At 45.7% G+C, this 68,537-nt stretch overlaps 1 protein-coding gene across 3 annotated transcripts; it reads left to right on the top strand.

Moving 5' to 3' along the window:
- Window positions 1-9,335: 9,335 nt before the first annotated feature.
- ZCCHC2 (zinc finger CCHC-type containing 2) lies at window positions 9,336-58,886 on the top strand. 3 transcript variants are annotated; one of them, XM_066579161.1, is made up of 14 exons: window positions 9,336-9,993; window positions 26,205-26,310; window positions 27,369-27,445; window positions 31,243-31,314; window positions 32,605-32,714; window positions 39,158-39,252; window positions 40,881-40,952; window positions 43,331-43,385; window positions 46,731-46,851; window positions 48,318-48,370; window positions 50,053-50,138; window positions 52,107-52,235; window positions 55,267-56,748; window positions 57,314-58,885. In XM_066579161.1, exons 1-14 carry the CDS (start codon window positions 9,448-9,450, stop codon window positions 57,373-57,375), a joined length of 3,066 nt encoding a protein of 1,021 aa, XP_066435258.1. In that variant the 5' UTR covers window positions 9,336-9,447; the 3' UTR covers window positions 57,376-58,885. The 3 variants fall into 3 exon arrangements, with proteins under 3 accessions (XP_066435258.1, XP_066435259.1, XP_066435260.1); XM_066579162.1 differs by lacking the exon at window positions 52,107-52,235 and having other exon boundaries at window positions 57,314-58,886; XM_066579163.1 differs by lacking the exons at window positions 52,107-52,235; window positions 57,314-58,885 and having other exon boundaries at window positions 55,267-56,972.
- Window positions 58,887-68,537: the final 9,651 nt, after the last annotated feature.

Genomic DNA, 68,537 nt, shown 5'->3' with positions numbered 1-68,537 from the left:
CCCCTCTGCCCCTTGACGGCTGCCTGTAAAGGCAGGGGGCGGAACAGGCAGGAGTTTAGCACATAGCTCCAGCCCCGTTCTGCCCCCTCCCATTGCAGGTAGTCAGAAAGGGGCGGAGAGGGGGAGGGAGCTTAGCATAGGCACTGCTAAACTCCCTCCCACCACCATTTTTCGGTAGTTCTCATAGGCTCCTATTGGAACGGCCGGCGTATTCTGGAAAAGAAGTCCAGAACTGCCTCTCATTCACGCAATTTTGGGGCACGCTGCGATTTCACGTCCGACCGAAAATCACAGCGCCCATGTGAAGGATCCCTAAAAGTGATGAAAAAAAAGAGCCATATATACCCCTAAATGGTACCAATAAATACTACAGCTCATCATGCAAAAGACAAACCACTAAGAGCTCCGTTCATGTAAAAATAAAAAGGTTATGGGACTATGAATGCAACAATATAAAACATTTTAAAGAAAGGGGATTTATTGTGCAAAAGTTGAAAAACCTAAAAAATAATAGATTTTTTCTGGGGGCTGGTACGATTACAACAATACTAAAATTGTTTTATTTATGCTGAATTACGACTGTAGAAAAATAAAAATACAGTGGAAGAACTCCCCTCTCCCTGCCATTCAAAAAATGTGTGAGTTTTAGGCTGGATTCAGACGAACGTATATCAGCTGGGTTTTCACGCCCAGCCGATATATGTCGTCTCTCTCTGCAGGGGGGGGGGGAGCCTGAAAGAGCCAGGAGCAGTGCTCTGAGCTCCCGCCCCCTCTCCGCCCCTCTGCACTATTTGCCATGAGGAGAAGCAGGATGGGGGCGGGGCTAATTCTAAAAAAAAAACAACACTAGCCCCGTCCCACCTCCTTTCATTGCAAATAGTGCAGAGGGGCGGAGAAGGGGTGGAGAGGAGGCAGAGAGGGGGCGGGAGCTCAGTTCCTGCTCCTGGCTCTTCCATCCTCCCCCCCCCCTGCAGATGAGGACGACGTATATCGGCTCAGCTTGAAAACCGAGCCGATATACGGTCGTCTAAATCCAGCCTTACAATACATGTAGCTAAAAAATGGTAACAATAGATACTTTAGCTTTATATGCAGAAAACAAGCCCTCATACAGCTGTGCTGGTGGAAAAATCAAAAAGAAGTAATGGCTTTTGAAAAGTGGAGATGAAAATCCCTCTAAAAATAGGCCATGTCCTTAAGGGGTTAATCAGCCTGTCTGTGGCTTCCTGTTGGCATTTCATTATAGCTGCAGTCTTTGCCAAGACAATGGGAGTGAAATGTTGGATGACAGATCCAGCCTGCAGTCCTGTTTACAGAGGAACGGCTCTCTGCGGCTGGGGGGGGGGCTGGGAAGACGGCGAGTTTTGGTTTCGTTTCTTTGTAACTGAATCTCTTGTTCCAGCAGAATAAAGCTGTGTCTTCCCTGCTGACATGTTAGGTTCACATACTTCTGTACTGATTCCACCTCTAAGTCCGTGGCAGAAATCCCTGGTTGAGCTGCGGATTTACACTTATGGTGGCTTCCACACGGGTGATTTTTGTCGCTATGCGGCGGTGCTACAAATCGCATGTATGTGAAGCCCAGGGTTTCCTATGAGTTCTTCCACATTAGTGATGTTTTGTAGCATGCGACATTGTGAGAATACAAAAATTGCATCATGCTCTATACAGCCGCGATTTGTGATATATATATTATATTTTTTGGAGCTCATGCTCCCCCATGGACCCTTCCTTTGTGTTGCATCACATCGCACAAAAACGCGGCTTTCGTGCGATGCAACTTTGAAAGCAGGAAATGCTACGGTCAAAGCCCTAAAATAAGCCCTATGTGAATCGAAAAAACAAAAGAAATTATGCATCACCTCTCAGGCGCTGTCAGCGGTGGCGCACGTCTCCCCTGCAGGTCCGAGACACTATTCTATAGACAGCAGGCAGCCCTTCCTGGATTGGAGGATTAAAATCCCTAGTTTATACAGGTTTTTATGGTTTGCTATTTTTCAACACAAAAAAAAAACAAAACATTTTTTTTTGTTAGATTTTTATTTTTCCATTGACATTGCCGGAGCTCTATGAGGGTTTGTTTTTTTGCGCAATGAACTCTAGTTTTCATTTATCCAATTTTTGGGCAGATAACATTTTCATGGCTTTTTACTCCATTTTTTTCTGAAGGCAAAATTAACAAAATCTGTAATTCTGGCATATTTTGTATTTTAACGGCGAAAAAATATGTTAAATTAATTCTTCAGGCCGCTAAGATTAGACCAATCCCAAATTTATATAGGGTTTTTTTTGCAATTTAAAAAAAAAAAAAAATACTGTTTGTTTATTGCTGCATTCAAAGACTTCTAATGGCTTTCTTTTTTGTCAATAGTGTTATGTGAGTTGTTTTTTCTTGTGGGATGAGTTAGTTATCTTTTTTTTTTTTTAAAGAGCTCCTTCGCACTGGTGAGCACGATATCGTGCCGTGAATATCGCCCCCATATCGCACTTGCCACCGTGTGGAAGCTCCGTGAACACAGTCTCACATCACTGTAGGGATAAAGGGAATCACCCCCCCCCCCATCCCCGACGCGGCTGTCATAGCCATGGCAGCGAATCGCAGAGTTCTCCCATTGTTTTCATTCAATGAAAACAATGGGCGATCTCGCAGAAAGATAGGACATGCTGCGATGTGTTTCCCGCATAGCATCATGGTGCCATGCAGGACAAACGCCTGTGAATGAAGCCATTCAGAAGAATGGGGTTCATATTTGTGCGTCTCGCACTGCACAAATCTCACGTGATTTTCACGCCAGTGCGAAGGCGCCATTTACTACCATTTGTTAATCTATGCAATGTTTTGACAACTTTCTTTTCTGTTTTTTTGTGAGATTTGTTTTCTTTCATGGCGTGCGCTCCATAGGTTAAATAACGTACTAACTTTTTTCTCTGGGTCATTACGAATGCAGCAATGCCATGTGTGATTTTTTGTTTTTACATAGTGAGGGCTTATTCAGACAAACGTATATCAGCCGCGTATTCATGCCAGCCGATATACGGCGTCCCTCTCTGCAGGGGGAGGAGGCTGGAAGAGCTGGGAGCAGTGCTCTGAGCTCCCGCCCCCTCTTCACCTCCTCTCCATCCCTCTGCACTATTTGCAATGAGGGGAGGCGGGACAGGGGCGGAGCTAATTCCGCTAACTCTTCTAATATAGCTAACTCTTCTAATATACTACTATACTAGTCTGGTGGTACATTAAAAAGCCTATGAGGTCAGCCAGAGGAATCGCGCTCAGAAATGTGCGGTGTCATTGCGGATGTGTTTGTGTCAAAAACGCCTCCCATCACTTCAGAGAAGTAGCGCCTCAAATGTTATCAACGAGAAACATCGCATCGCACTCATGTGCACTTCACACACTGCACAGTGTTTTCCCCCGGCCCCTTTAAAAACAATGGGCAAGATGTTCCCAGGGAACACCCAAACATAGGACTCTCTGCAATTTTTTTTTTAACCTCCGAAGTGCAATGCAGGAAAAAAAAACCCAAAAAACTCTTATGTATAGGACCCCATTTAAGGCACAACTCTTGCGTAATTTTCTCAGCCGTGTCAAAGCGGCCTTGCTCTCCTTCTTCAGTTAGCACTTATATAGCCTAGAGGTGTGTTCGGGGGCATTGTCCTATTGAAAAACAATGTGCCCACTAAGTGCCAACCAGGCAGGATGGCATGTCATACTAGACTGCTGTGGTAGCCATGCCGCTAAGTGTACCTTGAATTTTAAATAAAATAACCAACGGTGTCACCAGTTAAGCACAATCACACCTCCTCCTCCATGCTTCACATGTAGAAACCATCCACTCACCTTTTTTGTGCCTCACAAAGACATGGCGGCTGGGATGACAAATCTCAAATTTTGACTCATCATACCTAAGTATAGATTTCTACTAGTCTAATGTCCATTCCTCGTCCTTCTTGCTCCAAGCAATTCTTCTGGTTGATGTTCCTCTGTACTGGCTTCAGGAATGAAACCACGAGGCCCCGATTCTCAATCTCCTCTGAACAGCTGATGCTGAGATGTGTCTGGTGCTTGGTCTCTGTGAAGCATTTATGTGGCCTCTAATCTCAGGTGCTGCTAATTTACAGTTTCTGAGACTCATACCTCTACTCTGAACTTCTCCTCTGCAGAGGTAACTCTTGGTCTTCCTTTCCTGGGCGTTCCTCACGAGAGACCGTTTCATCACAGTGTTTGATGGTTTTCATGACTGCACTTTAGGCCTCATTCACACGACCGTGCTTTTGGCGTAGTATAGGTGTGCAAAAAAAATCGTACCTATACTGCGCTAAAAATTGCGTGAACGGGCAGCTGCTCCAGGAGGTGAGAGAGAAGCAGCCCCGCAGGGCTTTGGGATTTCCCCATGGCAGGGAGAGAGAGAGCTGGGCTATGGGGGATTAACCCATAGCTCTGCTCTGTGTCTCCCAGCTATGCGTTAATCCCCCATAGCCCCGCTCTCTCTCCCTGCTATGGGGAATTAACCCGTAGCCCTGCTCTGTTTCTCCCTGCTATGCAGATCCCCGAGGGATTTCCCAATAGCAAAAAGAGAGGGGGCAGGGCTAGAGGTTGAATCCCTCTGGTTCCGCCCTCTCCTCCCACACTCTTGGGAAAGCCCTGTAACCCTGCTCCCCTCTCTCTTCCTCTTCTAGGTAAATCCCTTGGGTAGAGAGGTGAAGAGAGTCCCCTACTTCCCTCCGCTGCTGAGGAATTGCCCAGCTTACAGCGGGATATTTAAAACATGCTGCGCAGAAGCACATTTTAAATGTCCCGCTATAAATTCCTGGTAGTTCTCGCGGGAATTTAAGGGAACCTTCGGAGAGTCCCCTCATTCCCGTGAGGAACAACAGGAGTTTACAGCAGGACATTTAAAATGTGCTTCTGTGCAGAAGGTTTTAAATGTCCCACTGTAAGCAGCTGAGAATTCCTTCTACAGCAGAAATCCTCCTAATGAGATTTGTAATCTCATTTTCCTGCGCAGGAGTTTCCATAGACTCTACCATAGGAGTCTATGGAAACTCCTGCACATCACACACCATAGATAGGTCAGGTCAGCACTCATGTGAACAAGGCCTTAGGATACCTTTAAAGTTCTTTTTCCGCATGACTGACCTTCATATCTTTAATATCTGTAATGATGTACTCTCATTTCTCTTTCCTTAATTGCTCTAATGTGGACTAGAAAAATAGCTAAATGGGTTGTCCATTGTCTATTGATGGCCTATCTTCAGGATAGAACATCAATAGTAGATTGGCGGAGGTCCAACACCCAGGACTACCATCGATCATCTGTTTGCTTGGTTTATGTGCTCCTACACTGAGCTGATTTTTGCAGGAAGCAGACAGCTCCATTTTTACTGTAGTGGCCAGGCTTGATATTGCAGGCCAAGTTCCCTTTCATTTCAACGGGAACATGGCCTGCAATACCAAACCTGGCCACTACAGTAAGAACAGAGCTGTCAGCTTCCTGCAGAAATCAGCTCAGTACATAAGTGCACTGGCCTGGTGAACAGCTGTCTGTGGGAGTCCTGAATGACGGACAGTTGCCAATCTACAACTGATGATCTATCCTGAGGATATGCCATCTATAGTGTACAGCTGGATAACCCCTTGATAACTATATGTAAGGGTGTCAGTCCCATTGATACATATAGTGCACCATGCAGGCTTACAACCTGTTAATGACGCCACAATCAGCTCAGCAGACTCATTTTCTTGCGAGTCCCTACACTAATGTCAGTATTTTGCAGGTGTTTTTCCGTGCGACTTTGGAAAATACGAAGCGGTGAATGAACCCCTCACAATCAATGGGCTCCATCACACGGCAATCCACAGAGAACAGAACCCACAGATTTCAATGCATTTGTGCATATTTCCATATTTAGCGCGCACATGCCGGTCACGCAAAAAAGCCCCACAGCGTGCTTTACTTTTCTGCGCATTTGCGCACTACAGGTCCCTATAGAAGTCATGGGGGCGCGCACAACACAAGGAGATGCGTGATATGCAGCGTAATTCTGGTGGAAGAAACATCTGAAACTCATTAGACTAATTAGCCATTTCAATCGGTGCGTCTTTGTTTGCGGTGCGCAAATGATCACGCCCTGCGAGTGAAAAAAGAACAGTATAAAATGCTGATTCATGCACAAAACATTATTTCTGTATTTTGTGCTCACAATCTGACTGTGCGGAAAGAAAAAAAAAGCATGCTCTATTTTTCTGCATAATTTTGCGCAAAAACGCCCCATAAAAGTTGATGAGTGATGTGCGAATACGTATGCGAATATGCAGGGAGATGCATGAAACACTGCAGAATTCTACTGGAAAAAGAACACATCTGGAACTCAAAAGCCTCGTTCATTCCAACACTGCGCTCCGGCGTGCGCGTACGAAGGGGCTTGTGAGACGCTGGCCTAAAGGGTAACATTTCCTTTGCACCATGTGGTGACCCCTGGGCAATATGTAAAAAAAAAAGCGGCAACAGCTCCAATAAGCTAAGCGGCTGATCGGAGCTGTTAACGCTTTAAATGCCTCTGCCAATTCTGACAGCAGCATTTAAATCCCCTGAATGATGTTTAAGGGGCCTCATACTCTCATACAGCCCCCGAAACCCCTGCCCACCTGCGATGAGATAATTAATAATTTAAATAAAAGTAAAAAAAAAATGTTACCATATTTGTAATAAAAGATTCTAAATAATAAAACAAAAATACATATTTTTTCTAGCATCGCTGCGTCCGTAAAAGTCCGATTTTTCAAAGTACAAATTATTTACCCCGCACAGTGAGCGTCGTCACAAAAAAAAAATAAAGAACGCCATAATTGCGCTTTTTCGGTCTGCCTGTCTCCAGAAAAAAAAAAGTGATCAAAACGTTCTATGCATTCCAAAATCATACCGACGCAAGCTACAGGACGTCCGGCAAAAAATAAGCCCTCGCACAACTGTGTCGACTGAAAAATAAAAAAAGTTATTGTGCGCAGAAGAGGGCGGCAGAAAATAATGAAAAAAATTAAATATCTTTACTTAAAAAAAATAAAAGTAGTACAGCAAAAAGAAAAAACGATATAAGTTTCATATCGTACATAATAAAATATACTAACTTTATTAGAAAATGTAAAATCTGTAGTGGACAGAACTAAACATACATAGCGGGAGGGGAACCTTAGGGGGTTTAGTTTATAGATCTATCCCTTCGTTCCACCGTAGAAACCCCGTATCCCAGAGAGCGCACTATCCAACGGATACCGAGCACTAAACCACCAGGGTGAGCCTTTATCCAATATGTGGGATAGTGACCTCCAATCAGTGATCAGACACGGTCATTAGCACCGGAGGGCGAAGCCTTTTTATTGCAATCCTAAGGCCTCATGTCCACTCGAAAAATACAATCCCCGCAGATTTCTGCAGCAGATTCCGCGCGGATTTGCTTTAAATGGTATTTTTTCTTGCATGCGGATATCCCCACCTATAGATAGCCATGTGGCCGATCTGCGTGGAATCCGCACTAAAATGGAGCATACCGCGTTTTTTTTTTCCATGCGTAAAAAACGCAAATCAATTAAAATGCCATTTGTGGCTGCAAAATTCAGTTTAATTGACTGCAGACGCCAATGATATTCCTATGGGCAAAATGTCACCCGCGGAATCTGCATGCGGAATCCGCAATTCAATTTTGCTAGTGGACATGAGGCCTAAAAGAGACCCCTTTATTCCAGGGACCCCCAGATTAAGATCATTTTCCAGAGAAGCAAGTTGTTTTTGGAAGGCAGCACTGGTCCAGGGGAGATCAGCCAGGAGACAGAAGGTATTGCTGATATATCATCCTTTATTGGTGAATACAGATCCAGAAGTAAAGCCGAAGGGACCAGCATTGTCCAGAGAGTCAGAGAAGATAGTCTACTGCATGTGCTTAATCTGCACAAACTTGCACCCCCTTATTGTAATTGGAGTCCCCTGGTCAAGATCTTTATATGGGGGGTGGGCACCTAGTGTTAGCTCTTAGAATTTTATTATTTAATTAAATCAAACAAAAAATAATAAATGACCCCCCCCCCCCCCCCCAGCTGGTGCTTAGGTGTTAAAGAGAACCCCCAATAGATAGAACACAATTGCAGAGGATGGGGTTAAATCGAGGTCAATATCGCTAATACAGGTATAGGGGTTAACCCTTTAAAATATTACTTTCACAGCCGCCACACTATATGTTCATGAGATGTGCAGTTTACTTGCAGGGTCCAGAGCACAAAGGGTTAATACTCATCATGCATCATAGGTATAGTGTAGGTCAATGATATTTATAAAGGCACTGGCTCTCAAAGGACCCAATCAAGATTCCCTTCTTTCCGCAGGGGTAATAAGATGACCAGGTACAGAGAAGAAGGGGTTAATAATGTAGTAGTGGCCCAATGCCATGAGTACACATTATGGTCCCATTACCAATGCCATGAGTCCACATTATGGTCCCATTACCAATACCATGAGTACACATTATGGTCCCATTAGGGCTCCATGTGTCCACATTATGGTCCCAGTACCAATACCATGAGTACACATTATGGTCCCATTACCAATGCCATGAGTACACATTATGGTCCCATTAGGGCTCCATGTGTCATATCATACTAGATCTGTGTAATGATTGCACAATACCAACCTATAGGATACAGCACACCTCCTGATGTCCACCCCGCGGTATGGACCGACACTATATAGGCATATTGATCTACTAGGATGATCCCTGCTGCCTCTCATAGCGCTAGCCGCTGTGATATATAGCGGACTAGATCGGCACCGTTGTAGCCATAGAATAAAGTTATCACGTCCTTTTGTTGCAGTTTGAGCGCTGTAGAAACAAGATCCACCGAAAAATGGCGAAATTTAGAGTTTTTAAATAAAAAAATCTCTCTCCACTTTTAAAAAATTCCAAGTTTCTCAGTACATTAAATCGCACCATTGAAAATACAACTCATCAAAAAACAAGCCCTCATACAGCGACGTCCATGGATAAATAAAGGCGTTACGATTTATTAAAAGAGGGAAGGAAAGAACGAAAATGGGGAGGGGGGGACACGCGTTCTTAAGGGGTTAAAAAAGAAAAAAGGGGTAAATAATTAGAACGTAACGATGTAAAAGATTTTTTTTAAGTTCGGCCACTAAGGGGTTAACGCGCCCTTAATTGCGCGAGGAGAGCCCGAGCGGAGGAATGCGCCGTCACCGCCGCTGTAACATGACGTACGGAAACACGCCGCGCCAGGGGGGAGGGGCCAAGGGGATCCCGCGGGCAGCCAATCAGCGCGCAGGACGTCACGGCTCAGGCTGTGGAACCCGGGGAAAGAGAACGAGCGTTCTGGAAGTGCTGGCTGGATCCTCCTTCCCCGCCCGGCAGGGGGACCATGGCACCGGCCTGGCATCACCGCTGAGAATGCTCAAGATGCGGCTGCCGCAGCGGAAGAGCCGGCACACGGCGGCGGAGGACGGCGGGATGTGCTCCCGTCCCTGCCCGGCCAGGAGCGGGGCGCTGCAGCGGGAGGCGGTGTACGAGTGGTTCGTGCGGACGCTGGGCCCGGCGCAGAGGCTGGAGTTCGCCTGCGGGCTGCTGGACTTGTGTAACCCGCTGGAGCTGCGCTTCCTCGGCTCCTGCTTGGAGGACCTGGCCCGCAAGGACTGCCACTACCTGCGGGACTACGAGAGCAGAGCCAACGGCTTGGCGTCCGGCGACCTCCTGCGGGACCTGGCCGACCCTCTCAGCCGCTCCCGGCTCATCGTCTACCTGGCGCTGCTAGGCTCCGAGAACCGGGAGGTGGCCGGCCGCCTGTACCGCCTGCTGCTGCCGGAGAGCGAGCGTCTGCTGGGGGAGCGGGAGCCGGCCGAGGAGCTGCTGCTGCTGCTCACCATGTCGTCGCTGCACCCGGCCTTCTCCTTCCACCAACGGGTCACCCTGCGGGAGCGGCTGGAGCGGCTGCGGGAGGTAAGTCAACGCCACATGGGGGGAGAGTTGCCCGCACCTCCTGCCGCCCCGGGCGGCTCCTGGTCGGTCAGACTCAGCATCTGACTCGGCTGGGATGCGGGATTTACCGCAGCGTTTCTGCCCCGTGTGCCCGGAGCCTTAAAGGGGCAGTGACTATTGATGGGCTGTCATGGCGGAGCGCTGCCCACCCGTTTCAGACTGGGGGGGGGGTGTTTTTACCGTAGGGCACCGCTACCGAAAAGGGGTGTGGTGATGGGCGTGGCTTGTGGTCCTTACCCCCGATATCCCGGGCACCAGGTGATCCCTAAAGAGCTCAGTCCTGCTGGCTGCTTCCACATCACCTGACAGCGGCGCTGTGCCCACTACAGGCCGCTACGTGTAAACATACCCCAAGGCGGGTCCAAACAGGCGGAATGGCTGCCCCAAACCTGTGCCATTCAGGCCGCCTGCACACGCCCGGGTCTGACCCTACAGCAAAATCCGCCCCTGTGCCCGGCCGGTGACCCCGCGTACCTGTCCGTAGTCGTCTTTTCTGTATTGCAGATCGGCCGGCGGAAATGCGCAGTACAGAAATGCTGCGGCGTCCCCAGACGATGACGTGGAGTCCGCTACCCTCCGCAATGTCATTGGTCAGGCTGCGGGTCAGATGGGTTCCGTTAACTTCAATGGAAGCCATCCGTGCCGGAATCGGACATGCTGCCATTTATTTATGTATTTATTTCTGCTCACGGACATGAAAAAGCGTTTGTTTTTTTTCTTCTCCCCATAGCATGCTATAGCCGGTATTTGCTACGCAGTCGGGGTACAGCAGTACCGGAGTGGAAGCGCTGCTCCGTCCCAGGTAGTGGCCAGCACTCGTAATTGCAGTCTGGGTCCCATTGATTTCAATAAGAGCTGCACCTGCAGTTTGAGCTTCGGCCACTACACGGGTCGGAGCAGCACTTCCTCTCCGATCCCCGGGGTATCCTGGCAGGCGCTGCCATTTAATGAGTGGACCCGGGGGGCTGGATTGCTGTCAAAATCAATGGCAGCTGCAGGCCGCTGTTACCCGTCCAGCATTTCTGCCTTGGGGAAGGATGCGGGCGTGTAATGCGATCGGGTGATTGTCAGGGATTCCCAGCTGGGATTGAGGATCGTTCATCCATAGTCTTTGCCGATAAGACCCTTTAACCCTTACACGTCTGAGCCATGATTAGTAAGAACAGTAGTGGAATCACATCAAGTGGCTCATGTTAACCCCTTTGTGACCGAGCCTGAGTAGGCCTTCAGGACTCAGTTTTCGATTAATGGTACGTGTCACTTTAAGGTTGCATTCACACGGGTGAGAAAATACTGTGACTTTTGCGCATTGGAGACGCACAAAGCTCGCGTGAGAATCCAGCCATTATCTGTAGTCGGTGTTCACATGAGTGACTTCACTCTCACAATGATGCTGCGGGACGGCAGCGTTCTATTTCCGTGTACGTCTCGTGCCAGAATAGAACACAGATGTGCCGTCTCCCGTTCTTGTGCGCGATGCGTCTCGCTCTCGCCCGTGTGACTGCGTCCTGACAGTAATAACTGGGGGCTTACCTTGCATTTCGTTACATTTTGTACTTTATTTCGGTGGTAGAAGTAGACCGACACATTCTGCTATAAATCTACACAACCGCCTGAGTTACATTGGGTGTTCTTCGTGGCAGCGTGCCGCACGCGGATTACGTGCTGGGCCGGTGTCGTGGCAGTGTGGCGCACGCGGATTACGTACTGGGCCGGTGTCGTGGCAGCGTGGCGCACGCGCATTACGTGCTGGGCCGGTGTCGTGGCAGGTTTTTGAGCAGTTAAGGAGACATAGGCCCGCTGTCCACAGGCGTTGTGAAGTCCCGCTGCAGATCTCAGTCGCCTCCGAATCTCCGCCGGTCAGCCCTATGTGACAGGCTGGCCATGGAGAATCGTGGCAATTTGCAGCATGCTGCGAATTGCGGGCCGCGCACGGAGAATCGCAATGATTCTCTGCTCGAGGACACGGGGTCGGCGTGATTCGCTGATGGTTTACCGACGGCTAATACACGTCCATGGACGGGGGGGGGGGGGGGGCCTTAGGTAAAGTGCCGGTGAATCATGCCGGCTGAAGCTTTCCACAGCATTGCTATGGAAAGTGTCGGCCCCGTGTCCTCGAGCAGAGAAAGATTGCGATTCTCCGCTCGTGGCCCGCAATTCACAGCATGCTGCGAATTTCCCTGTACCTCTGCGGTCAGCCTATCTTTTAGATAGGCTGACCTGCGGAGAACCATCTGCCGGCTCCCGTGCCTGAGATTTGCCACGGGATACCGCAACGCCTGTGGACAAACAAACTCCAGTCCTCAGGAACCACCAACAGGTCATGTTTTCAGGATATCCTATAGTAAGAACACCTGTGGCAATGTCTGAGGCGCCGACAATAATTACATCACCTTGCAACACTGAGGAAATCCTGAAAACCTGACCTGTTGGGGGTCCCTGAGGACTGGAGTTGGGGAACACTGACTTAAACGACAGTTTGGGTGACAGCTTTGAGAGATAATTTTGCATAAACTATTAAGTAGCTACTGAAGAGCGATTAGGTGAGCAAATGAAGCCTTAGCTGAATGCAGTTAATAACCCGAGGGCTCTTCTCTGCGCTCAGCCTTTGTTCTCCACGGGAAACAATTCTATCAGCACTCCCCGTGGAGAACTGCTGATAAGGCCAAAGGCCGATTTTTAGGTTGGACTGAATTTAATGATCAGCTAGCAGTGCACGAAAAGTGCACATTTAGATGCAACGATCACTAAAACGTTTGCTTTTTAGTGATTTATTTTTTTATTTTTTTATTTTTTTGAAAATGGGTCTTTACAAACATAAAACTGATTATTAAAATTTTAAAGTTCGTTCAGTTTTCCTGCGCCAAACTTACTAGGGCTCATAGATGTCTGATCGATGACCCTTAAGGTATTCATTGAGACGGGTCGTGAATATCCGAGTGAACTTTAAAGTATATTCTGATATTTTTTGTACAGCGCATTTTAAAATGAAGACGTGGACCCCAAAGCGATACTTCTGTGTTCAGATATGTCCATTGTGGCCCTAATCTGATGTCTGGGCAAAAAGTGGCGCCCAGTGGCTTTCTGAACACAAATTTTGCTAGAGAATGATTTATGCCCGTCTGACGCTTCTAGGGGCTCTGAGCTGTCAAAATGATAGTCATAAGCGACCCCATTTTGAAAACTAGACCCGTTAGTGCATTTATCTAGGGGTATAATGAGTATTTTGACTACAGTTTTTAACTCCTTCCCTCCACATGACGTAAGGGTACGTCATGGCAGCGGGGTACTTTCCGCAACTGGATGTACTCTAACGTCCTGGGGACAGCGTGAGATCAGAAGAGATCTCGTGTTTTCCGGCAGCGGGAGCCGGCTGTCACTGATAGCATCGGAGATGCGCCCCCTGCTGTTAACCCCTTCCCTGCCGTGAGCTATGCATCGCGGCATGGGAAGGGTTCATAAAGAGAGCGCGCTCCATCTTTGATGTTATCGGGCTCTGGTGATGTAATCTCAGAGAGCCCGGCTAGTTGCAGGCGTCCTGTACTGCCAGTGCCTATGATCGCTGTAATAAGCGATAAGGCATTGCAGGAGAGGAGTCCTGCAATGCCTGATTATAGCAATCATCGATGCTATGCCACAGGGACACAAATTGTGTTTAAAAAACAAACAAACAAACAAAAAAACCTTTTTTTTCATAACAGAATTTAAAATCCCACATATTTGGTATTGTTGTGTTCGTAATATGTACAGTAAACTGAACATGCTTTTTATCCTGCATGGCAAAGAGCGTAAAAAAAAAAGCTCCGTCTGTGGAATAATAAGTTATAGGACTTTGAATGCAGCGATTTAGAAAAAAGATTTAAAAAAAAAAAAAGGGTTTTTATTGCAGAAAAGTGGAAAAACCTAAAAAAAACTTAAGAATTTTGGTATTGCTGTAATCATACCGGCCCGCAGAACAAATGTATTGTCGTTTATGCTGCATGATTAATGCTGTGAGAAAAAAAAAAGTTATGGCTTTTGAAAAATGGAGATGAAAATCCACCAAAAATCGTTGCGCCCTTAAGCCCAAAATAGGCCGTGTCCTTAAGGGGTTAAACAAATTTTGAGGTAGATGAAAAGAATTAATGTCGTTTTTTTTTTTGTTTTTTTTTGTTTTTTTTTACCACAAATGTCACTTTCATTTTTTTTTTTCCTCTACAAAGCGAAGTAAACTGAGTAAAGGCACCCAAATTGTATCGGGCTGGTTGTTTCATGTTCAGAAATGCCTCCAATCTGCTTACTGGACTCCCCCACAATGAGGGCAGCGCCCGCTGGCCTTCTGGGCACAACTGAATAAATTGCAGACCCAATTCTGGCATTGAGCTGCTAAAATAGTAGATTACATAACCCAAAATGACCCAATTTTTATAAACCGGACTCCTGGAAGCCATGCTGTGTAGTCGTAAGGAAGGCCTGTCCCAACAAGCATGTGTGCCTCTGTACATATGACCGTCTTGCTAACAAGTAGTTGTCCCATGTTTGTCCCTCCGCTGTATTCTACTCTGCTATATGATAAGTTATAGCCCTTCAGTATAGTTTTTCTCCTGCTATATGTCCAAACAATGAAGGATTATGTATCGAACTGTGTCCAATTTGTCCATAAGAACACCACCTGTAGGACTATAATGACCGGTTATATAATGTCACTTTAGCCCCATCAATACCTAGATGGAGGAACATGCCAGTTAAGCATAACGCCCTACCCGCCAAGATGGAGATCACTACAGTATGTGCACAAAACAACTGCTGTGGAATCGCTGTCCATAATGGTTTATGGAAGGGGGCTCAAACTCCTTTTAACCGAGGGCCACATCAGCCTTAGGGTAGCCTTCAAAGGGCTGATTGTAAGTGTCAAATTGTATAATAATAGTGACCCCCATAGTAGCCCCAGTAGTAAGTGCCCCTATATTGGCGGCCCCACTAGTAATAGTGCCCCCAATGTGGGATTCAATAATGAGTGTCTTATATTAGACGTCCCAGTAGTAATAAGTGACCCCCATAAGTAGTCCCAGTAGTAATAAGTGACCCCCATAAGTAGTCCCAGTAGTAATGGTGATCCTCTCCTATTTGCCTGTGGCCAGCCAGCATCCCTACAGGCATTCCCCTCAACCAGTCTGCAGCCCTGGTGCTCCGGCCGCTGCTGAGTATATGGCCGTTGACCTCTGCCTTTGGCGTCTTTGCTGCACACCGGACACTGGGGGTAAGAGGCCAGTGGTCACAGACTCCGCACTGCCTCCGCTGGAGCTGCAGGTGGGGTGAGCGGAGTGCCTGTTGGGTTATTGCACGGCCGACGGATTTGTCACTCGGGCTTTGTGTTTGACGTGGTCTATAGGAAAGCATCACTTATTCCCAAAATAATCAGGTTTTTGCTTGATCTTTTATATCTGGAGACTTCTAGAAATCCCAACACCATAATAACGAGACCAAATGACTTCAAACAGATGGTGACCGACATGTTGGATTCATGCATTCGCTCGCACATTGACCACTTCCCAGAGAGAAGTGACTTATCAGATGAGCATGGTGGAATATTTCAGCAGTAATAAGCTAAATCTTTCAAGGGAGAGCGCTGTCCGACATAAAAGAAACAAGGCTTGGCGGAGGGAGAAAAAATGGTGGACGTGATTGGTGCAACACTCACAAGTATTAGACCCCTTCTTCAGAAATAACTGATGCACTCCATGCTCTTCAGAGATTTCTCCTGTCTGCGCTCCCTAAAAGCGAATGATAACTCATTCACTTATTCATCGTTCATTCACTGACAGTGCTTACACTGAATGAGTATTGTTCAGATTTGCATGATCCAGTGATAATCTGAACGATAATCGTTCCATGTAAAGGGGCTCCTAAAAACTCTCCAAAATCCTCATCGAACAAATTCTGGTTAACTTGGGGCAAGGTGGCGCGGTGCATTATCCTGCTGGAACATCCCATCATTGTGGGGCTTTGTGAAGACCATGAAGGTCTACAAATGGTCACCGGTCAGTGACCTCTTTAGGCAGACCAGTGTACCCATGCCATGAGAACACCTCACAACAGTATGGATTCAACAGCCTGCACAGTGCCTCACTAGCAACTGGAGTCCACAGCTTCATGGGGTCTGTACCACACATGACCCCTACCATTGGCCCGAAACAGTTGGCACTATGACTCATTGGACCACGCCACATGTTGCTAGTCCTCTAAGGTCCAGTTGGCAAACTCGCAATCCCAAGTGAGATGTCATACGTCTCAGTTGTAGTAATTTACTGTAATACAGAAGTATTGCAGTGTATTATGAGCGATCACAGGATCCCATGTTTGAGTCCCACTCTGACTTGGAGATAATTACAAGTTAAGAAGTTACTGCGCTCATTCCGACGAGCCTCGCAGCACTTTCCTCAGATGCTGGCAACCAGTCTTCAATGTTCTCTCTATTGATGGAGGGTTTCTATGTGATTGCCCTAATTCATGAATGCAGAATGCAGTCGTTCTCAGGTGACAATCGTCCTATAATTTCTTTTCCTTTTGAATGTAAATCAATAATCAGTTTCCGCTCCTTGTATTAACGGAGAGGTCTTATAATGACAACCTGTATTCATATACCCATATTAGCGATTATGGAAGTTCTAGTGGGGGGGTTCCCGCTGAGCTGGAATGAAGAGCCTCTGGTGGACCTGCTGCGTTATAGCATTACATGAATGCTCATTCATTTGGCTGCCATGTAATGCTATATTTCCTCTGTAATGTTATAGCCATATGTGGCTTTTCCCCAGGGCCAAAAGCTGATTTCCTGGGGTTGGTGGATAGGCCAATTAAATCAATATTTAAGTTTTCCGCAGCAGTTTGGTTTATTTTCCGTAATTGGATTTTCTACTATTGTGTTCCTGTTAAAGGGGTGGTTTACATGGTGGTTGACCTCCTCAGGGTAGGTCATCAGTATGTGATTGATGGGGGTCTTTCAGTTCCTCCGCAGGCCTGTGAGCTGCTGGGGTCAGGGTTGTTGTAGCAGGAAAAGCCTCATTGAATTCACTTTAAAGGGTCACTGACGTTTCAGACCATTTGCGTTCTTCTATTAGTTTATGTTGGTTTTATTGTTTTTGTAATATACTTGCATTAGGTTCTGTTGCTTAACTACTGTAAATCATCTCTGAAGTGGCTGCCACTAGGGGTCTCCCTTCCAACTTCTCTGCAATTCACTCTGTTCTTAAGTACAGAATTTGCTTTGTAACAAGAACCCAGGGACTTTTCCATAGCCCCTCCCCCTCTTGCTATCTTCACAGGCAGCTCCCCTGTGCTTATAGGCTGCAGGCTGACAGATCTGCAGCCACGGATTGTCATTACACTCTTTGCCTCTCATGCTATTAAGGTGTGTGCGTGTGTGCGCACACATTATAGTGGGTTTAAGAGTTTGGACAGAATGATTCAGGAATTTAGAGACATTCTGGGCAAGCAGAGGGGCGGGCATTCGGATATTGCCTCTCTGCTGATTGGACCAGAGACAGTGCAATGCAGCATGGGAAATAAGGGCAAGGAAGTCCATGACAGTGAACTACTGACAAGATGGTAGGCTTGCTACATGCTTACTAGCTGAAGCTGGATTCACACGGCTGAGAAAATCGCGCAGGATTTGTGTGTTGGGAGACGCACAAATCTGAACCCCATTGTTTTGTATGGGGTCAAACACGTGATGTTTTCCTGCATCACACTACGATGCAGGAAACAAATCGTGGCATTCCCTCTCTTAGTGCGTGCTCTTGCATCACATATTGCATTGCTTTCAATGGAGTCGACAGAAACATAGCACCACAGGCTAGATGCATGTGATGAGGTTTCCCATTGAACACAATGGGAGAAACTCAGCAATCCTGTGCTATGGCTGATGGCTACTTCCCCCAAATTGATGCAAGGAGATTTTTGACAAAAGCACATGTTAGCAAGTGCGATAACTGGCCATGATTCATGGCCCGTTATCGCATTCGCCTGTGTGAAATTAGCCTGAAAGTGGAACAGCAGAAAAATGGGGAAGCCCACCTGAAATTCAGAACTTGCAGGTGTGAAATGAGTAGCAAACAAGCTGGTAAGGAGAACCGGATGTAGTTTTAGTAAACTTGTTGAAAACTCAGGCTTTAAGCTTTGCCTGCAATACCAACCCGGGCCACGGCCATAGGATTGGCGCTGGTCGTTTAATGCAACACAGTGGCTCTGTGCCTGGCCACTGCACGACTGTAAACAGCTGATCGCCAGGGATCCTGGGCAGTGGGCCTCTGTCAATGCCCTTATTGATGACTGACTTTGGGTATAGGTTGTCAATGGTGTAAAAGGGGACAACCCCTTTAAAGAGCAAAAAGTTTAAAGGGAAAAAATAAATGTGGCCCACCACCAGTTCGTATAAACCTATTTAACTTTACCCTCTAAAACTTGGAACTTGTAAAACTTGCAAGTAAGGACTCCTCCTTGTGACCTACATGACTAGATGGATCTCATAGAATCATAGAGTTGGAAGGGACCTCCAGGGTCATTGGGTCCGACCCCCTGCTCAGTGCAGGATTCACTAAATCATCCCAGACAGCTTTTTGTCCGGCCTTTGTTTGAAGACTTCCATTAAAGGAGAACTCGCCACCTCCTGTGGTAACCTGTTCCACTCATTGACCACCCTCACTGTCAGAAAGGTTTTTTTTTTTTCCTAATATCTAATTTGTATCTCCTCCCTTTCAGTTTCATCCCATTGCTTCTAGTTTTTCCTTGTGCAGATGAGAATAGGGCTGATCCCTCTGCACTGTGACAACCCTTCAGATATTTGTAGACTGCTATTCAGTCTCCTCTCAGCCTTCTTTTTTGCAAGCTAAACATTCCCAGATCCTTTAACCGTTCCTCATAGGACATGGTTTGCAGACCGCTCATCATCTTGGTAACTCTTCTCTGAACTTGCTCCAGTTTGTCTGTCTTTTTTAAAGTGGGATGCCCAGAACTGGACACAGTATTCCAGATGAGGTCTGACTAAGGAAGAGTAGAGGGGGATAATTACCTCACGTGATCTAGACTCTATGCTTCTCTTAATACATCCCAGAATTGTGTTTGCCTTTTTGGCTGCTGCATCACATTGTTGACTCATGTTCAGTCTATGATCTGTTAGTATACCCAAGTCTTTTTCACATGTGCTGCTTAGCCCAATTACTCCCATTCTTCATTTTTCTTGCCCAGATGTAGGGCTTTGCATTTCTCCTAGTTAAATACCATTCTGTTAGTCGCTGCCCACTGTGCAAGCTTTTCTAGATCTCTTTTGAATACTCTCTTCCCTAGTGTTAGCTATCCCTCCTAACTTTGTATCGTCTGCAAATTTGATCAGTTTCCTATCTTTTATTCAGGAGTCTGGTTTTTGATATCTTGTTACTTATTTTAAAAAAAACCTCCCATGTTGATACTGTGTATCTCCTCATCATGTTTGAGGAAGCATTGCGCAGTGCCTCCAGAATAGATGTCGGGACCCGCTGGCTCATCCTCTTCACGTGTCATGATGCTATTTTCACCTTCCACAGGCTTGACTTGCATTGTGCAGCTTGGTGGTTGGGCTGTTGTAGCGAGCGGTGGAATAACATCTGCGGCTGACTGTGTGGGCTGCTCGCTGCCAGGACCCTCCTGCATTCCAGCTGCCTGAGAACAGGGAATCCTCCTGCGACAGCGCTGCGTACAGCAGGATCTGTTGATGTTGGACCTTGATTCTTTCCACTGCATGGAGTGGAATAAAAACATTCTTCTAGAGATGTCCAGAGACACTGAGCTACTCTAGACGGCGGCCATCCTTCTTTAACCATTTATCGGACCTTCTCGATTAGATGAGACACCCGGAGACGTGATGCTGGGGTGTGAACTGGTAAACGTGTACATGACATACTATCGGAGGGTTTAGTGCTTGGTGTCCTTTTAAACCAGGGATGTACAACCCTTTCTGGTCCGAGGGCCATACTGAACCACTTCCAAAAACTACAAGGGTATTACCATTTTGACATTTATGATATATCCTAAATTCCACTTCCAGAACTTCCACCCTTTTGGCATAATGAGGGTCACCCATACGCCCGCCCCTTTCCCCTGCTCTCTGGAGTGCTCATTTGAGGGACAATGTTGACAGATGTCACTGTAACTGCCTGGCATTTCATACGTCCTACAATGGAAAGAACTGCCAGCATATGCGATGACTGACTCCTAGTGCTTGTCCTCATATAGGGGACCCAGACCTGGCTAGACAGTGCACCCTTAGTACTTGTCCTAATATATAGGGGACCCAGACATGACTACACAGGGCACCCTTAGTACTTGTCCTAATATATAGGGGACCCAGACGTGACTACACAGTGCACACTTAGTACTTGTCCTAATATATAGGGGACCCAGATGTGGCTACACAGTGCACACTTAGTACTTGTCCTAATATATAGGGGACCCAGACGTGACTACGGAGTGCACCCTTAGTACTTGTTCTCATATATAGGGGACCCAGACATGGGTACAGTGCACCCTTAGTACCTGTCCTCATATATAGGGGGCCCAGTCGTGACTACACAGAGCACCCTTAGTACTTGTCCTCATATATAGGGGGCCCAGACGTGACTACACAGAGCACCCTTAGTACTTGTCCTCATATATAGGGGGCCCAGATGTGACTACACAGAGCACCCTTAGTACTTGTCCCCATATATAGGGGGCCCAGACGTGACTACACAGAGCACCCTTAGTACTTGTCCCCATATACAGGGGGCCCAGACGTGACTACACAGAGCACCCTTAGTATTTGTCCCCATATATAGGGGACCCAGACCTGGCTAGACAGTGCACCCTTAGTACTTGTCCTAATATATAGGGGACCCAGACATGACTACACAGGGCACCCTTAGTACTTGTCCTAATATATAGGGGACCCAGACGTGACTACATAGTGCACACTTAGTACTTGTCCTAATATATAGGGGACCCAGATGTGGCTACACAGTGCACACTTAGTACTTGTCCTAATATATAGGGGACCCAGACGTGACTACGGAGTGCACCCTTAGTACTTGTTCTCATATATAGGGGACCCAGACATGGGTACAGTGCACCCTTAGTACCTGTCCTCATATATAGGGGGCCCAGTCGTGACTACACAGAGCACCCTTAGTACTTGTCCTCATATATAGGGGGCCCAGACGTGACTACACAGAGCACCCTTAGTACTTGTCCTCATATATAGGGGGCCCAGATGTGACTACACAGAGCACCCTTAGTACTTGTCCCCATATATAGGGGGCCCAGACGTGACTACACAGAGCACCCTTAGTACTTGTCCCCATATACAGGGGGCCCAGACGTGACTACACAGAGCACCCTTAGTATTTGTCCTCATATATAGGGGACCCAGACGTGGCTACACAGAGCACCCTTAGTACTTGTCCCCATATACAGGGGACCAGACGTGGCTACACAGTGCAGCCTTAGTACTTGTCCTCATATACAGGGGACCCAGACGTGGCTACACAGTGCACCCTTAGTACTTGTCCTCATATACAGGGGACCCAGACGTGGCTACACAGTGCACCCTTAGTACTTGTCCTCATATATAGGGGACCCAGACGTGGCTACACAGTGCACCCTTAGTACTTGTCCTCATATATAGGGGACCCAGACGAATTTAGAGTGGAAAGCCTACAACCACTGTGTAACATGAATTTAAGTGCTGTGGGTATAAAATCTGCACCGCAGGTCACCTTATTCTGGCTTTATAATGCAAGTCCATGCTTACACTGACGTTTTGTTCTTTTTCCACAATTAGTGCAGATTTTCAATTACCGTGCTTATCATGGTACAACGCTCCCATTGATTTCAGTGGGGCTTTGCACTCATTCTGCGTTTTTAACACAATTTTTTTTTAGCGCTGTCTGCTCTATTTTCAAGTGTTTTTGCATTAACGCACCACCTCACCTATCACAAGGATGGGGTGCATTAAAAATCACTCAAAAGCACTAACCTGCATTTGCAAACGCGACTAGTCAGAGTGCAGGATAGTCTAAGAAATTCTGAATAGGCCTTCACAGAGTAGACTATTACTAAAATGTATTAAATGCGATTAAAAGAACACACATACATAAGGGCACAGATAGACCCTAGGAGGCACCCTCCATGAGGGAGAGGACCAGGGGGCGCATCAACAGGGCTGGTAGACAACGACAACTGTGGTATACGCTCAGACATATAAGATCGCTGACTAGAGGACCAGTGAGTTGTGTACACTTTGATGGCTCCCTTAACGGGATGTGGTGTTCTATAAGAGATGAGTCCTTGTAGACCCGACTGCTTTACGATAGGTACTGGCTCCTCTAAAGCCTAGACCCTTAAAGATACTGTCTTTCCCTAAATTGTAGGTACACGCACGGTCTAGGTTTAATACGGTGGCTCAGACAATTTAAGCTAAACGCACTCCGGTTACTAACTCGACGCGTTTCACCGCTAGTTTTGCGGATCTTCAGGAGGTTAAGGAACCATAGTGTTGCCCAAAAAACAGGTAATTTAAAGCCTGCGTGTCAGCGTAGCTGTCGCCGACGGTCCTGCAGGATTTATTGCCTTGCGAATAACAATGCATGCAGGAGCTTGTGGTGAATATGTTGATTTAGTATGGGCAGATGCCCGCAGGTACAAAGTCTCTGCTGGAGAACAATTTTCTGCTAATTCATTGTGAATCAAAACTTCAGGTTTATAACTCAATAAATTTATAAGGCCAAGCGTGTGACCAATCGATGCTGCGTAGACACTGGGGTAAGTTGCTGGTTCCAGAGGGTGTATATCTGACTAAGGTAATATTGCTCAGGGGAAACTGTAATAATCAGTAACCCTGTCCGTAGTATCCTAAATGATCAGGATTGCTGCCGGGGTCTTGATGGACCTGGGTATCAATGTATGACTATTGCTCAGGGAATTCCTATGGATATAAGCAAAGTCCCAAAGAGCCAATCTAGCCAGTTAATTCACGGATCGCTTAGAAGATATCAGATATATATAGTCTTCTCTTTGGCCAATAAAGAGCTAGTCGTGGCAGGACACTCCTGATAAAGCATGCTTCCTAAAGTTAGAGGCATTGTTTGCTAAATAGCTTTCCCTAAGCTAGAAGGCAACAAGGTATCTCCCTCTAAGGTTGCATAGGCGAGATAGACCTGGTGTCAGATCATCCTGGTTGACCAGTGAATAGCAGAAAACAAGAAGGAGAGAGTGGTGTGACCCATAGCCTTGATGGCAGACTAGGGTATCGACTGCTCGCTATGCGAACCATCTGAAGTACAGATAGAGTAGGCGCAGCCGGCCTTAAAAGAAGTTGTCGGAATTGAATAACTTTCTGAGTGACTAACATTGATATAAGTGATTATAATAGAGCAAAAGGAGAATTTATTGTGGAAAACTGAACCCTTGTAGGGAGACTCTAGTACCCTGTTATACCACCTCTAGCTTGGATACAAGATGTGATACGGGTGGGTATGGAGGCTCTAGTACCCTGTTGTACCGCCTCTAGCTTGGATACAAGATATAATAAGGGCAGGCATGGAGGCTCTAGTACCCTGTTGTACCGCCTCTAGCTTGGATACAAGATGTGATACGGGTGGGTATGGAGGCTCTAGTACCCTGTTGTACTGCCTCTAGCTTGGATACAAAATGTGATACAGGTGGGCATGGAGGCTCTAGTACCCTGTTGTACTGCTTCTAGCTTGGATACAGGATGTGATACGTGTGTGTGGGTGGGGGTAATGGAGGTTCTAGTACCCTGTTGTACCGTCTCTAGCTTGGGTACAGGATGTGATACGGTTGGGCATGGAGTCTCTAGTACCTTGTTGTACCGCCTCTATCTTGGATACAAGATGTAATACGGGGGGGGGGGGTTAATGGGGGCTCTAGTACTCTATTGTACTGCCTCTAGCTTGGATACAAGATGTGATATGGGGGGGTGGGGCATGGAGCCTCTAATAACCTGTTGTACCACCTCTAGCTTGGATACAAGTTGTGATACAGGTAGGCATTGAGGCTCTAGTACCCTGTTGTACCGCTTTAAGCTTGGATACAAGATGTGATAAGGGCAGACATGGAGGCTCTAGTACCCTGTTGTACAGTCTTTAGCTTGGATACAAGATGTGATATGGTTGGGTAAGGAGGCTCTAGTACCCTGTTGTTGTACCGCCTCTAGCTTGGTTTCAAGATATCATACGGGCAGGCATGGAGGCTCTAGTTCCCTGTTGTACTGCCTCTAGCTTGTATACAAGATGTGATACGGGGGGCATGGAGGTTCTAGTACCCTGTTGTACCACCTCTAGCTTGGGTACAGGATGTGATACGGGTGGGCATGGAGGCTCTAGTACCCTGTTGTACCGCCTCTAGCTTGGATTCAAGATATACGGGCAGGCATGGAGGCTCTAGTTACCCTGTTGTATCGCCTTTAGCTTGGATACAAGATGTGGTACAGGGGCATGGAGGCTCTAGTACCCTCTTGTACCTCCTTTAGTTTGGATACAAGATGTGATACAGGCATGGAGGCTCTAGTACCCTCTTGTACCGCCTCTAGCTTGGATACAAGATGTAATACGGGGGCATGGAGGCTCTAGTACCCTCTTGTACCGCCTCTAGCTTGGATACAAGATGTAATACGGGGGCATGGAGGCTCTAGTACCCTCTTGTACCTCCTTTAGTTTGGATACAAGATGTGATACAGGTGGGCATGGAGGCTCTAGTACCCTCTTGTACAGTCTTTAGCGTGAATATAAGATGTGATACAGGCGGGCATGGAGTCATACAGGTTCGTATGATATCCTGCAGCATATTGTTGCACATCTGCTGTAACTGAGCCACCAGATCATGCAAATTCGTAGGCTGCCATAGTTGGGGTCTCAGATGCTTCCATACATGTTCTTTTTGGTCATAAATCTGGTGACTGGGAAGACACTAAGTGTGACAATGTTGTGCAGAAAAAGAGGTCCCTACACAGGGAGCCTCTGAGAGCCTTTTTTAGGTCAAGGGTGGAACCACTTTTAGGGCCTCAGGTGGCAAGATCGTTCACAAGCTGGATAGCTAAATAAGAAGGGTCAGTGCTTGCAGTAGAAGAGGTTCAAGTCCTGACAAGAACATACATACAGAACATGATTTTTTAGAGGTTTAGAAAGAGATCTGTTCACCCGAACCCACGCCGTAGGATTAAGGTATAGGACCATTAACCTGTTCAGAAACCTGGGGCCTATTCCAATCTTTGATCAATGAGTGGAACAGGTTGCCACGGGAGGCGGTGAGTTCTCTTCCAATGGAAGTGTTTAAATAAAGGATGAACAGACATCTGTCTGGGATGATTTAGTGATCCTGCACTGAGCAGAGGGTCGGACCCGATGACCCTGGACGTCCCTTCCAATTCTACCATTCTAGGATTCTAATCATGCCACAACTTTTATCATTTGAATGTTTGCCTGAGATGTAACTGCATGCTGAATTTTGCAGCAAAAGACCACTTCTATGGGTGGGATTTTTTTTTTTTTGATGAGTATGTCCAGTGTGAACACATAAGCTGTGTTGATGTTGAATCTACTTTAAAATCTACACAAGCGGTTTAGCTCCATTGAATTAATGCAGAAGAGCCCCCATTAAAAGGGTTGTACCAGAATTACAAGTTCTCCCTATGCTTAGGATAGGGGATAACAGCTGATCTTACCCCTAATACCCTCACCGATCCTAAGAACTGGGGTCTCGTGTCCTTCCTCTCGAAAATACAGGGATTTAATAAAAATGCAGATGTGGATTGCCTAATATGGACGCGATGTGTTCTACCCCCACAGTCACCGTGTGTGGATCACCATCTATACATGTTATGGTGGTATGTGTGGATAGTGGTTCTTCTATGTCCATGTTGATATACCTACCATATACACCGCCTCATGCTTTACAATTCTTTGTAAATATAATCCTGACTCCTTGAGCTTTCGATGGAGTAAGTGGGAAAACTGTCCTGATTGATACTCCTCATAGACAAGTAGTCATTCCCTCTTTGTGGTGTCCTCCAGATTGCCTCCCTCATCGTTACATCTTCTAGATTCGGTTAGTCAGCACTAACCGATGCCACCGTTACCGGAATTGATGTTTCCTCTTCTCTATTCCAGGAGAATATTCATGAATATTTACCCAGCAGCGATGGCCGCGTCCTGGATGGCAGTATAGGTACTCACAATGGAGTGGGAGGAACGGCTCACGCTCCTCAGCAAGAAGGTGAGTGTCGTCCTGCTGTCCCCCTCCTCTACAGTAGTTGCCCTTAAGGCCGCTCTCGCACTCGCTGCTTTTTACCGCGATTAGCGCGGCGTTCCTGAATGCTGAGCTGACCGCGGTTTAACGCTTCCATTGATTTCAATGGGACTTCGTAGACCTGCATTTGAACGCAACATTTCTAACGCCATGATTCTCCGGTGCTGCTGGCTCTATTTTCGCCTGGGCACTTTAATTAGACAAGCAAATACATTGTTGACTCCTTAAAATGAGAAGTCGTTCACTTTCACTGTGTAATTGTGAACGACCGTTACTTAAACCAAAAGATTGGCGAATGGGCCAACGATGATTTTTATGCCTGCTTAAAATGAATGAAAAGTGAACAATTTATTCAGTTGTCGGCTGCCTTTACACTGAATGATCATTCACTTTTATTTCTGGATTCTGTCAGTCATTGTAATTATCTGTTCTGATCCACCTATTTAGGCTGGTCCCACGCTCTATTCAGATCATACCGCTGACGAAGGCTCTGTGCCGCCGATACGCCTCTGGTTACAGTTCTGTATACCTGGCAATTGTAATATGACTAACTAAAGGAAGATTACAAGTTTTACTTTTCAAGCAAGCGTGGATTACTCTTTCCTGCATGTAATTTCTAATATGTTGAGTGTTTTGAAATTTTTAGGAATTAACTATTGCCACTTCCAATAGTGCGGAGACCGGTACTGCCGGATTACACACGGGCAGGGGCTTAGCATGTGTTCATTCTAGTGTGGGGTGTAATGGCTTTCCCTGTACACTCCGTATAGATAATAATGGAATAAGCCGTCCGCATGCTGTTTTTTTAATATATAGTACAGCTTTCCGTCTGGGAGATGCTAGCGATGCCCATTGATATTTATGGTGTTTTTCTGGTCTTTTTACAATGACAAGTGACCTGTGATTTGGGGAATATGTTAAAGTAAATCTTTGGGGTTTGGGAACAGCACCCCCACATATGGGGAACGCGCCTGCCATGAGTATATGAAGGGTCCTAGTTCTAGTAACGGATTCTTGTTTTACAGCTGTGCATATCTCGAGTATAAATGTCAAGTATGTGCAGAGGAGGAGAGCTGACAAGAACTCGGACTACACTTTTGAGGTGAGTGCACAGTTTATATGTGATTGGTAGATCCCATGGGGCTTATTTACGAGTACTGTCTAAAAGATAGACCGTGCAGTGAGCAAGCTGTCGTATTTTAACCCCTTCCCACTCCAGAATGTAAGTTTATGTCCCGGCAGCGGGGTACTTCCCACAACAGGACGTCAACTTGCGTCATAGGGATAGCATGAGATCATAAGCGATCTTGCGCTTTCCGGCAGCGGGAGCCGGCTGTCAGTGATAGCCGGCCTCCTGCTGCAACAGCGGGGGTGCATCGGAGATGGGCCACCCCTGCTGCTAACCCCTTCCCTGTCGCGATCTATGTAGATCGCGGCATCGGAAGGGTTCACAGAGGGAGTGCGCTCCCTCTGTGAAGTTGCCGGGCTCTCGCGAGATAATCACAGAGAGCCCGGCTGGTTGCCATGGCAAGAGGATACCAGATACCGGCGTCCTATATTGCCAGAGCCTCTGATCGCTGTATAAGGGATAAGGCATTGCAGAAAGTCCTGCAATGCTTTATCACAGCGATCATCAGTGCTGTAAGTCCCTCAGAGGGACTGTGTGTGTGTGTGTGTGTGTGTGTGTGTGTGTGTGTGTGACTTTCAAAAAATTTAAATCCCACATATTTGGTATCGTCCCGTCCGCAAGAATTGATGTGTTTTCTCGGTTTTGATTTAAAAAAAATTAAGTTTTCCAATATAGCTGATGTACCCAAAAAATAGCACCGATAAAAACTACAGTTCGCCACGCAAAAAACAAGCCCTTATACGACCGCGTTGACAGAAAAGTTATGGCTTTTGAAAAACTGAGATGAAAATCCGCCAAAAATCGTTGCGTCCTTCAGCCCAAAATAGGCCGTGTCCTTAAGGGGTTAGGACTTTCTAATCTAAGTTTAGACTACCTATTAGTTGACTTGGTTTACTCCTAAAATTGTGTCAAACTTTTGGTGCAACTTGGCACAATTTAGGCAGCGTCCGTTTTCAGACAAATGAGAAAAACTATACAAAAGTGTCTAAAGACACTTAATGTGGCGCAAGCATGTAAGACCATCTTTTTTTGCATAATTTGCGCCAGGAAACCGTCGTATTTTGAATAGTAAATGGCCCCCATGTACCTTACTGTAAACTTATCGACCCATAAGTTGCCTGAACAAACAATCCATCTATTAAAACTTAATTTCTGCTTCCCAATTGTGGAATGCTGGCATCCTGTGTCTGGGTCCCCATTTAAAGTCTACCTGTCATGTCTTCATAGCCGTACCAACTGCATAGCTTTGTAGCCATAAGCCCGCTGGTATTATCACCATGCTTCTGTTCTCACTACTTTCCTCCGCTCCCCCATATGGGCCGTCCTTACATTCCGCTCCAGGCGCATAGAATGTGTTTAGTTGGTGGTCCACACCACTTGCCCTCCATCCATGCTATGCAGCCTGCTCTGCTGACTTGTGGATGTGACAGCTCCTCCTTATCAGAGATCCACCGCGCTCGGCTCAGCTTGCAATTAGTAGTCAATATTTATAAATCTATCCAACGCATTAATTTAGTGTTTAGTCGGCCGTTATAGGTTCACACGTTCTGAACGCTACTTCTGACCTTTCTCAGCACGGCCACGCGGGAATAATGCCTTGACCATTTCACTTTATACAATCCTCTATGCATGACTTTCCTGCAAGATCTAGTGTAATCTAGCCCATTACTCCTAGACTAATGCCTAGATGAGTGTTTCGTATGGTATAGCTTCCAAATTGGGGTCACTGGTTTGGTATTTCTGCTATACTGGTTCCTCGGAGGGTTTGCACATGCAGTACTGTGCCCAAAAAACATTCCAGCAAAATCTATTCTTCACAAGCTAAAGCACTCTTATCCGCTGGAGCCCCGCCGTGTGCCCAACAGCCGTAGATGGCCACATCTATTGCCATGTTCTGGAGGAATTGCGTAATGAATCGTGTGTGGCTTTTCTTGCTCTTACCCATTATGGAGATGAAACTACTTGCAGCTAAAATGTATTATTGAGGGAAAAAATGGACTTGTTTTTTTTTTTTTTTTTCTTTTTCCCGCCCAATTCTCATAAATCCTATGAAGCCCAACCTAATCCAAACAGTTGGTGCGCTGCTAGATGAGGGCTGCGGCTTCCAAACAGTGTCTTTTGGCTGATTATTTTATGTGGCCTTCTTAAAGTTAAAATGGTGCCTGAAAAACATTGCAATGAAAAAGACGCCCCGCGATCCGGGGGATTCTCCTTCATTTCTGAGGCCTGTGTGTAAGTCATAGGGCCACATGTGGGGTATTGTTAAAACTGCAGAGTTGGGGTAATACGGTTCTTATTACTCTGTTATCTCCTGTTTTTAGATGTAATAAATGGTTTCACATTTAATATCTACAGATAGATAGAAGAAGAAAAAAATTAAAATTATATATATATATATATATATAATTTTATCTCCACTTAACTCTTTAGGCTTTCTACAGAAATCCCTGCATGCTTTTTTGCCTACTTTGAAGTATTGCGTTTTTAAAATGGGATACGTTTTAGCTATTTTTTTAATATAGGCTCCTCCTAAAACCTTTCAGAACTGAATTTGTTGGAAAAAAAAAAGTTTGAAAATTTTCCTGAAAAACCGCTGCTTAGCTTTAGCCTTCTATCCTCCTAAAAATACAATAATATTTAAAAGAAAGGTATACCAACATTATATACATGGTAAATGTTTCGCTTTTGTTTTTTTTAACCCCTTGGTAACCTCGGCTATATGGCAGATGGGCTTGGGGCTGGTGTGGGGCATAGCCTGTCTTATACACTGCCGGGGTCAGCTGTTCTTGAAGGGCCATCACAGCTATTTAACTATTTTGATGTTGGCATTTAAATGTCTGGATAGACACTTAACCTGATTAAGACCAAGCACCTTGCATGTCCGGCACTTGGTCCGGCACCATTGTAAGTGTACGCCATGGTTCCTGCAATGTAGCGGGGACACATCAGGTGTTCAGCTGACACAGCGGGGGACTTCGGGGAGAAGATGGAAGCGGTTTATAACTACTTTTTGCCTTCTCTTTTCCAGCCTAAATATTGCTTATTAAGAACTATGTAGTTAATGGAGGAAGTGGCAGTGCTGTTGCAGCTATTGAATGTGGCGGTGCTGTTGCAGCTATTGAATGTGGCGATCACATGATCGTTGATCCTTCCTGGCATGGCAGAGCTGCTGGGTCTTAGCAGACCTGACTCAGTGGACTATTGTTATTTTGGGGGATGTTTTCTGTTGTACATGGGGCTCCTATGGATGCCGTAGTTACAGTAAAAAAAAATTGTGAAAGAGGCGGGAAAAAATTACACTGTGCGTGTCCTCTAGAGTTCTTGTGACCTCTTAAGGGACATAAGTGTTTAAAAAAAACAAAGTAAAAAAAAATTCCAAAAAAGTTAAACCACCACATGTATAAAATCACTAAAGAGTCTTGTTCTTTGAGAACACTCTTGTCGTCATGGGGTTAAACGTCCTGACTGCAGCAATCACGTACAGAAATACATGGACATTGCAGAAGACAACGAGTGGAAAAACTTAATTCAACCCCATTGCAAGAATGGTTGTCAGCCCAAAATACATGCATTTAAGTGAGAAAAGAATGAGGCCGCCCAAAGGCATCCATTACCTTTCCTGTTAGCATGGACTTGGAGCGCTGTGGGGGGGAGGCATCACATGATGTGGCTGGTGAGGTCCTCGCAGAGAAGCCCTGATGTATCCATATCCACGTGGCGCATTCTCCACATCAGAGCCATGATATAATATGCCTTCCTCTTTCTCTTAGGTGACCTGGTCTGATAACTCCAGAACGTCGGTGACCAAGTCACACCGGGAGCTGCTGGAATTTCTTTTAATGGTATTTAAAGAATTAGTTTTAACCTATATGACTGCTTTCTTTGAGATGCCGAACACTGATGTCCACGGTTCAGTGAGATGGTTGGATTACATTGCATCTTATCTGCTGGTGGCAGACATTCTGAAAGTTGATTTGTGATCACGCATGAATTTTGATAGAAATGACTTTCCTTTTGGGCCATTGCAGCATCTTAGAGAGAAATGATAATCTACGGTATTGAAGAGTGTTATATAAAACCATTCGGAAGTCTGTATCAAGGCACCCAACTCTTGAGAATTGTTTGCCCTACTTGGTGAAGCCAAAACAATCTTTTTATGATGGGTATTTTACAATCCTCTGACACTCCTGTTAATTACTTTAGACTTGGGGGTGGGGGGGGTGCACTTTTTCAATAAGACTTTTTTTAATTTTTGGTCAAAAGGAAGTGTTGAGTGGAGGATCTCTCCCTCGGGGACATCAAATGTGAGGAATTCAAACATGCTGCCTGAATGGAATTTTTTTTTTCCCTTGCACATAGCATTAGCTAGCAAAATGAACCCAAAGCTCATCCTTCTACCCCATTCATTACTCCCAAGATGCTGCAGATAAGGAAGATGGAAGAATACCTCTGCAGCGCCACCTATTGGATAGCATTCATATTAATGAATGTCTGGACATAGATTTGCATGAATGCTGCCATCCAATAGGTGGCGCTGCAGAGGTATTCTTCCATCTTCCTTATTTGTATATTTCCCAGTGGAGCATAAATGGCCTTATAAGTCTCCTCGCTCACATACTAGATGTCTCCTTAAGATACCCCTCCCATCCTGAAACACTGTGATATAACATGGGTTTAGAAAATTATTGATGTAATGCATAGGCTGTCCAGAACCGGATACTCTTCAGATATAGTGCAGAAGTGTAACCCCTGTTTCTATGGCTTGTGTCATAGAGGGGGTCTGCCACAAAAAGGGATGAGTTCTGAGACTACTGAATTAAGCGATATAAAAATGCTTTGTGATACTGAATTTCATTCTTCCAAACTTATACATATAATATACATGATTTGTACATACATGTAGTCACAGTCTAGTCACATTATTACGACCACCTCCTTCCTTCGTTGTCGGCGGCGAATAGCCCATGAAGAAAGTGGCATGTTGTGCGATGGGCTGTCTGCTCACATATCATGTAAGATACATCGTCGGTTATGTGCTACCAATGACCAAGTAGGAGGGGATCATAATAATGTGACATCACTGTATATATTATAATGCTGTGATTTCATGATGTATCCTTGTTTCTTTAAAGCTTCCTAAAGAGCTCTCCAATGAAAACCTTGATAAAAACATATTAGAAGCCTTACAACTGGGAAGAAAAAGACAAGAGTTTCCCTATTGTGACTTGGAGCCCATCGTAAAGTAAGTTGGTACCCGGATCATTTAGTAGTTGAGTATTCTATAAAACTTGGTAACACTTTTTTTTTTTTTTTTTTTCCCCTCCTGTTTTTCTCGTTTTTTTTCCAATCTACTAAATTTGTTGCATTTGTAAATATTATAGGGGTGATTCTTTTTGGTTTTAGTTTTGTAACTTCCTCATAAAGTATCCTACCACTAGAATATACCGTTATGTCCCTTTTACACGGGCCGACAGTCAGGGCATACATATGTATAGTGTTATCAACCCCAAAAAGACAGTGAATTTTTTTTAAATACATTCCTTATTTATCAATCAAATTAAAATATTACTATTTAAAATGTATACGTTTAACAAGAGAATGCAGCCCTCACACAAATGGTCCATCAGTCAAATCTGCATTAGTATGGGGGCCGACAGTCAGGTATACGGCTGCATGAGAGCTGACGTCACCGCCAAAGTCATCAGCGCTCCTGTAGAGTGTTTACACTGACAGACTTCACCGTTGGATCTAGCAATAGTAAAGCTTGTCAGCAGCACAACCAAAGAACCGTCAGTGGGGAAGCTATGTAGCTTGGTGCACGCTCCAAATAGGCTTTGACTCACAAACCTCCCAATAGTGCAGTAAAACGTAGGTGAGGAACGGCACTCAGGAACTCAATCAGATCTTCACTAGAATAAAAGAAATGGTTTTATCTTCTCAATCAGTAAAATAATGCTGCAACGTTTCGACCCAAATATGGTTTTTGGCATACATACATACATAGCCCAGCCCCAAATTGTTAAATTACGCACCCACTTCTCCTTTGACTCCATTGGCTGTGCGTGTCTCACGGCAGGTGTAGGAGCTCCAGATTAACAAGCGTCATCAGATGGCAACGGCATCAGGGAGTGCCACCGGAATGTTGATGCTTCCACTGCGTATACGAAGGATGTAACCAATCGTATGGGGTATGCCCCATGACGCAACCATACTAACCAAAGGATCCTGATGCACAGGTGCAGACCACACAAGGCATCGCGAGAACGAGCATGCCCGCCAGTGACCTCACTCACATCCATTGCCCAGGCGTCACCCCATTGTGCTGCTATGTCGAGCGTCAATAAGACGCTATATGCGGTATTCTAGCAAACCCACCAAATGGGCCTAATCTATGTATCTATGGCACATTATGGGCAGCATATCACAAGTATTGGTACACAGACCTCACTAATCGTATTTTACTGGAACCTAAACATGCAAGCTGTCACTGTTCTCAGTGAGCATGATGAGCTGAGCAATATCTAGACGAGTCCTAAACAGTGAAATGAACCGTGCCTATCAACTATATAGCAGCTCATGAATCAGCTGACATACAGTTAGGATGTACATACAAACGTGTATATACATATATGTTCCTAAATGGAGCAGCATGCACAGGATTGCCCTCCTATCTACCTACTATATCTGCAGGAGAATGAACACCACTCTTCAGTGCCCGCCAATTCACAGACTTATTTACACGATATTCAAGAATTATGCCATAAGAATACATCACTTTAGTGCCAATGTACAGTGAGTATCACTCTAGGCCGGGTGCCGCCACCGAACATCAGATCGACAATCTGGTAACAAAGCATATACTCGGTACTAGACAAGAGGAACAACACCTGACAGGGACAGCACCAAACTACAGAAGAAAGGAAAAACATACAGATGTGAATGAAATATCAAAATAATGGATCAAGATTGTGAACAGAACCAATCCTCTATAATATAAATATAGAAATCTGTTTGATTTAAACGAAGGCCCCGGACTATAATCTAGATTGAGGCCCTTAGGAGACAAAGGATCTAAATCAGTTATCCATTGGATTGCGCGCTTCGCCTTCTATGTGAAGCACTGAGCGCGGCACGGAACGAGGAGCCAGCGATTATTTTTAAGCCGACCTGAAAGTCATGGATAATTAATAGTAAGCAATATGTCTGCATTCTCACTGCAGGTTATCGCTTGTGTGAACAAATCTTGAGCGTTTATCGCCCAGTGTTGACAGCCATAACTATAGCACCAGTGACCTTGGGGTGTAGGCTGCACGGCCAGGGGCAGGCAGTAAAGAACAATGCAGGGGACCCGGCACTGACTCGCTGCTGTGGCCCCTGTATTCTGACAATCTGTGTGCTTGCCAGCGGTTAACCCACTGACTGTGGAGTGATGGCGTATCCTAGTGTGTGTTTTGATATGTTCTTTTTATAAAAGTGTTGATCTTTAGGGCCGTTTCTCACGGGCAACAAAATCGTGTGATTTTTCGCATGTATGTGAAGCCCAGGCGTCGTTCTTTCACATTAGTGATGTTTTGTAGCCTGCGATATTGCAAGAAAAAAATCGTGGGTTGCCGAATATTACCGCAATTTGCTATGTTTTGTAGCCCATGTTTCCCTGCGGAGCCTTCCTTTCTGTTGCATCACAGGAAAACGCATTTTTCCTAAGGTGCGATGTAACTTTTACAGTAGGAAGTCCTACTGTAAAAGCCCTGAAATAAGCCCTAGCTGCTTAAAAAAAACAACCAAATGCTTCACTTGGAGGTACTGTCCAACTCCCTGGCTTTTGTTTGAAACTATCCTGGTTTGGAGCGCTGGCTGTGATTGGTTCTCGAACACCGCGGCTCAGCCAATCGCAGCCATTTAACGGATAGCTGTGATTGGTTCATCAAGCGCTGGCTCTGATTGGCTGAGCCGTGCTTGGGATCCATTCACAGCCAGCGCTTCCTGGAGGCGGGGATTTTGAATCTCAAAACCAGGAAGCGAAGGAGGGAAAACTTCAAGCAAGTCTGTCAGAGCTTCAGGGTAGATGCGCAGGGAGCTGACAACGCCTGTTAGGTGGCGATTTTTTTTTTTTTTTTTTCTTCTTTTTTCTTTTCCTTATTCCTCCCCCCCCCCCCCCCCCCCCCCCCCCCCCCCCCAGGGTATGGCTTATATTTAAAGATCAACCCTGCGCTACAAAGTTGCAATATCGCTGTGAGAAAACCTAGCGATATCACACAGAACACAGGTGTGATATGGCTGTGAGTTTCTCACAGCGATATTGTTGTCACCCGTGTGAAAGAGGGCTTAAGGCCTTCCCACAGTTTCAGATAATTTTCCCACTTAGCGCATGTGCTTTTCCCAATGCAGGACCAGCAGACACCCGTGTATACTGGGAACTGCAAAATTATAATTGCTGCCAGAGTAGCCTGCAGAAGGAGCAGCGGCTATAGATGGGATGGGGATAATCCGCTAGCAGTAGCGCAGATACTTTCATTACTTTACTGATAGAATGACTCGTTTTTGTATTGGCCTTAGTCCATCATGATTTCATTGAAGAGCTCTTTTGAAATCTGATGGTGTCGGCCCTATGCCGAAATTCATCATTATACCAATAAAGTGAAATATACCTCCACCACTGGTTGTGGATTATCTCCACCCTGCCTGTATCTGCCAGCATCACGAAGGGACCTGCTTTTGATGCTACTCCTAGCAATGCAAGCTTGGAGCCGTAGTCTGCTACTCACGCGGTTAACTCCTTCCTGCTCCAAAGCGTAAGTTTACATCCTGGCAGCAGGGTACTTCCTGCAACAGGGCGTAAAGTTACGTCCTGGGGATAGCGCAAGATCATAAGAGATCTCGCGCTATCCGGCAGCGGAAGACGGCTGTCGCTGATGGCATCGGAGCAGCGACCCCCCGCTGTTAACCCCCACACGCCGCAACCTATGTAGAAACAAACTTTAAATGAAAAAAGCTCTGCGCTGCCAGAGATGGTGAGAATATAGATTTGCCTGTGTTTTATGAATAGAATCAAACAAACACTTACTCTGTAGGAGGGGGGTGTGTAATGCAGAATCCCCCTCCTTGCAGTGAAGACTCCAAATGCTTAAAACCAATCTTCTCACAACCGGTGTATAAGAGAAATTCCTTTAGGTTTATTTTTCCTTTCCAAGACATATACCGTATGCGTGCAACACACTGGACTTGAGAAAGGTATCAAGTAGGTGGTACCGAAACGCGTTGTCCGTTTTACACGTGTGTGTGTGTGTGTGTGTGTGTGTGTGTGTGTGTGTTGCACGCATACAGTATATGTGTCTTGGAAAGGAAAAATAAACCTAAAGGAATTTCTCTTACACCGGTTGTGAGAAGATTGGTTTTAAGCATTTGGAGTCTTCACTGCAAGGAGGGGGATTCATTACACACCCCCCTCCTACAGAGTAAGTGTTTGTTTGATTCTATTCATAAAACACAGGCAAATCTTTATTCTCACCATCTCTGGCAGCGCAGAGCTTTTTACATTAACAGTTTATTGTTTCTCTGTCTTTTTGGGGGCTCTCTCTGTGGAGAACCCCCTTTTACTCTGCAGCTCTCCCTATATTTAGGTGATTGGAGATTGGTGATTTCAGAAGGGCACAACAGGACCTGGTGGCGCACATTCCATCTGGCAACCTATGTAGATCGCGGCATGGGAAGGGTTCACAGAGGAGGCGCTCTCTCTGTGAAGATGCCAGGCTCTTGCAATATAATCGTGGCGTCCTTTATTGCCATTACCTATGATTGCTGTAATAAGCAATAAGGCATTGCAGGAGAGAAGTCCTGCAATGCCTTATCACAGCTGTCATCAGTGCTATTTGTGCTTTTTTTTTTTTTTTTTTTGTGCTTTCTCATATTAGCATAAAAAACTAAGCCCTCACAAAGCTCCGCCCATGGGAAAATAAAGTTATAGGACTTTGAATGCAGCGATTTAGGGAAGAAAAATTCCAAAAAAGGTTTTTATTGCAGAAAAGTGGCAAAACCTAAAAAAAGTAAGAATTTTGGTATCATTTGTAATCGTACTGGCCCGCAGAAAAATTGGATTGTGATTTATGCTGCATGATTTAACGTTGTAAAAAAAACCCCAAATTTATGGCAGAATTGATGCGTTTTCTCTCCGTGTTATAAAAAAATTAGTTTTACAATATAGTCTATGTACCCAAAAATTCCACCATCAAAAAACTACAGTCCGCCATGCAAAAAACAAGCCCTTATACGGCCGCGTCGACAGAAAAGTAAAAGTTATGGGTTTTGAAAAATGGAGATGAAAATTTGCCAAAAAGTGTTGCTTCATTAAGCCCAAAATAGGCCATGTCCTTAAGGGGTTAACGTGGTTTAAAGGATAGGTCATCAATAGGTCAGTGAGTGTCTGCCACCTGGGCTCCCACCAATCAGCTGTTCACTGGGCAAGTGGGATTGTAAACTGAGCTGCTTTCTGCAGGAAGCAGACAGCTCTGTTCTCGTTGTAGTGGCCAGAATTGGTACTATGGCAAAGCTCCCATTTAAAGTGAATGGGAACTGTGCCTGTAGTGTCAAGGCTGACCACTGCAGTGAGAATGGAGCTGTCTGCTTTCAGCAGAAAGCAGCTTGGTGCATGAGAACAACCACCAGGCAAACGGCTAATCTGTGGGGATACTGAGCGGCAAACCTCCACTGATCTATTGATGATGACCCACCTTAAGGATAGACCATCAATAATTTACAACAGGAAGGCAACCCCTTTCAACACAAATGTTTTCTTCCGGGTTTACAAGGGGCGGAAATGCTGCGAAATGTCCTCAGTGGGAAATTCCTGAGCATTTCTGCATCCAAAACACAATCCGATTCTGCACTGCTGACAGCTGAATACTTCGGAGCTGAGCGCTGTATCTTCTTAAATCGGCAGCATTTCTTCCCATGTAAACCTGCCCCAGGGCTGCGTTCACACTGCATAAATGCTGCAGGTTTTCGATACGAGTCGTGTGGTTAAGGCTTTAACAAATGACATCAGCATGGTGGGAAAACACAATGGATTTGATGTGGGACAACGGATTTAAAATTTGCAGCGTATCCGTTTATGGGGTGGATAACACTTTAAGGGCGCATTCAGACAACCGTATATCGGCCGGGTTTTCACGCCCCGCCGATATACGGCGTCTCTCTCTGCAGGAAGAGGAGGCTGGAAGAGTCGGGAGCAGTGCGCTGAGTTCCTGCCTCTTCTCCACCCCCTCTCCGCCCCCCTGCACTATTTGCAATGGGGGGGGGGTGGGATGGGGGTGGAGCTATGCACTGGAACTTAGCTCCACCCCTATTCCACCCCCTCCCATTGCAAATAGTGGCGAGGGGTGGAGAGGGGGGCAGGAGCTTAGGGCACTGCCCCAGCCTCTTCCAGCCTCCTTCCCCTGCAGAGAGGGACGCCGTATATCGGCTGGGCGTGAAAACCCGGCCGATATACGGTCGTCTGAATGCAGCCCTAGGGGGTGAAAACAATGTTAAAATCATAGCTGATTTTTCTGCTCCAGAAAATCTGTGTACAAACATGTCGTTGGAGTCCTTGGTCAGTATTTATTCACATGTCCTTGCGTTTAGTCATTTATTCACTGCACCCCCACTTGTATAACTGGGTTCAGATATCTATGTTTCTTTCTTTTTAAGGCAAATCTTCTCATCTCCGTCCCAGGCTCTCTTTCAAAATCAGAAGGTCTACAGCTTTTTCCGGAATATCAACGCGGAACCCACTCACTCCAGTAGTAAGCAAATACTAGGAACTTGGAAGGCTTTGGCTGGGCTAATGTTCATGCTTCACGCTCTGAGAAATGTTTCTCGGCTCAAATTCGGGGGGGGGGGGGGGGGGGGGGAATGACTATTACATCAGACATATGAATTGTGAGCCCATGTAGTCTGACAGCTAGTAACTTGGCAGGTATTTTATTTTTTTTATATTTTTCTTTTGTGTCTGAATCTTATTTTTTTATAAAAAAAAAAAACTAAAATATATTATGCAAAAAAGTCCAAGCAGTTAATTCTGTGTTTTTTTTTTTTCCCTCTTACATTTCATTACTTTATATACACAGTGTTTGTTTTTCTTCAGCCAGATGATTTTTTTGTATAACACTGGGGAGTCACCAAAGAGAAACTTCTAAACTTCAAAATCTGACACACATCCGCACCGAAAATTTTCATGCTGCAGATTAGGAAATCGGCGGTATGCGCTGATTGTGAGGACCCCTCAATAAAGCCAGCCGCCAGACCTCACACTAAATCGGACTCCTATATTCTGATCCCCTCCCTAAAACGTAATCACATCCTGAGCTTCACCAGGCCCCTCTGCAGTATTTGCTTCTAGAGAACCAATCCTACCTCTAGTGATCCAACAAGGCTGAGCTGGCAGCACTTGGCATCCCCAATGATCTACTGATCGCCAGCCCAGCTTGGTCCTGCAGGCACCGCTTCCATTGAATCATAATACCCCATTCACATGCGGCTGAAAAAATCCATGCGGCGTTACGACCGTAACGCAAATGTCTGAATCTTCAGCGCACTCATTATTTGCGCAGATTCGTTACAGAAGAGCCGTATGGAGTGATAATGGGGCTCATCCTCACATGGATTCACTGCAGAAATCAGAATGTAAATCTTGGACTTCTGCTGCAGATTCCTTAAGAAACAAGATACACACTGGACTTGCAAATCTTGAACATACCCGAAGCAGTCTTAAGAGCGCGGCGCTTCTGCTACACGTTCCACCCAGAGACGAGCAATATCAAGTTGTATGTTCACCCGCAGTGGTGGTGGTGTCATAAATACAATGTGACGACAGCGCCATTAAAACTCAATTTACAGATGGGATAAAGCTACCAGAACACCAGGGATGGGGCAAGACTATGTTCCCTTTAGAGGTGTGTTCGCGTCACGGCTTCTCATGGCTCTCTGTTGTAAAGAGAGCTTCAGTGCAGCACTTATTGAAGTCAATGACCGCTAGGGAAGCAGCGAAGCACACTGTGCTAGGTAGTTTCTGTTCAATGGAACCTACAGAAGTAGTGCTGCGCTGAGGCGCTCGGCTGTCTTTGTAGTTACCGGCTGCAGAGCAAGTAACTATAACAGCGGTTTCACATGTAGGCTATGGAATGCCGAGATGGGACTACATGCAGTAGTAGTGAGGAATTCCTTAAGAATTCCTTTTGCAGCTGTGCATTTTTTCCTGTATGATAAACCTGCAGTGATCTCATCCAGAGCAGTATACTGAATGCTTGTCAGCCCGGTGTCTACTCAAATGTTATTTTATGGGATATTTTGCTAAGAATTGGGTGGCTTCTAAATACTATCTGAACAATGATGAGTAATTCTGATGCTTCATTTTTGCAACATTTTTCATCAGGCCACTTACAGCCTTGTTCAAAGTATTGTAAAAGCCAAGAAGACAGCTCCGAGACCTCAAGTCAAGAGGAAGGTGAGTGAAATGAAGGTTGTGACTTAAAGGGGAACCTGCCACTTCCTACTACACTGTAAGCTAAGTCATGGTGCTGTTAGGGGAGGTGTATAATAGCTCTATAACTCCATATCAGCATGGGTTTGAGAGATCGCTCCTGTCAAACCAACTTGATCAGCTTCTACGAGGAGGTAAGTTCTAGACTGGACCGGGGAGTCACTGGATCTTGTGTATCTGGACTTTTCCAAAGCGTTTGATACTGTGCCGCATAAAGGGTTGGTATATAAAATGAGAATGCTTGGTCTGGGCGAGAATGTGTGTAAGTGGGTAAGTAACTGACTCAGTGATGGAAAGCAGAGGGGGGGGGGGGGGGGGGGGGTTATAAATGGTACATACCCTAATTGGGCCACTGTTACTAGCGGGCTAACACAGGGGGCAGTATTGTAGGGGTCCATATTACTAGTGTGGTACCACAGGGGCAGTATTGTAGGGGGTCCATGTTACTAGTGTGGTACCACAGGGGCAGTATTGTAGGGGGTCCATGTTACTAGTGTGGTACCACAGGAGCAGTATTGTAGGGGGTCCATGTTACTAGTGTGGTACCACAGGAGCAGTATTGTAGGGGGTCCATGTTACTAGTGTGGTACCACAGGAGCAGTATTGTAGGGGGTCCATGTTACTAGTGTGGTACCACAGGGGCAGTATTGTAGGGGGTCCATGTTACTAGTGTGGTACCACAGGGGCAGTATTGTAGGGGGTCCATGTTACTAGTGTGGTACCACAGGGGCAGTATTGTAGGGGGTCCATGTTACTAGTGTGGTACCACAGGGGCAGTATTGTAGGGGTCCATGTTACTAGTGTGGTACCACAGGGGCAGTATTGTAGGGGTGTATGTTACTGGTGTGGTACCACAGGGGCAGTATTGTAGGGGGGTCCATGTTACTGGTGTGGTACCACAGGGGCAGTATTGTAGGGGTCCATGTTACTAGTGTGGTACCACAGGGGCAGTATTGTAGGGGTCCATGTTACTAGTGTGGTACCACAGGGGCAGTATTGTAGGGGTCCATGTTACTAGTGTGGTACCACAGGGGCAGTATTGTAGGGGTCCATGTTACTAGTGTGGTACCACAGGGGCAGTATTGTAGGGGTGCATGTTACTAGTGTGGTACCACAGGGGCAGTATTGTAGGGGTCCATGTTACTAGTGTGGTACCACAGGGGCAGTATTGTAGGGGTGCATGTTACTAGTGTGATACCATAGGGGGCAGTATTGTAGGGGTCCATGTTACTAGTGTGGTACCATAGGGGGCAGTATTGTAGGGGTCCATGTTACTAGTGTAGTACCATAGGGGGCAGTACACTGATAAATGTAAGGGTTCTGCACATGGGCAGAGGAAATATGTCACCATTACACACTAAATGGGAAACCTCTGGGAAAAACTAACATGGAGAAGGACTTTGGTATTTTAGTTAACTGTATGCTTAACTGGAGCAACCAGTGTCAGGCAGCTGCAGCCAAGGCAAATAGGATCATGGGGTGCATCAAAAGAGGTCTAGGGGCGCGTGACGGGAACATTGTTCTTCTATAAGTCACTGGTCAGACCACAATTGGAATATTGTGGACAGTTTTGGGTATCAGTACTCAAGAAGGACATATCAGAGCTTGAGCAGGTACAAAGGTTGGCAGCTAAGTCAATAACCTCTCCGGGTATTGTAGTCCAACCATTCTATTTATCAAAATTGAGGTTATTTAGTTTAGAAAAAAGATGGCTGAGGAGCACCCTAATAGCTGTATAATATATACAGGGACATAACAGATCTTTCTCCCAACATCTAGTTATACCCAGGACTATGACTGTAACAAGAGGGCATCCTCTGTCTCCAGGAAAGAAGGTTTCTACACAGACACAGAAGGGGGTTCTTTACTGTAAGAGCAGTGAGACTGTGGAACTCTCTGCCTGAGGGTGTGGTGATGGTGGTCCAGGAAAGACCTTGTATGTTGAATATATTCTATCCAGAGGCCATTGTAACTTTACGGATGGTGACCAAGACCTGCATTAGGTCGAAACGCATCCTGTTCCTGATGTATGGCACCATTTATAGATCGTTTGTTCACAATTGAAGCCGACCTCTTTGGTCATTTCCTAACTCTAGGGATGGCTGTGTTGCTAGCATAAAAGGAGTATATAGTATACTTGGTTTTGTTTAGTGCGGTATCCTAGAAGACATTAACTGTTGGTTTTATGCCCTTTCCTGTCCTGACTGCATAGATTCCACGATTTACCGTCTTTATAAAGAAGAACCTGTAAATACTGTGAGCCCGATGATGAGTGACTAGTGGCAGACTGCCAATTGTGTTCTGGTTGTTAATGTTCCGTTTTTCTTTTGTTTTCATTGTAGATATTGCGCACCATACGTCGGCTCATAAGAAATCTGGGAAATGTTTGGTCACAAAGTGAGTTGAATTCTTTCTTAAAGTGCTCCTAACTTTTCAGGTGACTTCTTAAAAAAAATAAGCTGCCGGTGTGTACATGACGAATAAAGCCATTTCTGTTATTTGACTTTGTATATGGCATTTTGTAAGCTTTTTTTTTTTTTTTTTTGCCCTATACACTTTAATTTCTAATCAGTTTTTCCAGAGCTGATTGGTGTAGACTAGCTGTTATGAGAGCAGGATCTCCTATGTCTGCAGAGCATGGGAGACATAAGTATCAGTGGCATAAAGGGCATTATACAGCAGTATATCTGCCTCTGTCTTCCTCCTGCAACTCCCTTCTTCCCTACCTTCTCCATAGACTTCTATGGGAGGGCAACCAGTTAAGCCCCACCCCCCTCTTCCTGTAATCTGGCTTCGTGTGTCTAGTACTAGAGACTGACTTCACATGACAGCCGGCAGTGCTCAGCCAGTAAGCCAGAGAGCCCCCTAGTGGCCGGCACATTAAAGCAGTTCTTTTAGCACAAGACACTTTAGGTAAACAAGTGACTGGCACTTGTCCTAGTTATTATACACCTATAAGCTTATTCCCGTGGCTCGTGGCGCCTTGTTTATTTGTTCCTTTCTAGCAGAAAATCCCAGGAGAAATTTAGGAGCCAAATACATTTTTTGCCACATTTAAATACATAAATAATGGTATACAGGATGTGATCAGCTCCATAAACAAGGAGTGGATATATTTGTTAGGTAAGTATTTTGGGAAGTTTTTTATTTTTGTATTTTACTCTGAAGTGTTTCTTAACCCCTTAAGAACCAGGCTGTTTTGTACCTGAAGGACCAGACACTTTTTAGGGATCTTACCATGTGGCGGTTTAACTGCCCTATTTTTCCCCTTTAGCTATTAAAATTATTTTTGCTGCAGTTTTTCTTCCGTGACACATAGGGCCTTTCCTCCCCCCCCCCCCCCCCCCCCCCCGTTTCTTAGTTTTATTGGGAGTAAAAAGCTAAAAAAAAAGTTTACCATTTCTAGTTATTTATTTTTTTTAAAATTGGTATATTTACACTAAAAGTACGAAACTGGCTCCTCATTTTGTTTTGGACGTTTTGATATATTAGTATGTATGGTTTTGGTTTAGAGGGCGCACACGGCGACTGTTTTGGCTGGCGTCAGTTTTGGGTTATTTTCTTTCTTATGTATATATTCTATAATTTGTATTTACTTATGTATGTAATTATGTATTTTGCTATCTGTGTCCCCCATGAAGTCATAGAAGACCTCTGGGGGACATTCACTTTTTCTTCTTTGACACTTTCCCACTGTAGCTGGGGCATCCATATGAGCAGCATCCATAGGAGCCCTAGTTACAGGGGAAAGCAACCCCTGTAGTGACATTAGTCACTGGCAGAGCTGGCCAGGGTCTAGTATGACCCTCCAGCTCTGCTGGGGGCAGGGAATCCTGGCAGTCACATGACCAACCCCTCCCCCGGCTCCCGTAGTGAAAGTTACACTTCCACTTTCGGAGTACACAGTGCTGTGTACTCTAGAAGGAGAACGCAGAAAGGATTAAAAACCCCTGCTGCCTTCTCCTTTGGGTTATCAGCTGTCACGAACAGCTGTTAACCTGTCCTGCTCTCTAATTGATTGTAGAGGCAGAAGGCTTAAAGTCCCGCTGTATATTTACTGTGCCTGGTCCTAAATGGGTTGAAACCCCCACAGATTGCACTCTGTAAATCCATAGCAACTGACAGTGCAAGTGTAGGGTGTCTTCAAAATCCCATCTGCAGCTAGTCAACCTCCTCCCCTTTCCCCTGCATGGCTTACCCAACTGACCGCAGCTGGAGGCAGGGCTAGCAGACACACTGCTATGCTTATCTGCTACAGGACGGGGGAAGTGGATATCTAAAGCCATGCGGCAATAATAAAAAAGCAGCAGGATTAGCCGCAGATGGTAGTAAGATTTGTAAATTCTTGTTGCCATTTGAAAATGGGGTACATTGTCTACCATTTTGGTCACCATCTGGAGCCTTGTATTAGATTTAGGCCGGCTACACACAAGCATATGCATATTTGTGCAGGCACTGCGTATTCGCGTAATCGTTTATTGCACGCACATCAGCATATATTTTGCTATTTTTTGCGTGCACAAAAAATACGTACCATGGCTCCCTGCTATTAAAATGGCTAATTAGTCTTGTTCAATATGTGTTCTTTTTCTGCGGAATTATGCAGCGTATCGTGCATTTTCTAGCATATTGTGCACATTTGCGCATCGCCATTGACTTCTACGGGGATTTCTCATGCACAGATGTGCAGGAAAAATATTTTGTTTGCACTAATGAAATGTGTAGGAAAATCTGCGCATGTAAATGACCCCATTGCAATTAGTGAGTTCTGTTCACTGTCAGTTCGCGATCGAAAACCTTGCACACGCAAATACATCCGTGTGGAGTCGACCTTGGGCATGTCTATCGGTTTCTAGAGAAAGCTTTAATGCAACAATATATTGGTGCCCTGACCGTATAGCGCCTCGGCTGATTCGTAACCGTGAACTTGTTTTTTTCAGCTGCCTTCACACACACACGAGAGCCCCGGCCTGATATTGAGCTCGTCAGCGTGCGTTCCACCCGCAGAAGCCAGGAGCTTTTCATGCAATCGCTTCTCTGGAATTCTGATCCTCCGGCATCTGTTTCACACTCTTCGGGGGATCGGCAAGTGTTTCCCATTGATTTCAATAGGAAACATCACATCGCACAGCATGCAATGTGTTTGATTATCCCACTGAAAACAATCGGCGCTGCGTTCCGAGGGATGGGAAGTATGAGCAGCCATGTTTTACCTCGCAGCATCACTGTAAGGGAAACATCGCTTGTGCATAGGACTCCATTCAAAAGAATAGCGTTCATATTCGCACAAGTTTTTGTGCATCTCACAACCCGCAAAACTCACACAGATTCGCGCTCGTTTGAATGTAGCCTCAGAGGTAATTTGCCTTTTGCGATTGAGTCCGACCGCAGCCGTACCACTTCTTCTAAACCGCAGATTTTTGCCAGATCTTTCCTCTTCGCATGTTAGATGGTGGACAAATATTGGACTTCCTAGAGTATAGGTGATTCACCGTCGGGATGCTTTCATTCTTTTGTGATTCTTACAGTCTGCCTCAGCACTCTGGTGTTGCCAAATAACTCATTTTATCCACAGCCTAGAGTCCAATGTCCAGCACATTATTTAGTGTGCTGCATATGGACATTACTGTGAGAAGTCCACACAGCAAACTTTATTACACATTGCACAAAACTAATATTGTCAGATACATTCTTACACCTTTTTTTAACGTGTTTTTCTTTCTTTTATGTATATTTCCCCAGTTTTATTGCAACAAAGAGCTCCCCTTGTGATGGGACTCGTGTACTACATGGTGAACGGAACGGTAAAGACTGGAGTAGGAACAATGGCGTTTCTGAGCATTATTTAAGCATCGGACACCAGGTGAGAACACCTTTTAATGCAGAACTGTTCCTGAAAGACGTCCACAACTTTTAAGGGGTCTTATTACTAGATTTCAATGTTCAGATTTTGATGTGCGCACAGAGAGCCACGTCCTGGCCCACACACAACCCGAGGTATATTTTATAAGGGTTTTCGCCATTCTTACTCTGAGGCTAGTGCTTGCCTTCAGTTTACCCCTTACTGGTCCATGATGTACCACTATGAAGGTTCTTAACCCCTTCCCGCTATAGGGCGTACATTTACATCCTGCGACATCTGGGTATGTATGATAGGAGATCGCGGGGCGCCGGCTGTTTTACAGCTGACACCCAGCCACACGGCTAAGTGGAGGTATTAACCTTTTAAATGCCCTGAACGACGTTCAGCAGTCCCATATGACCCCTTGTGAGGAGATCACAGGCAGCTGTGCGGGTGTCATGGCAGCCAAGGGGTCTTCGGAAAGGCCCCAGGGCTGTCTTGGCAGAATGCCAATCAAGCCATCCCTGTGCGGTGGTTTGATAGAATAGCTGCCCGATTGCATAATGATGTAATGCAAAGCATTGCAAGTTGTCCGCTCTGGGGACTTTAAAAAAATTAAATAAAAAAAGTAATAAGGGCAATAAAGTTTTACTAATTGTTGCCATATTTACAACAAAAAAATCTAAATTTTAAAACAAAAAAGCATAGTTGGTATCGCTGCGTACATAAGTCTGATCTATCAAAGTAACACATTATTTACCCCGCACGGTGACCGTCGTCTGAAAAAAGAAAAGACACAACACCAGAAATGTGCTTTTTTTTTTTTGGTCACTTTGTCTCAAAAAAAAATGCAATAAAGTGTGATAAAAAATCGTATTTATTCCAAAATAGTACGAATGTAAACTTCATGACGTCCCGCAAGAAGTGAGCCCTCACACAACTATGCCGCATCATTAAGGGGTTAGACACCTGACACCCACCCACAACAGCTGTGATCAGCACTCACGCTATCCATGGCTGTTAAACCTTTAATGAATGGCCTCCCCACAAGGGGTGCTGGGTGTCATTCGGTAGCCATGTCAGCCGGGGGCCTTTTGAACGTCCCCAGGGCTTCCATTGCAGTTTGCCTATGAAGCCATACCTGTGCCGTAACTTGTTAGACTGCCTGTCAGATTGCAGTACGATGTAATAGCATAGGTATTGCATTATACTGCAGGAGTGGCATCTTGCTGAAAATGAGCCACCACACAACTATGTTGACAAAAATAACGTTTTATGGCTGCCAGAAGATGGTAGAAAATAAAATACTTTTCCAATAACTTTAGTAGTCAGTAAAGTAGTACAGCAAAAAAATCTTTCTATTGTTTATGAATAGACATTTTATCAAAGTACTTGGGGAAACTATGATGAAATCCCGCAACGTCATGGAGGTCTAATAATGTATTTTTGTCTTATTTTTTTGTATATATTTTTTGTTAATGCACCAGAGACCATTGGATAAGCGGAGTCTGCATTCACTGGAGCGGGAGCTCCCAGATAGGTAAGAGTGGTTATTTGTTAGCTGCACCTCTAGTTCTCCAATATAAACTGGATGCATTATACACTGCTCAAAAAATTAAGGGAACGTTTATGCATCACAGTGTAGCCCAAAGTCACTGACGTGTCGGACCCCAATCTGTCCAGTTAGGAAGCATCAATGGTTGTGAATCAATTTTTCCCACTTTGGTTCAAATGAAAGTAACTGCAGGAGCAAGACAAAACCCAAAAAGGGATTGTTTTGCAGCTGGTGGCCGCAGACCATTACTTCCTCCTCCTAACCCCTCTTGACTTCTCTGTAGTTCTGCTTTTGGTCCCTGTCACTCCCGGTAGCATGAGCTGTACCTGCAGTCCCACAAACATGGAGCAGGAAATGCACCGACAGCTTCATCTGCATCTGTAAGAGAACACCTGGAATTGGCAGATCCACCACTGGCGTCCCGTTCTCTTCACAGATTGGATTCACTGAGCACATGTGAAGGTTATGCTACCGCAGCATTAAATATATATTCTATTATATTACATATTAGTTTTTAGCAAAGTGTTCCCTAAACGTTTTTGAGCAGTTTATAGTATGTGTCACTGGTATTATAGCAGGTCTGTCTGCTTCCAGTTACATAATTGCCATCATAGTACTTTTTTTTTTTTTTTTTCTTTTTTACAAGCAATTTAATGGGATGGGCTTTTCCTTCGGCCATTTCCACACGGGTCACATGATATTGCATCGGTGGTTTGTGCGATTAGCGCTGCGCTTTCTTGCGGTGATATCGTGATTTTGTGTCTCTACAAAGTAGTGCCACTTTGTGGCACCATGTGCGAGGATTTTCAGAGGGGGGCTTGAAATAGAAGCCCTAGCCCAAAAATAAGCTTTAGCTGCATTAAAACCCACATACTTCACCAAAGAAGCGCTTTAAGCTCCTTCTCCACGGCAGTTGTCTTCAGGCATCTCTTTTGGAAAAGATTAAAAAATACCCGCTTCCAGGAAGCGCTGCCTCTGATTGGTTGAGCCCTGGCGCTCAGCCAATCACAGCCATTCATTAAATGGCTGTGATTGGCTGAGCCACAGCACTCGAGAACCAATCAGAGGCAACACATGATGAACCAATCACAGCAGCCCTTCCTGGAGGCGGGGATTTTGATTTTTCCAAACCAGGATGAGCTGGCAAAAGACTAAAGACAAGTGCCAGAGGTGAAGACACAACGCACCTCTTAGATGATGTGTTGTGTTTGGGTTTTTTGATGGTTAGAGCTTAGTTTAGGGCTTTTACAGTAGGATTCCCTACTCTAAAAATTGCATTGCTCTGCACATAAAACCGTGTTTTTATGCGATACAACAGAAAGGAAGGCTCCGTAGGGAAACATGGCCCACGAAAAAAATCACAAATCGTGGCTGTATAGAGCATGCTGCGATTTTTGTATTCTCTCAAGATCACATGCTACAAACTATCTCATGTGAAAGAACCCATAGGAAAGCATGGGCTTCACATGTATGCGATTTGTAGCACTGTTGCATTGCGATGAAGTCACCCGTGTGAAAGCGGCATAATTGTGAGAGACTGTGTACAAAGAATAGTGAATGCCACTAGTCTCCTAATAGGAATGCTGTCCATGGGGGCCGTGTTTTGTAATCCTGCTGTTGCTTTCTGTAATATTACTAATCTTCTCTCTGATATGGTTTCTCTGCAGAAATGCCCAGAAGCAGAATGGCCGGCCAGCGTACAAAGCAAATGGCGTGAAATCGCCTCCAAACTTGAGGACCTTGACAGGGGAAGGTGATTATTTCACTTACAAAAAACAGCCAAGACGCTGCAGTGTTTGTTTGTTGGCTATGAATAATTTAGTAAAGCTAGCCTTTTTGCTTTATTAACTCTCCACGGGCATCTTAATTGTCGGGATTGCTCTGTCCTTGTGAGGTCTGTTATGGAGGATTTCTATAGATGTTTGGAACATATACATTACTACCTCCACCCATGTTTCCGTTACGGAGCGCCACAATCACCGCTGCTTCTAAGAATGGGACTTGAGTAGCAACACTTCTAGCAGCTGGTGGTGTTGCCTGTAGTGTGGCGGCTTCGTAGTAATGCCTGAAATCGTACATAAGACGAGCGACTACTTATTGTAACCTTTGTCAGCCAGGGAATCTGTTGTACATCTGAAGGGTCCGATATGTGAAGGACATCGGAGTTCCCTCAGGCAGCCGTTTTATACAGCAGATACATTGTTACTCGTTCAAACTAAAAATCGTTCAGCCATTCACACTGGCTGTATAACGATAACGACTGAACGAGCCAACGATTATTTTTATGCCTGCAGAAAATGAGCAGCGAGTGACTTAACATTTGGTCTTGGCTGCGTTTACACTGATAGTTTATCGTTCACTTTCGCTCATTTGGATAATTTTTTTTGAACGATAATCATTTTGTGTAAAAGGGCCTTAAACCAGTGTTTCCCAAATTCCAGTCCTCAGGCACCCCAACATGTCATGTTTTCAGGATATCCCATAGTAAGAACACCGGTGGCAATGTCTGAGGACCAACAATTACATCACCTGTGCAACACTGAGGAAATCCTGAAAACATGCCGTGTTGGAGGGCCGTGAGGACCCCGAGATCTAACACACAGATCCAATGATTTAAGTGCGATTACACTTAGGGCTCAAGGCCATGGGCGGTTTGGCACCGCGTATTATGAGGGAGATGCACGGCCACGTGATACAGTGAATGGAGTCAATGAAAGCCAATTAACTTTCTTTGATCCATGCACATGAGCGTGTAGATACTTACATGAAATGGATCGCAGCATGCTCTAAGGCCTCATGTCCACGGGGAAAATCAGGCCCGCTACGGATTCTCCATGGAGAATCTGTAGCGGGTCCCTCCTGCCCCGCGGACATGAGCGCTGAAAATAGGAATTTAAAAGAATTTACCCATCCGGAGCGGTTCGGGAAAGTCTTCTCTTCCTCACGGCCGGATCTTCTTTTTCGGCCGGCGGATGAACTCGGCACGTCGCCGGCGTGCCGCGCGCATGCGCCGGGCACATCCGCCGAGCCGAAGCAAGAAAGATCCGGCCGTGAGGAATAGAAGACCTTCCTGGTCCGCTCCGGATGGGTAAATTCTTTTAAATTCCTATTTTAGGACGGCTTCCATAGGCTTCAATAGAAGCCCGCGGGAGCCGACCCCGCGGGAGACCCGCACGAAAATGGAGCATGGTCCAGATTTTTTCATGCTCCATTTTTTTTAAAATCCCTTTTATTGACGATCCGCGGGTATTTATCTACCCCGCGGGTGGTCAATGCATCCCTATGGGGTGCGGATCTGCGGGCAGGAGAAGAGTTAAAATCCGCTGCGGATTTTAATTCTTATTTTGCCCGTGGACATGAGCCCTAATTCTCAGCATGCTGCGCCACGTGAGCCCTATACATTTGTATAGGCAGCATATGAAACGCTGTCCATATGTAATACATTGCATATAGGTGGTGTTTTCATATGCAACCCCACTATGAAACAGAGCAAGGAATTTAAAATTCCCAGCCATACGCAGTCTCTGCCAATGCGGCCGTGGACATGAGGCCTTGGGAAACCTTTCAGTGTTCCTTCTGTGTATGTGAATTTGCGGTGTGTTCCTTAGGAGTCCGCTGTAGAAATGTGATAACCTCTTCTTTTGCAGTATTACATTCGTTATCGGCAACTCTGCATCTTTAGCGCAGACAATGCGTGAAAGAATGTTTCTTTTATCTTTAGAGCCAACATTGGAGGTTGGGTCCGAGCATGAAACTTGTGGAGAAACTTCTTCAGAAAGTTACAGTTCCCCACCTAGCCCCCACCATAACAGGAGAGAGAGCTTTGAGAGTGAAGAGGAGAAAGACCGAGGTTGGAACATAAGGAGCGGGAGAAGGGAGGGGGGGGGTGGATGCCTTCTGAGATGAAAGTTGTAAAATAGAGCAGGATATAATTGAACGGAAGTAAGACTTTTGGGGTGGATTCACTTATAACATTGATATGATGAGGTTTCTCTCCAAGATATGTTTCCAGTGGCTTTTCTATAGGAAATGTACAAAAACAAAACTGGCATGTTAAAGATCTGTAAATGTAAACGCCGCAAAAATCTTGGAAAGAAACTATAAATGGGGTTATTCCATTTAAAAAAAAAAAAAAATCACCTATCCTGCAAATAGGTGGCAAAGGAAATTCCCCACGAAAAAAAAACATTTTAAGTATAGGAAGCAACAAGTAAGAGACAAGATTTGGGGGCCTGGCAGGTTCTCTGGTTTCCATTCCATAAGTATTGTAATTGTACATTATCCGTTCTGTTACTGCAGTCGATGACGCTTTTGCTAATTTTGGTTTTGTAGTGAAAAGTATGTAAAAGCGCAAGATCGTGCAAATAACACGTAAAAGCTCAGTCTTTGGGTACCATGGTGCATTCTTTGTGAATCAAGGCATGAATACTGTTTCACTGTGTACTTTTTTTCCTATGTGCTCACTGTCATGAAGCTTCCTTCACACCCGCTTTGTGGCAGATTTAGCGTTGTCAGAAACGCATTGTGTTTTATTTAACCAGCGTTCTTGATGGTGCCTTCTTTTGGTCACACAATTTTGCAATGCATTTTACAACTATTTACATTTATTACTGCTGCTCAGCAATTAAGTGGCCAATTCATTTAAAGGCTCTGGACACACTTTGCTTATGTTTTTTTGTTTGCTTTGTTTTTTCCCCCTCTCATGACGATCCATGTATTTTTGCATATAAAACCTTTTTGTAATCGCTTATTTTTAAAAGTTTGCACGCTTTTTTTCTTCTCCTGCCCTTGTAATGTACTTCAGTACCCTGCAAGCTGGAGCACTAATTTTCTTGCAAAACTGTCAGTCTGCCTCACTGACATTGTCATTTAGTTTGGAGCAGAACAACAATGGGATGAGGAGGGGGAGAGTTGTGAGATGTGCAGCAAACATCTGATTCTAATAGGAATTAAAAACTGACTGGCAGTCAGCACTGTAAAGGCCCTTTTTCACACAACGATTATCACTCAAAAGCCATTTTTTTGAGCGATAATCGTTGGCCGAAAAGTGCACGGTACGTGAATGATGGGCACACATTGACACACATTGCCGAGCTCCGCTTAAAATTCCTCAGGACTGATAAGAGGGACCGCACGCTGAGTTCTTTGTGGGCTGCGCTGATAACATCCTTTCAGCTGCTGTCCCGCTGTAGAACAATAGCTATGTATTTAGAGAACAGACCACCCGCTGCTCTCTAAATACGGGCAAATGAAGCTAGTTAGCTGCTAATGGGCTGATTAGCCCATTATTAGCTAATGCAAAATGATCACTTAAAGCTGTCAGTTTCTGACGAATTTTGAGCAATCATCTGTGTGTGTCTGTCTTCACAAGCACTGGCCACTTTGACAGCCAATTGACTTTCTTTTTTCACGGCTCACACTGCTGCTTGGGGCCCCACGCATATTTAAATTGGGTATTACATGGTCTCTACGTCCGTGTGATATGCAGTACATCGCAGGCAACCATTACATTGCCTTACGTAATTCTGACACGCTACTGTGAGCAGAACAGCATAAGTCATGAGCGAAAAATAAAACGCCGCATGTTCTATATTGCCGCCTACATATGTGAAATGGAGTCCATTGTTCTGTATTGTCACGTGTATGGGCTTCAGGTATATGCATCATCGTTAAGCGATGGCATGGGACATCTTTAAAAAAAAAAGGGGGGGGGGGAATTTTCATAGCCACATGCGTAAGTACAGGGTCATGTGCATTACAATTTTGTGGCCATACTAAGGGTTGCGGCCGGGTTTTACAGCTGTAAAACTCTACAGGAGCCTCATGGTGCTTTATGCTTACGGCCGTGTGAGTCCGGCCTGATCCGTCCGATTCAGGTTCTTCCCTCTTAACAGCAGCAAAGTGATCTATGGAATTAGTTGGCGGTCTCCTATCGTTCACATTAATGTGGTGGCTCCTAGTAACTAGAGCTAGTTATGACCGGCAGTTGGGAGAGCGTTCACCACCCAGCACTTACTGTAATCAAACCTCTGGAATCACAGGATTGCAGCTTGATCAATTCTTTGCACTTTCCCGTCATTGGGTTCAGAGCAGAATATTGATCCTTGAGCCAGAGTGATGGATTTTGCTAGAAACTTGGTCCTCCAGCTTGTAGTATATTGGAATACATTGCAAGCACAAAAAAAACTGTCAGGAGTTTTTAATAACCAATCACAAAATGCCTAATATGCAATAATACTTGATTTGCCTAAATAAAACACAGATGAAGTTGTCTATAGCCTTTAACAATATAGAAATAACCTCATTTTGTTAGTCTCTCTATGATAATTCTGATTGGCAGCATTTTGGATCTAGTTTAATGTTCAGTTTTTAAAGAGGTTATCTGGTTACCGGACAACCCACTTCAATAGGGCAATAAAATATTAAAGTGAACTATATTTATCCCTCTGCTGCCGCCTCCAGTGCTGCAGCCCCGATGTGGTCCCAGTGATTGTTGTGACAAATGAGGTCACAGGAAATCAAGACCACTGCAGCCAATGAGCAACCGCAGCGTCACATTCCTGAACTTCTGGTATCGTGGCACCATATACGAGTGCCGATGCCAGAAGAATGTGGAGTGACGCTGCGACCTCATTGGCTGCAGCAGTCACCTGATTGTTGTGACAAAGGAGGTCACAGTAAATCACCTGGACCACATCACTAGAAGCGGCGGCAGAAGTGTAACTGTAGTTTACTTTATTATTTTAATACAGGCAGCACAATTGAAGCGGGGGTCTTCAGGTAACCCCTTTTTTTAAAACTTTTACTGCCGATCTGAGAACTTTAGTTAATATTTGCACTGTTGATTTCCCTCAGACTACTTTTTATTTTGTTGTTGACAGATACAGACAGTAACTCTGAGGACTCCACCAAACATGTTTCTGATTTCACAACGTTTGGAGCAGTTAAAGCTTCCACTGCCAAACTGTCAGAGCAGCTTCACAAGGAAGGCAGCGCACCCGAGACCACAAACAATTCCAAGTTCTCCCACTTTCATGTTTTGCCTCCATTGCATTGTGTGATGCCAAATGGTGCGGATAAATTGGAACATGGACTTCCACCATCCATACCCACCAATGGAAAGACCCTTAGTATGCTTGTTAGTCCTGTGTCCATGTCTCCTGTGAGGGAAGTTTTTCATCAGAGTTCTCCTGGAGTTGTGGCCCCAACTGTGGCTTCTGTGGTGGGAGAATCTGAAAAGAGCGTTGACTTGCTTCCTTCCAATCTGCCCGTTCCTTCCACTTTTCTCCCTCGCAATTGTCACCCCAGCAGCCCTGCTCTGCATATCCCAGTTCATAGGATGAAATTACCTACTCAGGGGCCAGCAGAAAACTGTACTGTTAATGGATCAACCCAGACTAATTTGGGCCTAGGGACAGCCAATGCTGGTTTTATATCGCTTCACAACCCAAGTGGGTTTCCAGCCTCTCCTGTAACTGCTTCGGACCCACTCGCTAAACCCATTACACAAATGGCAAGTCTTAATCAGGTTGTGCCTCACCCGGATGGAAGCTCTGGAACAATGCCTGCAGCTACCAACCTGAAATTGGTCCTCCCAGCAGCTAACTTACCCTCAGCACCTTCAGCGGTCCCTTTTCCTCTGTCAGCGCCAGCACTTCCCAGCGGTGTGGTGCCTTCACCAAATACCAATGTGCTGAATGCTTCTGCCGCCATTTCTGCCACTCAACCAGCTAATGGCAGTATAAGTCAGTTACAGTCTATCCCGCCCATAGTTCCCACCCATAGTCCTGGACCAGCGCCCAGTCCGAGTCCTGCATTAACTCACAGTACTGCACAAAGCGATAGCACTTCCTTCATTAGTGCTGCTGTCGGTAATACTAGCACAAGTGGGCCGCTCCCGCCACCCCAGCCAGTAGGGCAAGGAGCATGTGGGTCCTGTGGACGGCGATGTGGATGCGGAAACAGTGGAGCAGTGCCTTTCGGCAATTTCTACTATCCTAATCCAATCACTGGACAGATGTATACAAGAGTTCCCCCCCTTTTTATTCCATCACTTTGCAATAACACCTACCTCAGCCAAGCACACCAGAGCAATGGGACACAATTTCCGGTCTTCCTTCATCAGGCTCCTTACACCAGTGGACTGATACACGACCCTGTGCTTGGGGGTCAAGCCAACTATGGCATGCAACAGATGGCAAGTTTTGCTAGGCTCTACCCAATGTACCCGGCAACTAATGTTGTAGGCAATGCTAATGGATCAGTGACTAAGAAAAATGGGAATGTGTCGTGCTATAACTGTGGGGTAAATGGCCATTATGCACAGGACTGTAAGCAGCCGCCAATGGAGGCCAGCCTGCAAGGTAATCGTGATAGTTCCCAGAGGACCTGTTTCTAATTGTCTTGTCTTTCCTTTCCTCCACGTGATGGCAGTGATTTAGCTGTGTGTTCGTATGAATGTGTATTGCTCTCATACCCTACTGTCTGCGATGGTGCGGATCCGCTTAATCTTTGTTACCATTGGAACTTTTTTGTATTACTAGCCCTGTTTAAAAAAACAAAAAAAAGATAAACGTGTAAATCCCTACATGTTCTGAAGTTTTGTATTTCATTTGTGCCTAATCATTTAAAACTCTTGTGCCTCTGTATCTCCTTATCAATGTCTGCTGAATGACAAAATTTACAGTATTGACCTTCTATAGCCAAAAGAAGAAACGAAGAGCAGAATAAGACGAGAGCCCCCAATATACAATAGCATCTCTAGTGTTGTGATTATGGGGCTTTTAAAGTGAGATTATTGAGCAGTTTTCCACTTTTTAGAAAAAGTGCCTTTTTGTTAAGCTGCTTTGTCCGCGTTTAAATAGTTTTTTGTTTGAACTAAATTCTACTTTGTAATCATTGACTTAGTAGTTTTCTTTCCTGTTTTAGGCACTTTCAGGCTGAGGTATCTCCTTAATCCCTCTAATGATTCTTTGGATTCCGCAGACTGACACCAGTCCACATAAAGTAAATGACAAAAAAAAAACAAAAATATATTAAAAACACAAAAAAAACCCAAAAAATGTACGAGTCCAGTTGTAACGTTACAGTACAGAAGTTTTGCTTTTCTTAATGGGAACTAAGATCTCAACTTTGCTTCACTGCGCTGATAAACGCGTTGCCGTGCCGTGAAATGTGAAGCCTGAACTTGAAACCAGGAAGCGGCCATGATGAAGACTGTCTTGATAACATTGCCTTGGATAAGCAGTGCTATGGGAACTTGAGCAGGAGACTTAAGAGGATTCTTCATCTAGAAGTAGCCCAGAAGATGTGACTGCAGGTCTTTGCTTTTATTCATTTTATGGATCTGGGAACTTTTATGCAATTTTGTATCCCCTCGAAGAATGTGTCTCCTGACGAGGAAGAGTTCTCCACCGTAGATCTACAGCGTCAACCGTTTGGTTTGCAGCTAACTGGAGTTCAATGAGAATCTGTTCTGTTCCTTTACAGCCGACGTGTCCTTGTATGTGATTGTGTTGGTTAGGAAAAAAAATATGCCTTTACATCAAAAGTACCATAACTTCAAGCCAAGGTGGGAGGGATTTGTGTGCTCCAAATATGAATTGGAGGATCTCGCAACAGTTTATCCTATGAATGCAGAATTCCTCTCTGCATCTGTTGTCCCATCCCCCACCCCTCGGCTCTGAGATGTTTCCATGCTGTTATTTTACTCTAGGAAATAACTTTACGTCTTTAGATTTCCGTTAAAGCCTGTCCGATCACGAATTTACAACCGTTATACCTTCACAGTAGGGTTTTTGGATTTTCACCCATGCAAAGCGTTAATGTTTTGTTTTTTTTTTTGCAAGTCACACAACACACCCAGGTCTAATTTATTTACTCGCAGGATGTATGACCGTATTTAATTCTAAAAGCCTTTACTCTGTAACTTTTTGCGGAATATTCTCGTGCTTTAGAAGGATAGGAATGTTAGTTTTTGGTTTTTCTTTTCCCCAATTCTACCAGTAAGTGTGACGCATAATGTGAAAGTCTGGAACTTTTTGTGTGTTTAATGTCAAACGTCTAATGTCTTATACCCGAACGCATCGCCAACATGCACTACGGTCCTTCTTTCTTCCAGATAATGTTTATACCTTTTGTGCACTGAGGTTATCTGGGAGTTTTTGGGCATGTTTTAAGCAGCAGTCATCTACCAGCATTGTATGTGTGATTTTGGTTTTTGCATTCCTATCATTTCCCATTTGCTGGGAGGATATTGTTTAATTGGTTATTCCCATGTAAGACCGTTTAGGGCTGATATGTGAATACTAGAGATGAGCGAGCATACTCGGAAAAGCACTACTCGCTCAAGTAATTTGCTTTATCCGAGTATCGCTGTGCTCGTCCCTGAAGATTCGGGTGCCGCTGCGGCTGACAGGTGAGTCGCAGGGGAGAGCGGGCGGGAGAGAGGGAGAGAAAGATCTCCCCTCCGTTCCTCCCCACTTTCCCCTGCAGCTCCCCGCTCCGTGCCGACACCCGAATCTTCAGGGACGAGCACAGCGATACTCGGATAAAGCAAATTACTCGAGCGAGTAGTGCTTTTCCGAGTACGCTCGCTCATCTCTAGTGAATACCTGTCTATGTGGAGGCCACGATTACTGAAGTGACTAAGTTGACTAAACTTTCTGTAACTTCCGTAGAAGTGAAGCTCTGTGGGAGTTGCAGAACGTTAAGCTTGGCTGTTTCCATAATCCCCACCACCTGTGATCGCAGCGTACAGATCGCTATTGCCATTTGGGCTTGAATTGTCCAAGTGGGAAATAACGTTTCAAAATGCCTTTTATATTGGCTAATTATATTATCATGGCAGGTATAACTGAGGTTGTAAAATAGATGTATGGCGACATAGACCATAGAATAGGAAAACCAATGTACAGTCACTTCTGCACCAGTTGCAATACTTGAAAAAAGAAAAAAAAAAAGAAAAAAGTAGGTCTTGACCTTTTTTGTCCTCCCCAGCTAATGTGGTGTTTTTTTGTTTTTTTTTTGTTTCTTTATAACAAAGCATCAAATTTATGATTTCTGAAAACGGCGTTTAGTTACTAGTTTCTATAAAGCTTTAATTTAAGAGGAAATATTTTATTTGAAATATAGATATTTTTGGATATGATTGAACAGAATGAAGGTAGTACGAAACTCTTCGGTTAGAAAAAAATCAGACAAATTACTGAACGGCCAGACAACCGGATTCTACAATTTACTGTAAGAGCGAGGCGTTACCTTCGTATTTGTATGGTTTATCATATTCTTTGATATTTCAACTGTTATGTACTGGAAAGTATACTTATATTTCTAGAAAAGTTTGAATTTTATGCAAAATTATTTCCTTGAATTAACAGCAATAAAAGTAAAAAAAAAAAAAACACAGGAAAGCATTACACGTGTGTCGCCACTTCATTTACAGGGGCAGTTTTATATGCTGGGGGCTTACGGGCAAAGTGAAACTACGACTTGTGTTATTTTTTTGGTTGCTGTGGTAACTTGCAGGGATTCTCTCTGCAGCACACCTAATGTGGATGGGGATACCCTGCCCTTATACACAACTGTGTAGGAATATGTGAAAGACTCTGTCAGCTACTTTAAATCCATCAGCTTACCTTATAAGGTTCAAAGTGGCTGAGTCTGGAGATATGAGTCTTGTACTTTCCTCCCCTGCCAGTCTTCCGCTGTCAGTGTGCTGCAGTGGCCTGTTTGAGCGCTGACACTAGTCGTCCTATTCTAAACCTAGAATGGAAGGACAACTTGGCACACGGCTCAATGCGCTGACACCAGGGGAACGACATGCATGTTCAGTATAAGACTTGCCTTTCTAGACTTGGGGTGTTCATCTGCTTTGAGCGCTATAAGCTAAGCTTATGGGCTCAAAGTAGCTGGCAGATTTCCTTTTAGGGACTTTAGCCCAGAGTATTTACTTAAGGGCAACCTTCCAGCAGAGTTTTGTAAGTTTTTGAGAAGGCCTAAAAACTAAGCTACATCTATCCAAAAGCTTTACTGTAATAACAAAGATTGAACAATACCTCTTCAGCACCCCCTATTGGATGGCAGCATTCCTGCAATTCGATGTACAACTCTTTGAAAAAGTATTTAAAACAATAATTAGGGATAGCAAACCAAGCCCGAAAACCATACACAGATTGTTTCGGAGTCAGTAAGTTAAGCTGGCGGAGAGAGAATGTGATTTTGAAGATCATCAGAAAGGTTTATAACTAATCAAAACTAACATAACTATATCAAATTGACTACAGACTGTGTCCAATGTTGTGTTCAAGGCCTCAAAAGTATGTGGGCATAGTATGACTATTATACACCCTTCTAATTTATAAATGTGTAGACCTATAAAGGAAGAAGGCTAAATCGATTACACAGTAAAATAACTATTTGCAGATTATATAAAATTATGTAAAGTAATGCCAGCGAGGAGAGTATATGGGTGCAAATGGATTTTGATAAGTTGGAGGCAAAAATGTGGTAATTGAGGTATAATACTGATGAATGCAAGGTTCTGCACATGGGCAGGGGAAATACATGTCACCATTACACACTAAATGGGAAACACTGCCTGCTCTGATTGGCTGAGCAATGGGGCTTCTGCTCCAATCATAGCACTCGCTTGCTGGAGGCAGGGTATTCAAAGCCTGTTACCAGGAAGAATGCGCTATGTCAACGCTAAGGATTACACTGCAGCCTGCCGGAGACTAGTGCGAGGGGACCCAGATGCCCCGGCTAGGTGAGTATTCCTGTGTTTTGTTTTTTTCCCCCCCATCTAGTGGAGCTAGGGCTTATTTTTGGGGAGGGCTTATAGTGCAAGTGAGCCCCCTCCCTCCCCGCCCAAACAAAAAAGGGCTTATTTTAGGGTGAAACATATGTATAATATATCAGGGGACAATACAGAGATCTCTCCCATCTATTTATACCCAGGACTGTGACTATAACAAGGGGGTAACCTCTACAGCTAGAAGAAAGGGTTTCTGCACGGACATAAGGGATTCTTTACTGTAAGAGCAGTGAGACTATGGAACTCTGTCTGAGGATGTGGTGATGGTAAACTCAATAAAAGAGTACAAGAGGAGCCTGGACATGGTTCTTGAGCATTACATATTATAGTCACTGATTACTTCAGCAGGGTCGGGGATCCAGGGTGTATTCTGTTTGCCAGATTGGAGTCGGTAAGGAATTTTTTTCCTTTCAGTTGACTTCTATGTCATTTTGGGACGACGTTCACTGTGCAGGGTAAATAATGCGTTACTTGATAGACGCAGCAATACCACATATGTATTTTTGTTCTATGAGTTTAGATTTAGAGATGAGCGAACGTACTCATCCGAGCTTGATGCTCACACGAGTATTAGGGTACTCGAGATGCTCGTTACTCAAGCCGAGCACCACACGGTACTCGAGTCAATTCCATTTCCTTCCCTGCATGTTTTGTGACATTTTCTGGCCAATAGACATGCAGGGAAGGCATTACAACTTCCTCCTGTGATGTTCCTGCCCTATCCCACCCCCTGCAGTGAGTGGCTGGCGAGATCAAGTGACCGCCGAGTATATAAAGCAGTCCCGCCCGCGGCTCGCCTCAGACACACGCTAGCAGAGATTAGGGAGAGTGCTGCTGCTGCTATAGGGAGAGCGTCTTCACGAACCCCAACGGTCCTTCTTAGGGCCACATCTGACCGTGTGCATTACTGTTGTGGCTGCTGGGAGCAGTTTTGCACAATTTTTCTGTTTTCATCTTGGGCTGTGCAGACTATTGCGTTGTCAGTCTGCAGCCAATTATACAGAGTATAGGGGCAGTAGTGGTCAGGCAGGGACAGTGGTAGTGTAGAATCCTGTCATCAAGTACCCCAAAAAAGCTCCGTAGGGCTACCTGTGAGCGTGTGCATTACTGTTGTAGTGGCTCACTATTAGCCAGCTAGGTCTTTCTGCAGCCCAGCATATAATTTTTTCAGCCTACAGTGTGCGTTACATAACCGCTGTGACCCTCCAAGTGCAGGCCTAATTTTTTACACCGCTCTGTGTGTCCCGTCAACTTCACGCACAGCGTACGCCCACAGCCGCTGATAGAGGGAAAGGCATATACATGCTATCTAGGCTGCTGGTTTAAAAAAAAAAAACTCAAAAAACACTCCTCCTTAGGGCTACCTGTGAGTGTGTGCATTACTGTTGTAGTGGCTCACTATTAGCCAGCTAGGCCCTTTTGCAGCCTAGCATATAATTTTTTGCGGACTGCAGTGTGCGTAACATAACCGCTGTCAGCCTCCAACTGCACGCCACTAATTGCATAATTATTCAGATCGCTCTGTGTCTGCTCTATTGGTAATACACCATGCTGAGGGGTAGGCCTAGAGGACGTGGTCGTGGACGGGGGCGAGGACGCGGAGGTCCAAGTGAGGGTGTGGGCACAGGCCGAGTTCCTGGTCCAGGTGAATCTCAGTGGGCTGATGCGGGATTAGGAGAGAGGCAAGTTTCTGGGGTCCCCAGCTTCATATCACAATTTACGGGTCCACGTGGTAGACCTTTATTACAAAATGAGCAGTGTGAGCCGATCCTGTCGTGGATGGCAATAAATGCATCCAGCAATGTATCGACCACCCAGTCTTCTACGCCGTCCACTGCTGCAACTCTGAATCCTCTCGGTGCTGCTCCTCCTTCCTCCCAGCCTCCTCACTCCATGAAAATGACACATTCTGATGAGCAGACAGACTCCCAGGAACTGTTCTCGGGCCCCTGCCTTGATTGGGAAAAAATGGTTCTCTCCCACCTGAGGAGTTTGTCGTGACCGATGCCCAACCTTTGGAAAGTTCCCTGGGTCCGGGTGATGAGGCTGGGGACTTCCGGCAACTGTCTCAAGAGCTTTCAGTGGGTGAGGAGGTCAATGATGATGATGAGACACAGTTGTCTATCTGTGAGGTAGTAGTAAGGGCAGTAGGTCCGAGGGAGGAGCGCACAGAGGATTCGGAAGAAGAGCCGCTGGACGATGAGGTGACTGACCCCACCTGGTTCGCTAAGCCAACTGAGGAGAGGTTTATAGAGGGGGAGGCAAGTGCAGCAGCAGGACAGTTGGAAGAGGCAGTGGGGTGGCCAGGGGTAGAGGCAGGGCCAGAGCGAAGACTCCCCCAACTTTCCCAAAGCACCCCCTCGTGCCAAGCCACCCTGCAGAGGCCTTGGTCTTCAAAGGTGTGGATGTTTTTCAGTGAGAGTGCGGACGACCGACGAACAGTGGTGTGCAACCTGTGTCACGCCAAGATCAGCCGGGGAGCCACCAGTACCAGCCTCACCACCACCAGCATGCGCAGGCATATGATAGCCAAGCACCCCACAAGGTGGGACGCAAGCCGCTCACCACCTCCCGGTCGCACCACTGCCTCTCCCCCTGTGCCCCAACCTGCCACTCATATCCAACCCCCCTCTCAGGACACAGGCACGAGCGCCTCCTGGCCTGCACCCACATCCTCACCTCCGCTGTCCTCGGCCCCATCCAGCAATGTCTCTCAGAGCAGCATCCAGCTGTCGCTAGTGCAAGCCTTGGAGCACAAGCGCAAATACGCCGCCACGCACCCGCACACTCAAGCTTTAAATGTGCTTATTGCAAAATTGATCAGCCTGTACAGGCTTGTGGAAACAGAGGCTTTCAAAAACATGATGGTGGCGGCGGTCCCACGCTACTCGGTCCCCAGTCACCACTATTTTTACGGTGTGCCGTCCCAGCCCTACACCAGCATGTCTCCCGCAACATCAATCGTGCCCTCACCAACGCGGTTACTGGGAAGGTCCACTTAACCACGGACACGTAGACAAGTACTGGCGGGCAGGGCCACTATATCTCCCTGACGGCACACTGGGTGAATTTAATGGAGGCTGGGACCGAGTCAGAGCCTGGGACCGCTCATGTACTACTCACCCCCAGAATTGCGGGCCCCAGATCGGTGCTGGTATCTGCGGCGGTGTATGCCCTCACCAACGCGGTTACTGGGAAGGTCCACTTAACCACGGACACGTAGACAAGTACTGGCGGGCAGGGCCACTATATCTCCCTGACGGCACACTGGGTGAATTTGGTGGAGGCTGGGACCAAGTCAGAGCCTGTGACCGCACAGGTCCTACCCACACCCAGAATAGCGGGTCCTTCCTTGGTTCGGGTATCTGCGGCTGTCTATGCCACCTCCTCTAAACCCTCCGCCTCCTCCTCCCCCTACACAACCTCTACCTCTCAATTAAGAAATGTGAGCAGCACGTCGCCAGCAGTCGGTGTGGCGTGGCACGGCAGCACAGCGGTGGGCAAGCGTCAGCAGGCCGTGCTGAAACGGGGGAAGAGAGTACGACGCTTGATAGTGAGAGCACCCTCATGTCTATATCTCGGCGCGTTTTGGAGGAGGGTACCCATGCTGCTTGCCTCCCATATGTTCAGCGTGTATGGCCTGTCGACGAGGAGGAGCAGGAGGATCCTGAAAGTGATCTTCCTAGTGAGGACAGCCATGTCTTGTGTACTGGCACCCTGGCACACATGGCTGACTTCATGTTAGGCTGCCGTTCTCGTGACCCTCGCGTTAGATGCATTCTGGCCGCTACGGATTACTAGGTGTACACCCTTCTCGACCCCCGGTATACGGAGAACCTTTCCACTCTCATTCCCGAAGAGGAAAGGGGTTAGAGAGTGATGCAATACCACAGGGCCCTGGTGGACAAACTGATGCTATACTTCCCATCTGACAGCGCTAGCGGCAGAAGGCGCAGTTCCGAGGGCCAAGTAGTAGGGGAGGCGCGGAGATCAGGCAGCATGTTAGCGCAGGCAGGGGAACACTCTCCAAGGCCTTTGCCAGCTTTATGGCTCCCCAGCAAGACTGCATCACCACTCCCCAGTCAAAGCTGAGTTGGAGGGAGCACTGTAAAAAGATGGTGAGGGAATACGTAGCCGATCGTACCACCGTCCTCCGTGATGCCTCAGCTCCATACAACTATTGGGTGTCAAAGCTGGACACGTGGCACGAACTTGCGCTGTATGCCCTGGAGGTGCTGGCTTGCCCTGCTGCTAGCGTCTTGTCAGAGAGGGTGTTTAGTGCAGCTGGGGGAATCATCACAGACAAGCGTACCCGCCTGTCAAATGCCAGTGCCGACATGCTTAAACTCATAAAGATGAACAAAGCCTGGATTTCCCCAGACTTCTCCACCATCAGAGAGCAGCGGAACCTAAAGATTCTTTTCACTGCAACTGCAGATAAAAGCACTCTTCTGTATCACCGGGAAAACGGCGCATTTGTCTTTGTCAATCTGTCTCTGACATTAGTCCTCCTCCAGAAACAACATGCTCAAACAAAAGGCTCATCTACATCTACCAATGTTTTTACAATTTTTCTAAGTTTCAAAAGTATTGAGACTGTTACATGAACCAATTTTTTCAACAGGGCTGCCTCCAGGCTCTGTTACAAATTAAGCAACAGTGAGCTGTATCTTTTAAAAAATGTTTATGGGTTATACCTGCCCTCTCGGTTGATACATTTTTCAGAGGTACACTTGCACTCTTGGTACACAAATTTTCCGGGCCCACGCCTACACTCTTATCCAACTAACATTTTCCGGCCTTCGTCTACGCTCATGGTATCCCAATGTTTCAGAGGTTGGCCTATACTATTACTACAGAAATTTTACTGGGGTCTGCCTTCATGCCTATACTTCTGCTACGAGAAAGTTACAGGGGTCTGCCTATACTTCTGGCACGTAAATGTTACAGGGGTCTGCCTATACTTCTGGCATGTAAATGTTACAGGGGTCTGCCTATACTTCTGCTAATGAAATGTTACTGGGGTCTGTCTATACTGTTACTACAGAAATGTTACTGGGGTCTCCCTAGACTTCTGCAACATAACTGTTACTGGGGTCAGCTTATACCTTTGCTACAGGAATATTACAGGGGTCTGTGTATACTATGGGTGCACTAAGTCACCCATCGCAGTGTTCTACCTATCTGGCCCCCCCCAAAAAAACCCAGACTGACTAGGGCATGGCATGTGGGCCACAGCCAACATGTATTCCTTCTCACATAACCTCAGCTATCCGGGGCACTGCAATGGGATTTCTTTCTGTACCGTCTGTGTATTCCTGCTAGCCACCCATGCTGCGGGTGCACACAGACTTGCCATAGCGGAGTTGTACCTGCCTAGCACTTTTAAAAATAACCCAGAATGTCTAGGGCATGGCGTGTGGGCCGCAGCCAACATGTATTTCCTCTCACGTAACCTCAGCTATCCGGGGCACTGCAATGGGATTTCTTTCTGTACCGTCTGTGTGTTCCTGCTAGCCACCCATGCTGCGGGTGCACACAGATTGCCATAGCGGAGTTGTACCTGTCTGTCCCCAAAACACTGACAGACTTGGGTAAGGTGCAGAGTGCAGATGGTTTACCCCTTGGGTTGTCGATGAGGTATCCGACACCCAAACAGAATGAGCAGTGTGTGGACACATGGAGTCCCCATTGCTATGTCACTCGCAGCACCTTGGGCCACTCAGGGTGTTTGCTGGGACAGAGGCTGACCCAGGGCCCGCTCACATACTTCCCATACCGAGTATTGCTGCATTGTGGAGATGTGTAGAAGTGCTGGGCTGGCACCTGAGTCCCCTTTATGCCCACGTTTACAGCTCCTGACAGAGGTGGCACAGGATTGGAATGCAGATGGAACGTCAATCTATTATCAATTCTCAACAGCATTGTGGGCTACCGCCCACACTTTCAAAGAGGGTCGCTGTCTGACCCTGCCAACCCTCTGCAGTGTGTGCCTCTGGTTCCTCCTCATGGCAAACCACTTATAAATAGACATGAGGGTGGTGTGGCAATGAGGCCAGCGTGTGGCCTGAGGGCTGCGCAGGGGCACTTTTGTGCGCGCTGCGTCAACACAGGGTCATGCGGGGGGGGGGGGGGGGGGGGTTGGGCAGCATGTAACCCAGGAGAAGAGGCAGCGGTGTGTCCCGCAGGCAGTGATTGTGCTTTGTTGGAGGTAGTGTGGTGCTTAGCTAGGTTGTGCCTTGCTAATGAGGGTTTGTCCGAAGTAAAAATAGTTAGGGGGGGCCCACTCTTGCCGCTATTGTGGCTTAATAGTGAGACCTGGGAGCCTGAGATGCAGCCCAGCATGTTGCCCCTTGCCTGCCCTATCCGTTTCTGTGTCGTTTCCATCACTTTCTTGGGTTTTGCAGATTTTCACAAATGAAAACCTTAGCAAGCATCGGCGATATACCAAAATGCTCGAGTCGCCCATTGACTTCAATGGGGTTCGTTACTCAAAACGAACCCTCGAGCAACGAGCACCCGAGCATTTTGGTGCTCGCTCATCTCTCTTTAGATTCTTTTATTATAAATAAGGAAAAAGCGTGAAGGGGGTTAAAAATTTTTACCAGTAATTAGTAAAACTTTATTCTTTTTATTTTTATTTTGTGGGTTTTTTTGTCCACAAAAGGGACAACTACTAGCGATGCTGCAGTATGATGTAATGCTATAGCATTACACTCAATGAATAGCACGGGCTCAGTAACTGAGCTGCACCATCCACAGTGGGATCCGGCCCTACAGGCTCATGTCCACGGGCCGTTTTTTCACCACATATTACATGTGTGTTACACGGCAGCATGATAAGTGTTGAATGGAGTCAATGGACTTTCATTGATCTATGCACATGTGCGTGTAGACACTGTGTGTCGATACGCAGAGAAATAGATCGCAGCATGCTCTATTTCTCTGCGTAGCACGTAGTGTACATTTGTATAGGTGGCGTATGCAACCCCGCTATGAAACAGAGCCGAGAATTAAAAAAAAAAAAAGACAGTCACACTGCGTATATCTGCAAAAAAAAAGCCCTGATGCTCCAGTGTTTTTGGATGTAAAAGTAAAGATAAAGAAGAACTTACTTTGTAGGGGTGTCAGTGGAAGTGACACCCCTAAAATCCCGGCTGACGTATAGTAAATAAAGGATGATGGTAGGATTCCAAAGTAGTGGTTTTTAATTTCTGGATAGGACTGCAACACGTTTCGGCTATACAGTTTAGCCTTTATCAAGTATACAACATTTTTCCAACATTTCTTGTATCCATTTGTTTTTCTCTCTCTCCACCAATAATATTGGAGCGCCAC

Source organism: Eleutherodactylus coqui, chromosome 9 (genome assembly GCF_035609145.1).
Source record: "Eleutherodactylus coqui strain aEleCoq1 chromosome 9, aEleCoq1.hap1, whole genome shotgun sequence".
Taxonomy (NCBI): domain Eukaryota; kingdom Metazoa; phylum Chordata; class Amphibia; order Anura; family Eleutherodactylidae; genus Eleutherodactylus; species Eleutherodactylus coqui.
This window is presented reverse-complemented; position numbering and strand designations above follow the sequence as displayed.

What these genes read in the sequence shown, in the direction of transcription:
- ZCCHC2 (XM_066579161.1), top strand. Translation starts at nt 9,448, where the DNA reads ATGCTCAAGATGCGGCTGCCGCAGCGGAAGAGCCGGCACACGGCGGCG. An exon ending in GACTTGGAGCCCATCGTAAA is followed by an intron (nt 32,715 to 39,157) that starts GTAAGTTGGTAC and finishes TTTCTTTTTAAG; the next exon opens with GCAAATCTTCTCATCTCCGT. An exon ending in TGAAGAGGAGAAAGACCGAG is followed by an intron (nt 52,236 to 55,266) that starts GTTGGAACATAA and finishes TGTTGTTGACAG; the next exon opens with ATACAGACAGTAACTCTGAG.